Below are 72,089 nucleotides of genomic sequence, written 5' to 3' on the forward strand. Positions count from 1 at the left end.
CTTAGGGTAAGCAGAGATAAGCAATTTGATTGGTTGATACTTTGGGGCACGATAACTCTCTTCCTAATTGAGCTAGAATGTTCAAACTTGGTGTATGTGTTGATTAGGTCAATGCCTTGATGGAGTTCGAAGATGAGCATTTTCCGCTTAGGGTAAGCAGAGATAAGCAATTTGATTGGTTGAACTGTTTGATTGTTCAATACTTTGTAAAAGATAATTTGTGATAAATTTATATGTGTCCTCTAATTATTTTCCTATTTCGGCGGGGGACATCAGCCTCACTGTTGGCTTGTTTTTTTAACTTTGACAGCATAAAAAAATTCTTGTTAATTTTAGAATTTTTTTCTTTTCTTCTCTTCTAGGTAGGTATATGCTGGTAATGTTATGATGCCCATAATGAGGAAATGGAAATAAAAAGGGCCAGATTAGTTCTTGTAATAAATAATATGGCATAGGGTCAAAAATTCAACTTCATCTGATCATTTCAGAGCCCATAATGGATCTTTCCAGGCCTTTTAAAACTAAATTATTTCATGTGGTTTGATATTACTGTGGGAATGGAAGACATCCATCATACTGCCACATCATCTGCAGATACTGGTTGTGCCTCTTACAGCCATCATCAATCTACTGCTACTACATCATCTGCAGCTATGGGTGGTGGAACTGACATACTGCCTTCTTCTCCCTGTAACAGCTACTGGTAGCCACATTAGTGACATTAATGTCTTAGAATTACCAACAGGAGGGGGGGGGGGTGTCATCAGTTCCCACAGTAACCTCAAACCAAATAAAAAAAAATTCTAAACTTATTCCACATAAAATAATTTACTAAACTTACTTTCTAAGTATTTGCATGGATCAAAATTTGAAAAATTTTCTGAAATCAAGTCTCCGATTGATCGACTAGCCTGGTCCCTGTTACCAGCCAGTCCATCATTCGGAGACTAGATACAAGGAAATTTTCAATGGCAAATATACGTTGGGTTTGATATTAAGATTATTTTGAGAGGTGGCCCCTGATAGAAATATCCTTTATGTACACATTTAGTTTTAAACGGCCCGGCAAGATTCATTTTGGGCTCTGAAAATGATCATATGAGGGAGTTGAATTTTTGACCCTATGCCATATTATTTATTTGAAGAACTAACCTGGTTCTTTTGGTGACCCATTTCCTCATTATTGGCAGCATTACACTTCCGGCTAATCCGGAATGAAAGTAGTTGCCCATTTCATAGAGAATCGGAGATTTACAATAGGGAAAGTTCACCAACTTGGACATTTCGCATTGAATAAAAAGAGGTGACAGAGATTTTATTGTTTATATCGATAGAGGGTGTTGAGCTGTGTATAAAACCATTTCGATACTTTGACCAACCCCCGCATCATAGGAAATAGAGCTTATCTTCGAAGGTATATATTTTCTGTTTCATTTGCCATATGTTACAATTTTGCTGACCATTACTCTCAGAGAATAGATTCGACTTGATGGTCTTCACATTGGGGCACAGGATGACCCCCACTAACATCACCAACCACCACCATTTTCATCCTAACCCTAGACTCGCCAGAATAGGTGTCTGAAAATTGAACAAAAATGACCTTAAAAAAAAGCAAAATTGGCCAAAAATCACCCAGAGGCTATATCTCAATAACAGTTAAATTTTGAGATCGGCCCTTCTGGCTGTGAAGTAGTCTGGAGGAGTCAAAAAAATCCTCCCGAGATGAACTCGATCTGAGGTCAAAGTTAATATCCGATTGACTTTAAATTTATACACAGTGTTTAAGGTCATGAGACGAAGAAGCCTATTGATTTTCAGCGATTTCCGATAATTACTGCCAGAGTTATGGCCCTTGATCACTTTGAAAAATCTTGTGGACGCTCTAGAGGCCAAAGTTAAAGACCACATAAGATTAAAAATCTTAATTGAATGTACTTATAGCCAATGGTTACTATATCCATTTTACGGCAAGTTCAAACCAATCTGATTAAAATTAATTCAGCTCTTGAGGTTTAAGTATCCAAAGCCAAAAACGGTTTTCAAATTTTCAATTACAACCTTAATCCGGTTGATCGGCTGGTGACGTCACAGGCACTACACATACTATATACATTATCTATACAATACACACCACCAGTTGACAAGTGTGTCGGTCCAATTAACATGTTACTGGCACAATCATAATCACCGAATTATCGTCTTGCGTTGTTATAGATTAGACATTTGTGATTGGAATATTTTAAGGTGAATTTAAAATGCCGTATCATGCCGTTGATCCATTTAAGGTGCCATTGTTTAAATAGGCCCCGTGACAACTGAAGAAGACCTAAGCAATTAGCGCATTTACCGGTAATTTGGATAACCCCGTAATACTTTATATCCCAAACTACTCTCTATAAGTACAGAAATACAAATGATGCCAGTCAATTGTCCATATATTCATTATTAGCTATATATAATAATAATAACCATTTCTATACACAAAGAACAACTTTTATCGTAACTCCATTTGAAATTCACAGCGAATATGGAATTTTCCGATGAGCATGGATAGATCGCCCTCATTTCTCAGCCAATCAACGTTGGGAATCTTATTGCCATGTACGGTTCCATGCACTACGGGCGTAGTAACTGAGGTTAAACTTTGGCGCGAAAATTCCATGGGATTCATGGACATGAATATCAAATACACCTGATGCCGTTTGGTGAGTGATTAAACTGTCAATGCAATTGTAAAATACTTTTATTATAAAGAATATTTCATATCAAGTCAATTAAATGTTGTTTAAACGCTAGCCAACAAATAATATGATGCTACTTGATTACAAAAACACAAAAAAATTAAATAATAATTATAAACAACTGATGAGTAAAACTTAAAGTGCACATAAGATGGGCCTGGAAACTTTGAGATACTTTACGGCAAGTTCACGCCAATCTGATTGAAATTAATTCAGTTATTTTCACTCAAAGTCGTAAAAATAGACCTTCCGTAAAAACGACTTTGCCAATTATCGAAAACACTCTTAATCCCCTCAGACGCCAGTGACGTCACATTGACCGAATGCATATTCGGAATGTTTATTCCTTAATTACCTATATACAGCCGGCGTGTGTATTCTTTAACGCCTGAAGGATTCCTTAATCCCCCTAATTAAATAAAACAATTGACTACGGAATAATTTGTTTTGTAATTCATTTTAATTTAAGATCCAATTTAGAGTGCCTACAACTTTTAAACTTTGAAGTCTTGAACTATTAATTAATTTTTTACAATATGGAACTTATTGGACGAACACTTTTAATATGTAAATAATATACTGGTAAAGTTATGTGGTTTTTACTGCGAGCACTTCGCTTTTCCACATAAAGTGTAGTGTCGTTAATATCTGTCATTAATTAATCAATCCGACTATAAAAGTTATACAGGCATGGGTCATAAATTAATTTACACGTTGGTGTTAGTAGTGAGTGTTAGTGGGATTAAGAATGTTGATTAGGTAATTATCTTTTTTTACGCCGGCCAGATCAAAGACATCACTCTAAGTGGAACGTGTGCGTAATACCTCACGAACGAACTAATGGTAGAATCATAAACACACACACATTAATTGTATGAACTAATTAAGTTTTACTAATAAGTTGTTTAAAATTACTATATACCCAATAATTAATTCTCACCGGTGTTTTTGTAATCAAGTAGCCTCGTATTATTTGTTCATTGGCGTTTAAACAACATTTAATGGATGGATGGATTAAGGTTTTTGATACGATTAGGTTATAATGTCTAACATCGGTTGTCTTCTTTATAATAAAAGTATTTTACAATTGCCTTGACAGTTTAATCACTCACCAAACGGCACCAGGAACTCCACGAATGATCCCGTGAAATTTTCGCGGCGAAGTTTAACCTCATTTACTACACCCGTAGTTCATGGAACGGTACATGATAATAAGATACCAAGCGTTGACTGGCAGAGAAATGAGTGCGATCTATTGTACATGTTATGCATAGTCATCGGAAAATTCCATATTCACTGTAGTAGTTCTTTATGTATAGAAATGGTTATTATTATAATATATAGCTGATAATGAATATATAACGGTTCTCGTTTCATAGTCAACTCATGTAGTTTCGCCCTTTTTCTATCTTTTAAATCCACTCTCGTGGCAACATACCGGCACTGCAAGACTGTGAAAGTTACTTTTATTTAACCGTAAAACTCTGTAGTTAGTGGGCGCTTTAGTTACTTTAGAAGTTACATTGTTGCTAGCTCTATATACGCAGAAAAAATTTGCGACTGGAAATTAATTGAACGAAATTATTTTCCCTAGTCTCGATTAACCAGACATGTATGATTAAAATAAAATGCTTCTAATCATTTTAGGGCACTGCGAATTTGGCCTGCGGTTTTGTGTCAAGTTTAATAGGAGGATGTGCCATTATGGCTATGCCATTATTCGTGTTTAGTATCCTTATGCATTTGCCATTTCTAACATGGTGGTTACAAAACGTTTCAGTTATTATAAATCCAGCAACAACTCATTTTTCTAGAACTGAAATATAACCAACAAGACGCGCATTGACTGTTTCATAATTATTAAAAATATGAAAACGCGACACGATGCGTAAATTGTGCGTCTTACTTTCGAGAACAATAGCTATAAAACAGAAATTTCCAGATTGATACATAATACGACACAACCAACCATAAGTGATAATTCAAACACAAAGGATATATTTAAACTTAAATTTCACTAAAAGATCACTATTGTAGAACTTCCAACTTATGTAGTCATTGTCATGCCGGTTGTTTTTAATAACAGAATTTTCCCGTCAAAGAATTTTTCGAGACGCATTGTCACGTATCGACTTCTATTTTTAGATTATCTGGCGCCACAAATAGCCCAATCATATCAAAAAGCATGCAGTTCCACCTTGAAATGGGTTCAATTGATTTACGGTTTATTCTATAATTTATAACACAGTTTAGAGCACAAGGTGTAGGAGTCGCATTTTTGACTCTTATACGGAATTCCGGATGCAATGCTAGACATTTGGACCACTGCTTTTGAACCAATTTGAAAATGCTTAAGGCTTTTTTTTTCTCTGCGCATGTCGTGTGCTCCTCTGTTTTTGATGTGTATGATGTTTATATTTGTGATAATTATTTGAAACAAAATAGGATTATCATAGAGGATATTTAACATCTACAATATGAGTACGGTAAGCACTCTCTACATACTGCGTTTGTAAACCACGAAATTCACCCCTTATTAGAAAGTTTTAACTATAGTCTATTGCATGTAAACGTTAAAAAAAATCAGCTCAAAATACAGACAACCTCTCTCTCTCTCTCTCTCTCTAACTAAGGGCTGCGCACGCATACAAATGTTAAATTCAATCGTTAATTGTAAGCACGTAAAAAACGAAGAATACCGACTGCGGAAATTAAGAATTCGTTTTCCAGAGCAAAATTTGAAACGTTGATGTGACCAAGAAACATAACTCTTTTTGATGAAAAAATCTACCGCTGTAACGCCACTTGGGCGATCAACTTTTCCATATATTAGAAAGTCCCATTCAAATGGTTAAATCACACAAATATCCAACTTAGCAATAGTTTAATTGTTAATGAATGATGATTTTAATGGTGAGTCTTATCATATTTGTTAAAATAAGCCCCAAATATAGCTCGTTTATTGGCACGAACTACTCTACTTTATATTACTTCTGTGCTTAATAAGTCGAGTGGTGAAAGGAGTAATGGTTTGGCCTACATATTGCATACTACAGATTTTACATGTTAAACAATATACAACATATAAGAACTGGCACGTACAGTTGACCGAGTCTGTAATCTGGAATGATTTCATGTCTTTACTGATTACTTCTTGATTATTAAACATAGTCACGCATGATTTGCATAATTTTCGTAAACAAGGTTGACATCCGTATGAAATTTTGTCCTTAATATGGTTATTACTAGTGTCAGAAGTTCTCAACTTATTTTCTTTCAAGATATTGCCAATAGTGTGGCTCTTTCTCTCTGCTGTTACTATTTTGCTGCTATTCATAATTTTTGTCATACGTGAACTTGTGTCTAAAATACTTCGGTCTTTAATCAGTTGGTGAAGGTAAGGTTGTCGAGGGTCAAAGGTAGTTGTCCAGGGAATAATGTTCACATTATCATTGGTCTTGGATTGATAAGTCAATAATTCAGTCCTGGTCTTCTGATCTGCGCGTTTAAATGCCTTTAGAATAATTTTCTTGGGATATCCAGATTGTTTAAGATAGGATCCAAAATTGTTTATGTTTGATTTGGTCCAGCTATCTTTACTACAAATCCATTTTATACGTAGAGCAACACTGTAAGGGACAGTGCTAAAGGTGTGCTTGGGATGACAACTTGATTGTGGAAGATAATGATGGCAATCTGTTTTCTTGGAATATACATTTGTCTCTAACTTTTCTTTTTCTTTGACAACTTTTACATCTAGGAAATTAACTGAGTTGCTATTTATATCTACAGTAAATTTGATCTTTGGATGTTGTTGATTTTGTTTTGAAACAAAATTATTACATTCTTCTAATGGGAGAGAAGATAAAGCCCAAATCTGCATGAAATATCTGGTTTATTAGGTAATGGTTCATAGTAGGTTTTCATCGAGCATGACATATAAATGTTAGCATATGTCACAGCAAACGGAGTTCCCATGGCAGCCCCCGATATGTCTTTAAAACATACCAGAAAATTCAAAGAACAAAATCTGCTACATGTATTTGCAGAATTGATTCTGAATCTTCATTAGTCACAATTTTAGTTTCACCTAATGCAGGTTTCAGTGCTTCTAAACTTTCAGAAATAACAATATTCAGATATAAACTGATATCATCAAAGTCATAAGCTTACCATTCTTGGGAATAGATTCGCTGTTTATAGCTTCTATCTTTTGAAGGAATTGAGTGGTGTCTTTAACTAATTCAGGGCAGTAAAGCTTTGCCAGCGGTTGTAATTTCCGGTCAAACCAAGAAGAAGCTTTACGAGTAGGTGCTGTAACTTGGCTGCATATGGGTCTTCCTGGTGGTATATCTCTACTGTAGGATTATGAATTTTATAAACTTTTCCTAAAATGTAGAAATGGGCAGATAGCTTTCCGTTCATTTTCCTGAATTTTAAGGCCGTTTTCCATAGCAATCTTCTGTTTCGATCCCAATTTATAGGCGCGTTGACGGAGAGGTTTCTGGTGTGGATTAATCCAAATCTCATGTTGTAAGATGTCACAATATCCCAAGCGATTATCATCGCCAACAAAAATATCCGAATATTCATTAATCAAAGTTTGTACTTCATTTGATTGGTCTAACGACTATTCACGAGAAACATTAGTTGAAACACTGTCACACTTTTTATTCGCATCAGTACAAAATGTTTGGGAAGCTACCTTTAAATCACTGTTAACCTGTATGTTTTCGGAAACATCAACGCAAATGTCTTTCTTTGAAATACACACAAATTTACCAATGACTGTCTGAGTCTGGACCCTTAATTCGCGCAAGAGTGATGACTTGTGACTTGGGGGGTACAATAATTTCCTCAGTGCTAACTAATTGTCTTCTAGGATCAATAGAAACCGATTTATTACTAAAGTCTATTTTAACATTGTGCGCACTCAAAAAAATCAAGGCCTAATATTATTTTAGGGGGCAAATTCTTTATAACAAAAAATCTAACTGGTAAACATCTTTGTCCTATTTGTAACTGTAGATGGACCTGACCTAAGATTGAAGTGCGTTCATTATTTGCAGTTGTAATACATTTCTTCTCTTTAAGCGGTAACAATCTGGCAGAATGCATTAAAACAAGTCCAAAGTTCAAGACACAAAAATCCGCACCACTGTCTAAAAAAGCAAGTGTCCCACAATTATTTATTTTCACCCGAATATAATTACCTAACGGTTCACAGTTCAATGTGTCCAGTTTTAATTCTTCTCCTTTAGACACTCTTCCAACAAACGGAGAAACTTTATTGGAATTCGTCAGTTTCCCGTCCGGACAAAACAATTTCTAGCAAAGTGATTAGGCCCACCACACTTGTAACAGATAATTGGTTCTCGATTGTGACTAGGCCGTAAACGTGTGGCTCGATTCAGTGATGCGCGTGGTTCTTGATCCTGGTTTACATGTTGTACACGATTCTCTGCCCCCACTGTACGTGATTCGGTTCACTTCGTTGAAACAGTTGAGAATTATTACGATTTCCATAACTACTACTGTTGTACACGATTCTCTGTCCCCACTGTACGTGATTCGGCTCACTTCGTTGAAATTGTTGAGAATTATTACGATTTCCATAACTACTACTGCCTTGGTTTTTAAACTGATAACACTGGCGAGCAATGTGTCCATATTTATTACATAGTTGACATTTAACCTGAGGACCGCCAATATCTTCGACACGGGCTGACGTAACAGAATTACTAACCGACAACTTGGCAACTTGTTCTTGAAGACTGTTGAGAGCGGTGAGAACTGAACCACTTACCTCATCACTCGTAACTAACAGCGACTGATTTACAACTCGGGCCAGCTGTACGGCATCTTGGAATGTTTGAGGACAATGCTGGATAACAGTTTGGCGAATGTTGGGGGTCAGTCCCCTAATAAAAATTGACAGTTTCTCCTGATCAGTCTTATTTAGCCTGACACATACTTTCAATGTCACTGATATAATGTTCAATATTTTCGAAAGAATTCATTTGACGTTTCCATAAATTTTGTTCTAATAACCATGTTGGTTGATTTGAAAAATGTTCATTAAAATGATGATAAAGTCTTGTAGGATTTTGTTGTACACCGACAGGCAAACGCTTCAACCACTGCAATGCGGCGCCTTGACAATTGAGCATAAATGCTGGGCCAATTTGTTCATCTCTCAATCTCTGCAACTGTGCCCATGCTTGAAATCGTGAGAGCCAAGTAAACGGATCCTCTGATGGTTGGCCGGAAAATTTTTCCAATCGAACGGAGGAATTCATGACGCCGGTTGGAAACTTCAATGAAGACAGGAAAATCAGGACTAAATTAACAAAACTCATCACAGCGACATATTTTCACAATTACAACGGATTAGGCATACTCCACCATATGTGACGTTTCTCTGTACGCCACGGGTCAAGGAATTGACCAGTTCTGGGGGTGTTTAGCTCCATAACACAAATATTACCTCATTTATCTGAACCACGTTTTATTTACAACATTTACATTCATGGCGAACCTCAACTCTGGGGTTCACACAGTAACATCCACGGTGTTACGTCATTTTACACAAAAAGCTTGTTATCTCCCTTTAATCGTAAATGGACAGGAGACCTATACTCCACAAGACCTACAAACTCAGGGATTATATCTAAAGGACTTCAACTTAAGTCTTATCCAACGGCTACATCGTGCAACCACAGCTTGCAAAACGACTGGTCAACTATACTACACGATTCTTCAACAAAACTTTTGGACATTTTAATTAAACACTATTAGGTACTTCTGGGTAATAATGTCAATGAGGTAAATACGTTGTTTAATCAGTTGCTAGGTACTATGCATCTTTCGCTTCCAGCCACCACTATTCACATAGTCGTCAATGCTAATTCTATTTGGAATGCTACTCATACCAGAAAAACTATGATACTACGAGCACATCCTCACATTGATATACAAGGTTTTCGTAAACTGAGATTAAAAAAACCTGTCTCTTTGGCGCATTTATAATACTTTCTACGATAGGAATTATCTCCAAGTTAATAGTCCTACTCCTAGAACTCAATCTCGTTTCGAGTTACTGTGTAATGGGCACCCAATTGTATACCCTCATCGGAACCCCACCCCACTGTTATTTACAACAGCATTTATCCCTCATTGAGCATGTCTCTCTCTCTCCTATACCCACTATTAACAAGCATCAAAGCCGTAACGATACATCCATAAGTTGTATTCCGGAATCTACGTACCCTTCTGCTAGTGATATAACCGGTCATTCGATTCATGTTTTCACCGGAACTAATGTACAATCTTCTATATTTGAAGGGACATCTACAAATGGAACATTGAATTTTTCTATTAACAACTCAGATCCCACTTTTATTTCTGCTTCTCAAGTTACAACCACTAACAATCCCGCATCTGTACATCAGGACGCACCGAACAACTCTATACTAGAACCTTCAACACGTGATCCCTCTAAACTGCCATCAACTGCAACAACGAACTTCTCGACACCCGAACAGACCTACGGACCCATTACATCGAGAAAGAAAAGCCGCCGCGTTATAAAACGTAGCCAATACAAAAAACAGCAGTTAAACAAACAACGTACCATCGACTCACAGACCCTTACAGATACGGAAGTCGCAGTCATCAACTACTCGAGCTATAACCCCAATGATGCGGAACTTTCACTTTTATCGAAAAACTCGAAATTCTGTCCCACACCCGGATATCGTTATTAAATCAGCAGACAAAGGAGGTGCTGTTGTCACCCAGGACAAGGACAAATATATAGAGAAAGCCCTTAGTCAGTTAAACAATACGGAGTTTTATCAACCTACTGACATAGACCCCTCATCTAAATTCAACAACGGAATCAAGAAAACTGTCAAAGAAGGTGTCGAACATGGTGATATCAATAACTACATGGCTGACCTCCTTATCAACAAGAAACCTCAACCTGGTCGATTCTACACTAAACCCAAAGTACACAAACCAGATCATCCAGGGCGCCCTATAATTGGTAGCAATGATACACCCACTGAATATATATCAGCTTTCGTAGATCACAACTTAAAACCATTTGTTCCTCGTCTACAATCCTTCGTTAAAGATGATATGGATTTTTTACGACATATTGATGTTAACTCTACAGAACCACTAGGCGAAGAAGATCTGTTATGTATCATGGATGTTAAATCACTTTATACAAATATACCCCATCAAGTAGGTATAGATAGCTGAAAAGCATTTTTGGAGAGCAGACCAGTTGACAGTAAACCGTCTACCTCTGCAAACTAATGCATGTTGTACTTACCCTGAACAACTTTGTATTTAACGACACACACTACACACAACAACATGGAGCAGCAATGGGTACAAGAATGGCCCCAAATTATGCTTGTTTGTTTATGGGCAGTCTTGAAAAAGAACTTCTAAAGAACTATAATCTTCTTGAGCATCCACACTTTTGGAAACGCTGCGTAGATGATATTTGGCGCCACGGAAAAACTAAACTTCTGAAATTTATCGAATATATGAACTCCGCCCACCCGACTATCAAGTTCACATATAACCACTTAAGAGATTCAATTCACAAAATCAACGACCGCTTAGAAACTGATATATTCTCTAAGACCACTGACACTCACCAATATCTACAATGGGGATCTTGCCACCCTTACCATACTAAACGTAGTCTACCTTACAGCCTCGCTTTTCGCCTCAGACGAATCTGCTCATTACCTGTATTCCTTAACAATCGCTTAGATGAACTACGCAACTATCTGCGCAAACGTGGTTACAAAAGTTTTGTTATAACTGATGCTATCAATAAAGCTACTAGAATCTCACGCTAGGATGCTCTACAACAACGTCAAAAGAAGAAAGATAACCGAATCCCATTTGTTAGTCTCATCAATCCAAGACTCCCAAACATTGGAGAAATTATACAAAGATACATGTCTATTCTTCACAAATCTCATCATTGTAAGACTGTTATACCCAACCCTCCTGTCGTAGCGTATAAAAGACCCCGCAACTTGGGCGACACACTTGTCTACGATATCACCTTAGGTGGAAGTGGACGTAAAACTCCAGAAACGAACGGTCGACACCAGGATTTTACAAATGCAGTAAAAAACGTATGTCAAGAAACTAACACTAGGCCTACTGTCAAGAAATTAACACTAGGCCTATTACGAGTAACTGCACCAAGAAACAATTCGTAATTCGGAAACGTCTCGACTGTAATTCTTGTAATATTATATATCTAATTACCCGTACCAAATGCAACCAACAATACGTCGGAGAAACTCAACAAAAACTCATGAGCGGATATATGGACATAGATCAGACATCAACAATCATGCAGACTCCCCGATCGCCAGACACTTCAACTCCCCTAATCATAGTATAGACCATCTCCGAGTCACCGCCTTTGATCAGCTCCATAATGCCACCACCCATTCACTTCTTAATAAAAAAACATTTTGGATTAAAACTCTTGAACCACTAGGTATTACTAATAATCCTCTAACCATCTTCTCCATCAGTACTTTTAAGACTTTCCCCTTTTTCGCGCGCTCCTGGTTCAACACTCTTCGTCATAGTTCTCTATGACGTCATTTCTGTTTCCTGAGAGATTGCTTTTAAATGTTTTATTTATTACCTTGAAGAAGAAGAGAGTACCTCTTCGAAACGTTGGTCTAATAATATCTGACTATGAAAACAGTGTTAGTGTATCTTTTGTTTATCTACTTTAATATTAATCTAGTGAAGAACACTTCCGTATCGGATTCCTCGATCAAGGGTTTTCATATTCCTGTTGGACGCGGATTCTACACAAGTTTTAGTTTTTTATTGCTTGATACTGGTTGGTACAGTGAAGCGCCAGAGCTTCATGTCTTCTACAAGGTGGTGACCTTTCACTCTTGATATACATAATTTTCCCTTACTTGTAAAATTTTACCTAAGTTTTAGTTAAGCTAACCTTTTATTTTATGTGTATCTAAGTCTATCGCGTCACCATTCACACGATGTCATAACTTCCTATGATGTCATAACTGACTTCAGTCATTTTGTATTTAGTTCTTCATCCCTGAAGGTTGTTGAACCTTGTAAACGCTATTATGCCAAAAGTTATCATCTGATCTTTGTGAAATTTATATGCATTATTTAAATTAGTGAAACAAAGAAGCCTATTGAATTTTAGCAATTTCCGTTTATTACGTCTAGAGTTATGGACCTTGTTTCACTTTGTTGCACTTTGTGAACACGCTAACCTCTAAAATTATCATCCGATCTTTGTGAAATTTATATGCATTATTTAAATTAGTGACACGAAGAAGCCTATTGAATTTCAGCAATTTCGGTTTATTACGTCTAGAATTATGGCTCGTTACACTTTATTGAACCTTGTGAACGCTCTAACGCTGAAAGTTATCACCCGATCTTTGTGAAATTTATATGCCTTATTTAAATTAGTGAAACCACGAAGCCTATTGAATTTCAGCAATTTACAATAATTACTTCTAGATTTATGGCCCTTGTTTCACTTTGTTCAACCTTGGAAATGCTCTAACATCAAAAGTTATCTGCCGATCTGTATGACATTTATATGCAACATTTAAATTTGTGAAATTGAGGTCTATTGAATTTCAGCAACTTCTGTTAATAATTTCTAGAGTAATGAATGAATGAATGAAAATACTTATAATGCGCCTTTTCCATAAAGCTGCTCAACCGCGCATTGGAAAATTCATCAATGACACAAAGGTGAAAACACTAGTCAAATATGAGCCTTAGTAGTATGGGAGGGTTAATAGGGACGCACGTGCGCGCATGCGCACGTGACCTTGCACTGGATGACCCCCTGCACGTGCGTGACCTAGTTCGTCGTGACTCCGTGACCTAGTTGGAGGGCGAGAAAAGAGAGAGGGCGCGCGCACGGGAAAGAAGAAGAGAGAGAGGGAGAGGTGGGGGGGAGGAAGGGGAAACAACTCTTTTTGCATTGATTATGTTGGCCATGAAAAGGGCCGTTGTCCTCACTAGAATGTGAGAGTGCGAAGCACTTTATGTGGGTTGCGTCTGAGTGTCTCCACGAATTCGGGCGGGGTTTTTTTCCTGGGAGGTGTTTTTAATACCTCATCAGGTAAGACGAAGATTTCGTCGGGGGTAATCACGGCAAGAGTATTACCCCTGACATATACGAGAGTGTCTACGCTGGGGTTTTCTTCGAGGCGTATGACCGGAGCGCCGTCACCCATTCTGATAATGAGAGATGGATGGTGTGTCGTTTTATAACCGTAAGGACGAATCCATTTGGGAGGTATGACGTCACAGACGAGTCCATTCATAGAGTGACGTCACAGCGCTTAGCATAACATGATGCAACGTTATGCATCGTAGGGTGTACGTTGGGGGCTAAAAATAGACGTGATGCAACGTTATGCATCGTAGGGTGTACGTTGGAGGCTAAAAATAGACGTGATGTAACGTTATACAACGCATGTGCAACGTTTGATGACGTCACGACATAAGGGGGATAAAAAGGACGCGACGCGACAGGTTCTGACACTTTTATGCTATCATCGAGCCGAGCAAGATGAGGTTTTCATTACGACCCGTCGACAGAAGATACAGTAGATTGTTTAGAACCGAATCGCTATGTGTGGAAATAGACTTCCTGGAGGATTGGACCCACGTTCCGGCCACGATTACACGACACCTTTGAAGCCATCATAGAGGAAATTCGTCGAACCTTGGACGCCAGAGAAAATGACTACTTTAGAATCGCCATTAGTCACCCAGGACTCAAATCACCCATCTCGTTACCGTTCCGTGAGCATCGCTTGTTAAAAGCCGAAGACGTTTTACAGAAAGTGGCTGCCGTATTATAGAATAATAAAGAATTTCGACCGGATCAGCGCCTTGTCCATGAGTATCTGTCACGTGTCCCTTCCCGATGGCAGAGGTAGCGGTAAAACAAACGCGAAGAAGAGACACTGCGCTAATTTCGAAGAGTATTTGAAGAAAAAGAGATGCCTCGTCACCATCAAGAATACCGACGAATTGTGTTTTCAGCGAGCCATTGTCGTCGCTCGTCACTTTGCGAATAAACAGGACACGCCTGAATGGGAAAGAGAAAGGAACAGACTACAGAGGAGGGCAGGACCCCAGTCGTGGCAGACGAGGAAAACGGAAGCCCTCATCGAGGCCGTCGGTGGAACCAGACAAGCCTGCACAGGGATGGAAACGTGGGAACTGTATGCCAAGTATTTAGGAGAACATGGATACCAACTTAACGTTTTCTCTCAAGCCATCTTTGGTAAGGCGATCTATCGCGGTACAAAATACGTCACCGGAACACCAAAACATCTGAACCTGTATTACACGACAGGCATTATGACGTCATTACCTCCATGCCCGCCTTTGTGGAAAGGTCGTATTTTTGTGAGACCTGTCAGGTGGGATACCATAGTGCCGAGAAACATTCGTGTCACGTCATGTGCCAAGGATGCAAGAAAGTAGGTCCACCCTGTCCACCCGATCCCAATACAAAGACTTGTTACCGATGTCATCGCGTGTTTATGAGCCGACAATCACCTCGCCACCCGTTCCAGAGCCAACTGCAGTGTATATCATCGGTGGAAGAAATGCGAGAAGTGCCAAAAGGAGTGGGACGTCATCAAGGCCAAGCGAAATTTGGAAGAACACCGATGCGGAGAATACGAGTGCTCTAACTGCCTAGAGTGGCACACGGCCGAAAAACAATTTTGTTACATACAACCGCTATAATCACCCATCGACATGAACGGGGACAGAAAGGCACAAATCGACAAACAGCAGAAGACAACGTTGACCCGCTTCGTCTTCTTTGACTTTGAATGCAAGCAAGATTCCGGTGAACACGTTCCCAACCTATGTATCCTACAGACGTGCTGTCATTTTTGCATCGACAACCAAGAACCCTGCGAGCACTGCGACCAATATTGGAATCACCAGCGAGAAGTTGTTTTTAAAGGTCAAGACACGCTGGACGATGTGGGAAAATGGTTTTTACAACTCGCAGCTTAAGGTACGGTGTTAGGCGGTCGGAAAAATGACAGTCACGAATCGAGTCCCGTGATCGCTGTGGCGCACAATTTCAAAGGTAACGACTGACTGCTGATTTTACAAACGCTGCACAAACATTCCCTGGCTCAACCCGAAGTGATTATGAACGGTGGTAAAGCGATGATGATCACTGTCGGCACGGTAAAATTCATCGATTCCCTCAACTTTTTACCCATGCCTTTACGGGACATGCCCAAGACCTTCGGCCTGCAAGAACTCAAGAAAGGTTATTTCCCTCACCACTTCAACAGACCGGAGAATGAAGATTATGTGGGCGCCTATCCTCCCGACACTGATTACGATCCAGATGGCCTATCATAGGAGGTGTAAGAATCTACTGAAATGCCAGAAGCGGCCAAGGTATTCGGCGGAGCAGCCGAGGTGTTCCTGTTAAGGAACCCTCACATTCTAGTGAGGACAACGGCCCTTTTCAGGACCAACATAATCAATGCAAAAAGAGTTGTTTCCCCTTCCTCTCCTCTCCCTCTCTCTCTCTCTCTCTCTCCTTCTTCTTTCCCGTGCGCGCACCCTCTCTCTTTTCTCGCCCTCCAACTAGGTCACGACGAACTAGGTCACGCACGTGCAGGGGGTCATCCAGTGCAAGGTCACGCACGTGCAAGGAGTCACTCTGTGCAAGGCCACGTGTACGCGCGCATGCGCTTACTTGCGTCCCTATAAACCCTCCCATACTACTGCCTTTCACAGTAGCCCTCAAGGAAAAAGTGTGTCTTCAGTCTCGATTTGATGATATCTATTTTGTCCAAAGCTCTAAGCTCCAGGGGTAGCCGGTTCCACAAATAAGGACCAGCAAAAAAACGTGAACAAGCGGTCTCCAAAGGTACGGGATCCGGATGGTGGCACATACAGGAGACGGCTCTCAGATGACCGGAGAACTCGGGCTGGCTTATAACTGGTGACGATGTCGGTGAAATACTGAGGAGCCTGGTTGTTGATGCACTTGAAGACAAGTAGGAGGATCTTGTGTCGTATCCTGTATAACACGGGAAGCCAGTGAAGTTTGGCACGGACATGAGTGATGTGGTCAAACTGCTTTGTGCCTGTGACCAGTCTGGCCTGCTGCATTCTGTACACGCCGCAACCGTTGGATGATGTAGTCGGGTAGTCCGTGAAGCACAGCTTGCAAAACGACTGGTCAACTATACTACACGATTCTTCAACAAAACTTTTGGACATTTTAATTAAACACTATTAGGTACTTCTGGGTAATAATGTCAATGAGGTAAATACGTTGTTTAATCAGTTGCTAGGTACTATGCATCTTTCGCTTCCAGCCACCACTATTCACATAGTCGTCAATGCTAATTCTATTTGGAATGCTACTCATACCAGAAAAACTATGATACTACGAGCACATCCTCACATTGATATACAAGGTTTTCGTAAACTGAGATTAAAAAAACCTGTCTCTTTGGCGCATTTATAATACTTTCTACGATAGGAATTATCTCCAAGTTAATAGTCCTACTCCTAGAACTCAATCTCGTTTCGAGTTACTGTGTAATGGGCACCCAATTGTATACCCTCATCGGAACCCCACCCCACTGTTATTTACAACAGCATTTATCCCTCATTGAGCATGTCTCTCTCTCTCCTATACCCACTATTAACAAGCATCAAAGCCGTAACGATACATCCATAAGTTGTATTCCGGAATCTACGTACCCTTCTGCTAGTGATATAACCGGTCATTCGATTCATGTTTTCACCGGAACTAATGTACAATCTTCTATATTTGAAGGGACATCTACAAATGGAACATTGAATTTTTCTATTAACAACTCAGATCCCACTTTTATTTCTGCTTCTCAAGTTACAACCACTAACAATCCCGCATCTGTACATCAGGACGCACCGAACAACTCTATACTAGAACCTTCAACACGTGATCCCTCTAAACTGCCATCAACTGCAACAACGAACTTCTCGACACCCGAACAGACCTACGGACCCATTACATCGAGAAAGAAAAGCCGCCGCGTTATAAAACGTAGCCAATACAAAAAACAGCAGTTAAACAAACAACGTACCATCGACTCACAGACCCTTACAGATACGGAAGTCGCAGTCATCAACTACTCGAGCTATAACCCCAATGATGCGGAACTTTCACTTTTATCGAAAAACTCGAAATTCTGTCCCACACCCGGATATCGTTATTAAATCAGCAGACAAAGGAGGTGCTGTTGTCACCCAGGACAAGGACAAATATATAGAGAAAGCCCTTAGTCAGTTAAACAATACGGAGTTTTATCAACCTACTGACATAGACCCCTCATCTAAATTCAACAACGGAATCAAGAAAACTGTCAAAGAAGGTGTCGAACATGGTGATATCAATAACTACATGGCTGACCTCCTTATCAACAAGAAACCTCAACCTGGTCGATTCTACACTAAACCCAAAGTACACAAACCAGATCATCCAGGGCGCCCTATAATTGGTAGCAATGATACACCCACTGAATATATATCAGCTTTCGTAGATCACAACTTAAAACCATTTGTTCCTCGTCTACAATCCTTCGTTAAAGATGATATGGATTTTTTACGACATATTGATGTTAACTCTACAGAACCACTAGGCGAAGAAGATCTGTTATGTATCATGGATGTTAAATCACTTTATACAAATATACCCCATCAAGTAGGTATAGATAGCTGAAAAGCATTTTTGGAGAGCAGACCAGTTGACAGTAAACCGTCTACCTCTGCAAACTAATGCATGTTGTACTTACCCTGAACAACTTTGTATTTAACGACACACACTACACACAACAACATGGAGCAGCAATGGGTACAAGAATGGCCCCAAATTATGCTTGTTTGTTTATGGGCAGTCTTGAAAAAGAACTTCTAAAGAACTATAATCTTCTTGAGCATCCACACTTTTGGAAACGCTGCGTAGATGATATTTGGCGCCACGGAAAAACTAAACTTCTGAAATTTATCGAATATATGAACTCCGCCCACCCGACTATCAAGTTCACATATAACCACTTAAGAGATTCAATTCACAAAATCAACGACCGCTTAGAAACTGATATATTCTCTAAGACCACTGACACTCACCAATATCTACAATGGGGATCTTGCCACCCTTACCATACTAAACGTAGTCTACCTTACAGCCTCGCTTTTCGCCTCAGACGAATCTGCTCATTACCTGTATTCCTTAACAATCGCTTAGATGAACTACGCAACTATCTGCGCAAACGTGGTTACAAAAGTTTTGTTATAACTGATGCTATCAATAAAGCTACTAGAATCTCACGCTAGGATGCTCTACAACAACGTCAAAAGAAGAAAGATAACCGAATCCCATTTGTTAGTCTCATCAATCCAAGACTCCCAAACATTGGAGAAATTATACAAAGATACATGTCTATTCTTCACAAATCTCATCATTGTAAGACTGTTATACCCAACCCTCCTGTCGTAGCGTATAAAAGACCCCGCAACTTGGGCGACACACTTGTCTACGATATCACCTTAGGTGGAAGTGGACGTAAAACTCCAGAAACGAACGGTCGACACCAGGATTTTACAAATGCAGTAAAAAACGTATGTCAAGAAACTAACACTAGGCCTACTGTCAAGAAATTAACACTAGGCCTATTACGAGTAACTGCACCAAGAAACAATTCGTAATTCGGAAACGTCTCGACTGTAATTCTTGTAATATTATATATCTAATTACCCGTACCAAATGCAACCAACAATACGTCGGAGAAACTCAACAAAAACTCATGAGCGGATATATGGACATAGATCAGACATCAACAATCATGCAGACTCCCCGATCGCCAGACACTTCAACTCCCCTAATCATAGTATAGACCATCTCCGAGTCACCGCCTTTGATCAGCTCCATAATGCCACCACCCATTCACTTCTTAATAAAAAAACATTTTGGATTAAAACTCTTGAACCACTAGGTATTACTAATAATCCTCTAACCATCTTCTCCATCAGTACTTTTAAGACTTTCCCCTTTTTCGCGCGCTCCTGGTTCAACACTCTTCGTCATAGTTCTCTATGACGTCATTTCTGTTTCCTGAGAGATTGCTTTTAAATGTTTTATTTATTACCTTGAAGAAGAAGAGAGTACCTCTTCGAAACGTTGGTCTAATAATATCTGACTATGAAAACAGTGTTAGTGTATCTTTTGTTTATCTACTTTAATATTAATCTAGTGAAGAACACTTCCGTATCGGATTCCTCGATCAAGGGTTTTCATATTCCTGTTGGACGCGGATTCTACACAAGTTTTAGTTTTTTATTGCTTGATACTGGTTGGTACAGTGAAGCGCCAGAGCTTCATGTCTTCTACAAGGTGGTGACCTTTCACTCTTGATATACATAATTTTCCCTTACTTGTAAAATTTTACCTAAGTTTTAGTTAAGCTAACCTTTTATTTTATGTGTATCTAAGTCTATCGCGTCACCATTCACACGATGTCATAACTTCCTATGATGTCATAACTGACTTCAGTCATTTTGTATTTAGTTCTTCATCCCTGAAGGTTGTTGAACCTTGTAAACGCTATTATGCCAAAAGTTATCATCTGATCTTTGTGAAATTTATATGCATTATTTAAATTAGTGAAACAAAGAAGCCTATTGAATTTTAGCAATTTCCGTTTATTACGTCTAGAGTTATGGACCTTGTTTCACTTTGTTGCACTTTGTGAACACGCTAACCTCTAAAATTATCATCCGATCTTTGTGAAATTTATATGCATTATTTAAATTAGTGACACGAAGAAGCCTATTGAATTTCAGCAATTTCGGTTTATTACGTCTAGAATTATGGCTCGTTACACTTTATTGAACCTTGTGAACGCTCTAACGCTGAAAGTTATCACCCGATCTTTGTGAAATTTATATGCCTTATTTAAATTAGTGAAACCACGAAGCCTATTGAATTTCAGCAATTTACAATAATTACTTCTAGATTTATGGCCCTTGTTTCACTTTGTTCAACCTTGGAAATGCTCTAACATCAAAAGTTATCTGCCGATCTGTATGACATTTATATGCAACATTTAAATTTGTGAAATTGAGGTCTATTGAATTTCAGCAACTTCTGTTAATAATTTCTAGAGTAATGAATGAATGAATGAAAATACTTATAATGCGCCTTTTCCATAAAGCTGCTCAACCGCGCATTGGAAAATTCATCAATGACACAAAGGTGAAAACACTAGTCAAATATGAGCCTTAGTAGTATGGGAGGGTTAATAGGGACGCACGTGCGCGCATGCGCACGTGACCTTGCACTGGATGACCCCCTGCACGTGCGTGACCTAGTTCGTCGTGACTCCGTGACCTAGTTGGAGGGCGAGAAAAGAGAGAGGGCGCGCGCACGGGAAAGAAGAAGAGAGAGAGGGAGAGGTGGGGGGGAGGAAGGGGAAACAACTCTTTTTGCATTGATTATGTTGGCCATGAAAAGGGCCGTTGTCCTCACTAGAATGTGAGAGTGCGAAGCACTTTATGTGGGTTGCGTCTGAGTGTCTCCACGAATTCGGGCGGGGTTTTTTTCCTGGGAGGTGTTTTTAATACCTCATCAGGTAAGACGAAGATTTCGTCGGGGGTAATCACGGCAAGAGTATTACCCCTGACATATACGAGAGTGTCTACGCTGGGGTTTTCTTCGAGGCGTATGACCGGAGCGCCGTCACCCATTCTGATAATGAGAGATGGATGGTGTGTCGTTTTATAACCGTAAGGACGAATCCATTTGGGAGGTATGACGTCACAGACGAGTCCATTCATAGAGTGACGTCACAGCGCTTAGCATAACATGATGCAACGTTATGCATCGTAGGGTGTACGTTGGGGGCTAAAAATAGACGTGATGCAACGTTATGCATCGTAGGGTGTACGTTGGAGGCTAAAAATAGACGTGATGTAACGTTATACAACGCATGTGCAACGTTTGATGACGTCACGACATAAGGGGGATAAAAAGGACGCGACGCGACAGGTTCTGACACTTTTATGCTATCATCGAGCCGAGCAAGATGAGGTTTTCATTACGACCCGTCGACAGAAGATACAGTAGATTGTTTAGAACCGAATCGCTATGTGTGGAAATAGACTTCCTGGAGGATTGGACCCACGTTCCGGCCACGATTACACGACACCTTTGAAGCCATCATAGAGGAAATTCGTCGAACCTTGGACGCCAGAGAAAATGACTACTTTAGAATCGCCATTAGTCACCCAGGACTCAAATCACCCATCTCGTTACCGTTCCGTGAGCATCGCTTGTTAAAAGCCGAAGACGTTTTACAGAAAGTGGCTGCCGTATTATAGAATAATAAAGAATTTCGACCGGATCAGCGCCTTGTCCATGAGTATCTGTCACGTGTCCCTTCCCGATGGCAGAGGTAGCGGTAAAACAAACGCGAAGAAGAGACACTGCGCTAATTTCGAAGAGTATTTGAAGAAAAAGAGATGCCTCGTCACCATCAAGAATACCGACGAATTGTGTTTTCAGCGAGCCATTGTCGTCGCTCGTCACTTTGCGAATAAACAGGACACGCCTGAATGGGAAAGAGAAAGGAACAGACTACAGAGGAGGGCAGGACCCCAGTCGTGGCAGACGAGGAAAACGGAAGCCCTCATCGAGGCCGTCGGTGGAACCAGACAAGCCTGCACAGGGATGGAAACGTGGGAACTGTATGCCAAGTATTTAGGAGAACATGGATACCAACTTAACGTTTTCTCTCAAGCCATCTTTGGTAAGGCGATCTATCGCGGTACAAAATACGTCACCGGAACACCAAAACATCTGAACCTGTATTACACGACAGGCATTATGACGTCATTACCTCCATGCCCGCCTTTGTGGAAAGGTCGTATTTTTGTGAGACCTGTCAGGTGGGATACCATAGTGCCGAGAAACATTCGTGTCACGTCATGTGCCAAGGATGCAAGAAAGTAGGTCCACCCTGTCCACCCGATCCCAATACAAAGACTTGTTACCGATGTCATCGCGTGTTTATGAGCCGACAATCACCTCGCCACCCGTTCCAGAGCCAACTGCAGTGTATATCATCGGTGGAAGAAATGCGAGAAGTGCCAAAAGGAGTGGGACGTCATCAAGGCCAAGCGAAATTTGGAAGAACACCGATGCGGAGAATACGAGTGCTCTAACTGCCTAGAGTGGCACACGGCCGAAAAACAATTTTGTTACATACAACCGCTATAATCACCCATCGACATGAACGGGGACAGAAAGGCACAAATCGACAAACAGCAGAAGACAACGTTGACCCGCTTCGTCTTCTTTGACTTTGAATGCAAGCAAGATTCCGGTGAACACGTTCCCAACCTATGTATCCTACAGACGTGCTGTCATTTTTGCATCGACAACCAAGAACCCTGCGAGCACTGCGACCAATATTGGAATCACCAGCGAGAAGTTGTTTTTAAAGGTCAAGACACGCTGGACGATGTGGGAAAATGGTTTTTACAACTCGCAGCTTAAGGTACGGTGTTAGGCGGTCGGAAAAATGACAGTCACGAATCGAGTCCCGTGATCGCTGTGGCGCACAATTTCAAAGGTAACGACTGACTGCTGATTTTACAAACGCTGCACAAACATTCCCTGGCTCAACCCGAAGTGATTATGAACGGTGGTAAAGCGATGATGATCACTGTCGGCACGGTAAAATTCATCGATTCCCTCAACTTTTTACCCATGCCTTTACGGGACATGCCCAAGACCTTCGGCCTGCAAGAACTCAAGAAAGGTTATTTCCCTCACCACTTCAACAGACCGGAGAATGAAGATTATGTGGGCGCCTATCCTCCCGACACTGATTACGATCCAGATGGCCTATCATAGGAGGTGTAAGAATCTACTGAAATGCCAGAAGCGGCCAAGGTATTCGGCGGAGCAGCCGAGGTGTTCCTGTTAAGGAACCCTCACATTCTAGTGAGGACAACGGCCCTTTTCAGGACCAACATAATCAATGCAAAAAGAGTTGTTTCCCCTTCCTCTCCTCTCCCTCTCTCTCTCTCTCTCTCTCTCTCTCCTTCTTCTTTCCCGTGCGCGCACCCTCTCTCTTTTCTCGCCCTCCAACTAGGTCACGACGAACTAGGTCACGCACGTGCAGGGGGTCATCCAGTGCAAGGTCACGCACGTGCAAGGAGTCACTCTGTGCAAGGCCACGTGTACGCGCGCATGCGCTTACTTGCGTCCCTATAAACCCTCCCATACTACTGCCTTTCACAGTAGCCCTCAAGGAAAAAGTGTGTCTTCAGTCTCGATTTGATGATATCTATTTTGTCCAAAGCTCTAAGCTCCAGGGGTAGCCGGTTCCACAAATAAGGACCAGCAAAAAAACGTGAACAAGCGGTCTCCAAAGGTACGGGATCCGGATGGTGGCACATACAGGAGACGGCTCTCAGATGACCGGAGAACTCGGGCTGGCTTATAACTGGTGACGATGTCGGTGAAATACTGAGGAGCCTGGTTGTTGATGCACTTGAAGACAAGTAGGAGGATCTTGTGTCGTATCCTGTATAACACGGGAAGCCAGTGAAGTTTGGCACGGACATGAGTGATGTGGTCAAACTGCTTTGTGCCTGTGACCAGTCTGGCCTGCTGCATTCTGTACACGCCGCAACCGTTGGATGATGTAGTCGGGTAGTCCGTGAAGCAGAGAATTACAGTAGTTTAGGCAGGGGGTGATGTAGGCATGGACTAGCGTGGAGGCAGTGGCTTCGTTCAAGTATTTTCTGATGAGACTGATATTCCGCAGTTGATAAAATAATTCCCGACAAACAGTCCTGATTTGCGATTCAAATGTCGTGTGAATCGTTGATGACTCCCAGGTTTCTAGTTTCTGTTGTTGGGGTAATAATTTGGTCATCAATGTGGAATTCAGGGAGATGCATGCGAGAGGATGCACGTCTGGAGGATATTTTGTTACTGTTCAACTTCAGGTAGTGGGTTGACATCCGGTCCTTGATGTCAGTCACACAGGCTTCAAGTCTAGAGATAGATTCAAGTGCAGACTGCTGATCAGTTGGTTTGAAGGCAAGATAAAGTTGAGTGTCATCTGCACAGAGATGAAAGGACAGGTTATGTGTTCTAACAATGTCACCAAGCAGAGATATGCAGATGATGAAAAGGATTGGCCCAAGCACAGTAATGGCGCTTGTGAACTTTTGAATGACAAAAATGATCGTCCGATCTGTATGAAATTTATATTTGCATTATGTAAATTAGTAAAACGAAAAAGCCTGTCAAATTTCAACAATTTATGTAGACTACTTCCAGAGTCAAATGACAAAAATTATAATCTGATCTGTATGGAACTGTCTTTTAAAGGCCCCCAATTACCTGCATAGGAATACATACGTGACAACCCTTGTCGACCGCCCGGACGATTTAGCTGATGTGGGTGTATGTTTCGTTGCCTGGCAACCTATCTTTTATTTTCATTAAATCTGAACGGTAAATTATGATCTTTTTTTCATTTTTTGCCAATTTGAATAGATTGATTACAATATTTGTAATTGCCAGTTCATCATAGCCCGGCAGCAGGTCAACAAACCTGGAAATATAGTCCACCTAATGCTTTTTTATGGATTATATATCTTCAGTGTGTGTAGATTCAGAATCCCGATGATGCCACCCTGGCACGATCATGGGGAAATTTAAATATTCAAGATGGCAGCAATGAGGCATTTTCTGGTTATTTAGTGGGGTAAAATATGTGTCAGATTCTCTGGGACTTCGGTTTGAAGATGGTTTCTATTAGAATTGGACCCACTGAATCCTATGAGCTTGGGTATCCCTCCTAAAAGTGACAGCTAATTCCGTTAGGGGTCCAAATTCAAAATGGTGGCTCATTCTGACAGGAAACTTATAGAGTTCCTTAAAAAGGTGTGTGATATACTGAAATATACGTTTTTAGTGTAGTATATATCTTCAATATGTGTAGTTTCAGAATCTGGATGATGCCACCTTGGCATCCTTGGGAAATTAAAGTATGTAAGATGGTTGTCATGAGGCATTTTCTGGTTATTTACTTTAATTTAATGGGGTACAGTTCGGGACAAATTATTTCAGGCCTCGGTATGAAGGCGGTTTCTGTAAGAATTTGACCCGCTGGCAGGCAAGATACTTCATAACTTTCGTCAAATTTTCTATCTTATTAAAATACAATTATTTAGATGCACTGAACTTATCAATCCCAAGCTGGTTTTAATAATTTATGATATTGGCTTTTCGACCATACAAACTTATTCTAAACACGTACTCGCCGTTTTAGAAATACAGACTTAATTAATCCCACTCCTCTTTGACAAGCTACATATATTTTCTGTGTATAACCATACGCAGTGGGTAGCTAATCATACACTGACATGGTAATAAACACAGATTTCTTAAAAGATGACATGTTGGGCCACTATGGGCGAAAGTTCTCTCACCACTTTTAGTTTTCACTGGAGGACATAATATTATGAGAAGGTTCTCATTCTGTGAGCGAAGTGAACGCGGGGGAGTATAATAATTTCTTGGAGATATTAGGAGAGTCGATATAATTCAGCATATTATATTCAATTATATTTATCTTAAATATTATCCTTTCTCAAACCGGGAGTCTATGTAGCTGTTTAAGCACAGAAGAAATATGTTCACATAGTTATGTTTCAGCTACGATCAGAGCTGCTCGGTTTTGAAGCTTTTAAAGTTTGTTGATTTGCAAGGCAGCTAGTAAACTGAAGAGAAGAGAATTACAGTAATCCAAGTTCGATAAAACAAAGGCATTAACCAGCATTTTATCAGTGTCGATGTCAATAAATGGACCTAGTTTTCCATAATCGTATGAGTGGAAATTTATTTTCTCGATATTATTCAGCGTATTATATGCAATAACATTTATCTTAAATATTACCCTTTCTCTAACCGAGAACCTGTGTAGCTGTTTAAGAACAGGAGAAGTATGTTCACATAGTTTAGTTTCAGTTACGATCCGAGCTGCTCGGTTTTGAAGCTTTTTTAGTTTGTTGTTTTGCAAGGCAGGTAAATTGAAGAGAAGCGAATTACAGTAATCCAAGTTCGATGAAATGAAATGGGGTTTAACGTCCTACTATTCTGCTCCCAAGTTCGATGATACAAAGGTATTAACCAGCATTTTTGCATCTTGATGAATTGTTTATACCGCTACTTTGATTTTCCAAAGGAATCATTGATTTTATGATTGAAACAAATTTTAATAAAGCAGAAATATAAATAATGCCAACCAGAAAGTATAGGTAGACTGATTATCATTCACCACCGGAAGTGTAGTGGCAACCCTTGTTCCGAAAAATCGCAATTTAACTACATCAATGGATACTTTTTATACGCCCACATTTTCATGTCCGTCCGGACATCCACAATTTGTTTGTGGACATTCTACAGGTCACAATTCTTATCCGATTTTGATGAAACTTGAAATATAGATTTATCTCCAAAAGATCTCGGCTGCTTTCGATATTAACATTTATGGGATCGAAACTTCATGGATTATGGCCCCTGTTTGTACGAAAAATCACGTTTTTAGCTTGTGGACCCTATAGAGGTCACAATTTTTATCCGATTTTGTTGAAACTTGAAATGTAAGTTTATAACCCAAAGATCTCGGTTTCTTTCGATATTCGCGCATATCGGACCGTAACTTCCTGAATTATGGCCCCTGATTGTAGGAAAAATCGCGTTTTTAGCTTGTGGACCCTATAGAGGTCATAATTTTTATCCGATTTAGAAAAAAAAACGTTTTAGTGTATCACCGTTACACCCTAAGGACGGCTGAGTTCGAATTCCGTGAAAATCGGCCCAAAACTCAAATAGCGTAAAAATATGGTATATCATGTGTGGACCCTATAGAGGTCACAATTTTTATCCGATTTTGTTGAAACTTGAAATGTAAGTTTATAACCTAAAGATCTCGATTCCTTTCGATATTTGCGCATATCGAATTGTAATTTCCGGAATTATGGCCCTTGATTGTAGGAAAAATCACTTTCTTTTTAGCTTGTTCTCTATCCATCTCTCGAAAATGTGGGCGTATCCTGCCTGGCAGCCGCTGGTTGACATAGTAATGATGTTTTATAGTTTAATTCAATAATCTTGTATTGTAAAATGTATTTACAAGGAGGCATACGCTTGAATGAAAAAAAACACGAGTTTGCAAGGGTAAATAAATAGCATTCAATCGTACCCGTAGCTATACAAATATGCACGGCCGAAAGAACTTAAAACCTTTTTTTTATATTTTTACCTTCATATATTTATGCGTCCTTCATATGTAAATATATTTGATTTAAATCAAATATCATAATTAATATATTGGAAATTGAAATTCTAATAAACAACAACATTGTAAGGTAGTCTTTATTCTTTATTTCTATATAGATCTGTGTTTGAACCAGGGGCCGGTTGCTCAAAGCTCTGTTATCTTTTAACGATCCGTTAACATGGAGTTAACGGATCATTAACTTTAACGGAGAGAAAGGTTGTTGCTGGAAGCGCCGTTAATTTAACATGTAGTTAACTTGGCGTTATATTTAACGGAGGTGTTGGTCTCCGTAATGTGTTTAATGATGGCATTAGTTGGCTGTAGCAAAAAGTCATAGATTACATTGTACCAATATAATTTTCTATAGAACATTCTAGAGGGTTGGGCGATGCGGGCCTATTCCATTTTCTATAGGATGAAATTCTATACTATTTTACAGAATTTTGGTGGCCTGTAGGAAATAATGGCCCCATAATTCTGTAGTGCAAATCCCATAATTTTTCCTACAGATTTATGCTAAAATTTCTAAAGGAAAAAATAAAGTATTCTATGGTGTTTTCTGTATAGTAAATTCTAGTTATCTTTTTGTCTTTAATCAAGTTTTGTGAACAGACTGCACAGTTAGTTGTCTCACTGTCTTCAGTTTCTTGTTAATACTAACTTCTATGAAGTTGTTATACATGTACATTGAATTCAAAAATTTAAAATTCAGCCAATGAACAAACAGTATTCTCTTGGATTAACTTTAATGAATCCGTTAGCTAACGGATAATGAAATTGACTTTCCAGCAACAGAAATTTAACAGACCGTTAACAAACGACAAGTTACCAGGATAACGAGCCGTTAAACTCTAACGGATCGTTAAAATAACTTAGTTTTGAGCAACCGGCCCCAGCTCATTAAATTTTGTTTGTAAATTTGGTACTGTATTTATGCTTTAAACTTTTAATAATATTGACTAGAAAGTGTCAAGTGAATACTTCTGGGGTGTTTCCAACTTTTTAATATGTGCTAGGTATTGGCATTCTACGCATCCTGGCAAAAATATTAATTTTTTAGAACACGGGAACAGCGCCCGCTAATCTACCCTAGTTGGGGATGTGAAATTTTGGGGCGTGTCTGTTAGGGGTAACCCACCGTACAAACTGTCTGGCAGTTGTCATTCATGATTCCTGTGGCGGTAGTGAACAACTCCAAAGCTGTTTTAGGTGGTGCAGATTTCAACTAATCTTGCCTAGCTGTGGTCTGGAAATTAGATAACTCTTGTCACGGACACTCCACCACTACAAATGTCTGGCAATAACATAGCTCTGTCAGGGGTACACCACCACTAGAAATGCCTGTCATAGTTTTTTTTGTAATACCTAAAGATGTACGGTACACTGCTGTACGATTTTCATGTTGTACACTTTTCAGCTAATCTAGCCTAGTTGGGGGCATGGTATTTTGGGCGTGGAATACCACCCCCACCACCAGACACCCATTACATTGCCTTGATACCATATAGGAGAAAATTGGTACACGTTTTAGCTAGGTTGACCCCCCCCCCCCGGGCTCCTGGTCTATCTCTTTAGCATATCGTATAATACACTAGCCTTGATGGTCTTTTGATTACGTTTAATTACATGAGGTCATATCCTATAACATTAAAGACAAAAAAGTACTTTAATGGCCCCTTTCAAAGTTTTAATTGCTTGAGGCCATATTGTACATTGATGTGTTATTTAACAGTTTTAATGCATGAGACCATATCGTATAATACACTAGACTTGGTGGTCTCTTTAAGGCCCATTCTCACGGTGCGACTTGTAGTTACTACTTGTAGTATCGACCCGAGATGCAGCGTGAGAACACCCTAGTCGTATCAACTTTTACAAGCTCCCAACCAGTTGAAAGCGAGTTGAGCGAAATAGAAACTTCCCTATTTCAGTCGGGGGGTTGGATGGCTGAATGGTTAGCGTGCGCGCTATATCATAAAGTCTGTCATTGAGTCGACTGGCGTGGTTTCGAATCCCCGGTTGTACGTGGCAAGGAGCAGGGTCGCCTGTCCAACCTCGTGGGTTTTCTCCGGGTCCTCCGGTTTCCTCCCACTGCTAAAGACCCCTACGCGCAAGCGAATGATTGAAATAAAATTAAACCATATGTTAGTCCCGAAATGACCTAGTTTGTGTCGAGTGGACGTTAAACCCCATTTCTCTCTCTCTCCCTATTTCAGTCAACAGATCGTATGAAATTGACCAATCAGAGACGTCGAGTATTAGTACAAACACGAGTTCTCTCCCTTTATTGTTGGTAAACATTGACGCGAAACGCACCCATCAACAGCCGCTCAGCAAAGCTGAGACAGAGAATTTTGTCAATTATTACCTCTCACAACCTTGCTTATGGGATGTGAGTAATAAGACTTATTCCAAGAGAGACGTGCGGCAGGCTGCATTGGCCCAACAAAAAATGGAAATTTTCCGCATCCATTCTCAGAAAGTTTTTCAAACTGAGAGGGTCTTCTTCTTCAAGTTCACGTAATAGGGAACTGTACGCGCCGGCAGTGGGTCTACGCAGTATCCCCTGTCTAACCCAGACGGATTTGGGTTTTCTCTTCTTTTTTTTGTTCTTATTTATCAAATGTAGGGCAATAATAGCCAGCGCCTCTTCGTCGCTTGATGACGCCATTATGCTAAGACTAGTCGTATCAACTCATTTATATACGATTTTGTAATCTACATGTATATACTACATGTAGATACTACAAGTAGTTACTACAAGTCGCACCGTGAGAACGGGCCTTTATCAGTTTTAATTGGATGGGGTCATATCCTATAACATAGTACCTTGATGGTCTCGTTGAAAGATTTAATTGCACGAGACCATACCGTATAATACACAAGATAATATTATGGTCTCTTTCAAAGTTTTAATTACGTGTGGCCATATCATCGTATAATATTGTACCCTGATCGCCCCTTTAATAGTTTTAATGCACGAGACAATATCGTGTAAATGCCCAAGACTATTTTGTACCTATGTTGTCTCTTAAAGGGACAATAACACTCTTGCTGGCTTGAAAGCTCCAGAAAATAAATAACATCTCTAAGTGCTAGATGTTTAAGTGTCCTACCTGTTGTGTAAATTATCCATTACATCCTATTTTACTTGTCCAGAGGGTTCGAAAATATTTTTAATTCGAAGTTTCATTTGAAAAGGTTTACGTTAGACGTTTCAAACCATTATGTTGAATTTTTCAAAATTTTTAAATAAGGTGTGTTAAGATAAAATTTGTATCATCAATTAATTGAAATAGTCTACAATAGTACAATTTGTTGACCAGAATAAAGATTGGGACATATTATTCAGTTACAACAAGAGTGGTATTGAGCCTTTAAACAGTTTTAATTGCATGAGACCACGTCGTATAATACACAAGACTTTATGGTCTCTTTATCAGTTGTAATTAGACTGGACCATATCTAATAAAGTAAGAGACTATAGTGTACTTTGATGGTCTCTTTAACATTTTTATACATTCATAATGTGGACGTATTATGCCGTCGCCCCTGTCCGTGTGTGCGCTGTGGGTTGCCTACAGGGCGCAATTCTTACTCGATTTTCTTCAAACTTTGTATACTTATTCCTTATACCCTAAGGATGATCCCTATTGTTTTTGGTGCATGCCCAACCCCCAGGGGTAGAGCCACGCCCATTTCTTGTATTTATTTGTTTTTCGTGTACAGGTCACATTTCTTAATGTATCATCTTGAAACTTTGCATACTTATTCTTTGTACCCTAAGGAACATCCCTATCGTTTGGAGTGCATGCCCAACCCACAGGAGCAGAGCCACGCCCATTTACTTTTTTGTGTGTCTGTGTGTCGCCTACATGCCACAATTCTTAAGTGATCATCTTGAAACGTTGTATACTTATTCCTTACACCCTAACGATGAGCCCTATTATTGTTAGTGCATGCCCCGACCCTCAGGGGAAGAGCCACGCCCATTTTTTATTTGTCATCTACAGGACGCATTGCTTAATGGATCATCTTGCAACTTTGCTTACTTATTCGTTATACCCTAAAGATCACCCCTATTGTTTTAGGTGCATGCCCCCCCCCCCCCGGAGCAGAACCACGCCCTTGTTATCTTTGCGTGTCTGTGCGTCGCCTGCAGGCCGCAATTCTTAAAGGATTGTCTTGAAAACTTTTCATATTTATTCCTCATACCCTAAATATGACCTCTGTTATTTTTGGTGCATGCCCGACTCCCCTGGGGCAGAGCCACGCCCAGTTTTTGAGTGTGTCTTTGTGTCGCCTACAGGCCGCAATTCTTAACAGATCCTTTTGAAACTTTGCATACCTATTCCTTATACCCCGACACCCAGGGACTTAGCCACATCCATTTTTATACGTCTACATTCATAATGTGGACGTATTATACCGTCGCCCCTGTCTCTCTCTATGTGTGTGTGTATGTATGTATGTGGGTCGACTACAGGGCGCAATTCTTAATCGATTTTCTTCAGACTTTCTATACTTATTCCTTATACCCTAAGGATGATCCCTATTGTTTTTGGTGCATGCCCGACCCCCAGGGGCAGAGCCACGCACATTTATGTATGTTTAGGAACATCCCTGTCGTTTGGAGTGCATACCCAACCCCCAGGGGCAGAGCCACGCCCCTTTTCTTTTTGTGTGTCTGTGTGTCGTCTACAGGCCAAAATTCTTAATCGATCGTCATGAAAAAATTTCATCCTTATACCCTAAGGATGATCCCTATTGTTTTTGGTGCATGCTCGATTCCCAGGGGAGAGCCACGCCCATTTCTTGTATTTGTTTGTTTGTCGTCTACACGCCACATTTCTTAACGCGTCATCTCGAAACTTTGCATACTTATTCTTTGTACCCTAAGGAACATCCCTATCGTTTGTGGTGCATGCCCATTTTCTTTCTGTGTGTCCGTGTGTCGCCTACGGGCCACAATTCTTAATCGATTGTCTTGAAAAAATTTCATCCTTATACCCTAAAGATGATCCCTATTGTTTTTGGTACATGCCCGACCCCCAGTGGCAGAGCCACGCCCATTTCTTGTATTCATTTCTTAACTTATCACCTTGAAAGTTCGCATATTTACTCCTTCTATCCTAACGAACATCCCTATTGTTTGTGGTGAGTGCCCAGCCCCCTGGGACAGCTACGCCCATTTTCTTTTTGTGTGTCTGTATGTCACTCACAGCCTGCAATGCTTAATCGATCATCTTGAAAACTTTTTATACTTATTTTTTATACCCTAAGGCTGACCTCTATTATTTTTGGTGCATACCCGACCCCCTGGGACAGAGCCACGGCCAAAATGTGTGTGCCTTTTGTGTCGCCTACAGGCCGCAATTCTTAACAGATCCTTTTGAAACTTTGCATACCTATTCCTTACACCCAACTCCCAGGGCCAGAGCCATACCCATTTTTTCTTTGTGTCTCTGTGAGTTGCCTACAGGCCACGATTCTTAATGGATTGTCTTTGAACTTGGGATATGTATTCCTTATAGCCTAAGGACGACAACTGCATATCCCGACCCCCAGGGGCAGAGCCACGCCCAATTTTTATGTTTGTCGTTTAAAGGCCGGAATTCTGAATGGATCAACTTGGTACTTGGCATATGCATTCCTTATGACCTAAGGGCATCAACTATTGATTTTGGTGAATGCCCCGACCCCCAGGGGCAGAGCCAAGCCCAATTTTTGGCTTTAGCGCCCAAAGGCCACAATTCTGAATGGATTATCTTGGAAATTGGTATACTTATTCCTTATACCCTAAGGACGGAAACTATTGATGTTGTCATTTCAATAACAGGATGGTACCTATTTATATTGTTTCCATATCCAACCCCCACGGGCAGAGCTACGCCCATTTTTGTATTTATCGTCTACAGACTGCAATTCTGAATGGATCATCGTGGAACTTTGCATATTTATTCTTTATACAATGAAGACAGCAACTATTTATTTTGATGCTTGCCCCGACCTCCTGGGGCAGTGTCACATCCACTTTTTTGTTAGTATTTTGTCTGTAAATTTGGCAAAACAAACCCGACGCTTTGCCTCTGATCATATTACAGCCATTTCATATTTCATTCTCTTCATTTTAAAAAGTACCATATCAATCAAAGCTGGAATGTGAGGTATATTGCAGCGTTAGCGATGCTCCTGTTAATGAATGAGTTATCGTATAATGCACAAGACTTGGTGGTATCTTTATCAGTTTTAATGCATGGGACCATATCTTAAAATACACAAGAAAACCCTCGCTATGGGGGAAGGATATCCCCCAAGACTGTCGCCGCTCTGTTCTGTCGCGGGGTGCTCTTTCTTACCGGCGAAGACGGGGCATTGTTTAGCTAGATCTCCCATCCACTAACTATGGAGACGGTGTAGCAAGGCCGGCCCGGAGAAACTCGGCGCTGGTCACAGCTGGCGGAGCTCGGTGGTGCGGGGTTTCATTTCTCGGCTCCCCCTGCAGACCCGAAACATTCCGGTGAACGCTTACACGACTGTACAGACTGTCTCGTCCGATTGTTAAATCAGCGAGCCTCGACTACCAGCTCAGCGGTTTCCGACTACGGCTCGCTTCCCGAAAGGAACAGCATGAACTGAGACTTGCATGGCTTAAGCTTTGATACAAGCACATAATCACTGACAGGATTTATAGATAAGGTCGGATTAAGACCCATAGCGGCCCTAGGCACTTGAAAGATTTCGGTGCCCCCATATATAAACCATTAAAAACCAAAATAAATTTGCATTTGTTAAAATGAGGTTTATACACGTCATTATTAATTGAGATAAAGCAGGTGACAGTAAGAAAAGACAAAAAACAATGAAAAACTAATTAAAAGTTCTTAATTAATTTTTAAATTAAAAATTTTAAATTTGTCATCTAACAAAGCAGAATTCTGTGGTCCCTCCACCCCCCCCCCCCGTCCCATGATGCCCTAAGCATGTGATTAGTTTGCTTAATGATTAATCCAGCCCTGAAAGTGGTATACACTATATTATATGACATACATTTTTTTTATAGAATAATATATTTATAATGTATAAATGGTTTACAGGTCACGTGAATAGATGTAGTGGGGGTATGTTCATAGCCATAAATTATTAATAGTTAGCGTTAGAGAAAATTAGTAGCAAATCTTATAAATAAATATATGTATGAGAAATGCCAAATCTAGCACTATTAGTTACACTAGGGGGGTCATCTTCATCGTTGAAACAAAGGCTTTCTGGGCTGTTTTCCATAATTCTAAGGGCAAATTTAAATTTGAACTTCATATCTGCAGCAAAGTATGCGCACTTTTGGTGACATATCTTTACAGCCTGTTTTATAACAGAAGCATTGAAAACATTATTGGTGTTTAACGCTATCTGAAAGGTCAATGGTGAGGAAATAGGCATTTCTATTAATGTAAAGCCGGAAGAACTAAGAACACAGCCAACTAAACTTGTTTCATCGAACGAATCGAGAGCTGTAAAGAGGCCAGAGTAAGATGTTAGTCGGGGTCTTGTTCCGCCATACACATAACGTATCAACGTGGGGAATTTCTGTGTGGTTATGATATCAGAGCTTTGCATAGATAATTTGATTTTTCCATTAGGATTGGGCAAAACTTCCATAAATTCCCCAGGGTGACCCATTGGAATTAAAACATCAATGTCTCGTTCATCACGACATTTCAGATAATGTAGTTCTTGCCTAGATGGTCTCGCTTCTTCAATCGCACTTGCATCTGCTCGTGTGGTGGATCCTTTGAATATTCGGTCGATGATAAACACGTTCCCAGCTGAATAATGTAGACGTGGGTATTGGTTGTTGCCCTGATCTTTACCAATTTGGAATGCAGAGATTCGAGAGAGATTGATGAATGCGGGAACCTCGTTGGATACTAACGACTCGATACTTCTGTGAACATCTTTGTCTCTAGCTGTTCTACTTTTTAACCTTAAAAAGTTTCCTGAAATGGAAATGACCATGAAACAAAACACCAATGAAGTAAACAATCTATTTACAGAATACAAATAACCGAATTCCTTTTTAACATCTTGCAATGTCAATCCGACTGTATCTAAAACTTAGACTGTGAGATTCCTATGAACAAGCGTTCCCCAAACCAGGGGTCCGTGAAAATATTTTGGGGTTCAGCGAAGTCAAAGGGACCCATATGTTGTCCGTGAAAAAAGATAGCCTGGTAAAATAGAGTATATTATTTTTTTTGAAAAGGTGAAGGCCAGAAGCCGCGACAAATGGTTCGCTATATGGTTCAGCTCGAAGGCAAGAAATAATCAGTGTGAAGCCAAGAACGCGAGTCACTTGATAGCTTCGCCTTGTTCATATCTTGCCTTCTTGCCCTCGCGTTACTATGAGTCTATAACCAGGGTCGTAACTAGCTCAGAACAACGGGGCTGGGTGGGGGCGGGGGCTTTAAGTGTTCTCAGGGGTTCGGAATTGACGGACAATGTATATCTATTGTTTTAACCCCCCCCCCCCCTTAGTTACGGGCCTGTCTATAACCGGAATGAGAAGGCAAGAGGCCAAGAAGTGATTTCACTTCGCCTTCTGGTTTGTAGGCTATCTGGCATTCCCACTCCTATTGTTTAAGTTATTACTTTCGGTTACTACGCTCCTTCTTGCCTGCGATCTGTCAAGGCTTCGCTTCGCGTCTCTAGAATTAATATCGGGATTAATAAACTATGCTTAAAAAATATTGATTGTTAATTTGAGTAAGTAACTTGCAGTTTATAAATTATGCGTTAGGAACACCCTGCACTTACTAATAGAGCAAATAATTGAGACTATCTAGTCTTTACGTGGCATACGAATTGATTAAAGTTTTTGTTGCATCATTTGTGATAAATTTTTAATCTGACTAATTTTTCTTATATACTGAGCGCCATGGAAAACGCATCACTTAGTTTTTCGTATAACAGAATGATCCTGTAAACATATCTTATTTATTTTGCTTCTTATTGTGAACAATATTCAAATGGGAACACATCAATAACAACACATTTGTACAGTTATGGATGTTTAATCTGTAATCAACGGTACAAAGTCAGAGGGGTAAAAACCAGAAGTACGACACAGATGTCAGTAGCGCGTGTGTCCTCCACGGGCTCTTACGCACGCTGTGCAGCGACGTCGCATGGGATTTACTAATGTTTGAAAGAAGGCCTGGGGCAAATTGTTCCATTCTTGGACAAGGGCAGCTTCTAAAGCAGCAATGGTGTGCATCTGTGGTCACGATACAGACGGCAACCAATCTCATCCCAGACATGTTCTATCGGTGCCATGCCCGGAGACATGGCTGGCCAGTCCAAGACATTGATGTTGTTAGCATCCAGGTAGTTCATACTAAAACGGGCGGTATGCGGACGTGCATTATCCTGTTGGAAGTGCTGAAGTTGTGGGTGCGCTCCAAACATCGGAACAACAATTGGTTGCAAGACATCATCACGGTAGGCTACAGCATTAACGCGACCCCTGCAAATGTGTAGGGCGGTCCGGTGATGAAATGTGAAGCCTCCCCACACCATTACACTTCCTCCACCCCATCGATTCGTTTCGAAGACGCAGCAGTCTGCAAGACGTTCCCCAAGACGTCTCCACACACGTTGACGGCCATCAGCGTGATAAAGATGAAAGCGACTCTCATCACTGAAGAGCACACTTTGCCAGTCTACTCTTCTCCATGTCTGATGTCCTTGAGCCCATATCAAACGCCGCTGACGGTGATGATCCCGAGGATAGCTCCAACATAAAGTCGTCGTGCACGGAGTCCTACTTCTCTTAGACAACGTCTTACGGTGTTGGCACTTACTGGTCCTTGTCTTCCGACGACTGCTGCACCTGTTCGAGTCGCTGGGCGGAATCTGTCACGCAGATGAGTGACCCGGATGTAGCTGTCTTGAGCCTTGGTTGTAACGCGTTGTGGACCAGGACGTTGACGGTCACGTGTTGATCCAGTAACTCGAACACGTTCCACCAACCTTACAATAGTGGACTGATGACAATTGAAGTGTCTGGCAATAGCACGTGTAGACACGCCAGCCCTGGACATTCCCATGGCTTCATTCCGTTGATTTTCAGTAGGTCTCGGCATCTCTAGCGCGATTCCTTCACACGTCCAACAACAAATTACGACAGATTGACGTTTCACAGTTCATGTACTGCACATTAAGTTGAAAACATGCTTTTAAAGGGCTCACACACAATGCTGCACATGAATATTGGGTTTTTCATGTGCATCTCGTGCATTTTTTTTTGTGCACACGGACCGATATTTTTTGCGTTTGGGAGCATTGTGTGAAACAATAGTTCATAGTATTGCATAATATTATACATACAAAACCACCTAGTAATAAAATATTTGGGAAAAAAAGTGATGCGTTTTCTATGGCGCTCAGTATATAATAGGGAGGCACGGTGGCTCAGTGAGTAAGACGTTGGCTCGCTAACCTGGAGATCTCGTGTTCGATCCGTGCGTTGGTCGAGAAAGTTCATCAGGATTTTCTGGCGTTGTTCAATGGTGTAGGACAGAGCGCCTGGCAAGGGACAACATATAGTCGTTCGGATGGGAAGAAAAACCGAGGTCCCTGTACATAGACCGGGAGCCCAGGGGGTCAACCTAGCTGAAAAGTGTACCAATTTTCTACTATATGGTATCAATGTATGTATATCTGGTATCATCAGAATGTAAGTCTGCCGGGTTTCTGGTGGTGGGTGTGGTATTCCAAACCCCTAAATGCCATGATCCCCAACTAGGCTAGATTACCTCAAAAGTGTACCACACGAAAATCTTACTGCAGTGTACCGTACATCTTCAGGTGTTATTTTGGGCGTGTCTGTTAGGGGCAACCCACCGCACGAACTGTCTGCTAGTGGTCATTCATAATTCCTGTGGTGGTACTGAACAACTCCAAAGCTGTTTTAGTTGGTACAGATTTGAGCTAATCTAGCCTAGCTTTGGTCTGGAAATTAGATAACTCTTGTCAGGGATACTCCATCACTACAAATATCTGGCAATTAAATAGCTCTGTCAGGGGTACCCCACCACTAGAAATGTCTGTCAGAGTGTTTTTGTAATACCTGAAGATGTACGGTACATTGCTGTGCGATTTTCATGTGGTACACTTTTCAGCTAATCTAGCCTAGTTGGGGATCATGGCATTTTGGGCGTGGAATACCACACCAACCACCAGAAACCCGGAAGACTTACATTCTGATGATACCAGATATACATACATTGATACCATATAGGAGAAAATTGGTACACTTTTCAGCTAGGTTAACCCCCTGGGCTCCTGCCCTAACACGTAAAAGAAACAAGAGTTGGTCGTAGCGCAGCTGTCCGGTCAAAATGGTCCCTCATAGCACATTGAATGGAGCGGACCCATCTTCATTAGCCCAGTCGGCGGAGAACATTAGGACGCTAAACCCCATTTCATTTCATTCTTATATAATAGTAACATACTTTAACAGACTAACCAGAATTGGACCTGAAACCGATGCCTGTGGTACACCTTAGTGGTCTAGCATTTTTTGTTGATATATGTAAATTAATTGTAATTTGATCTTTCTGAAGGGAGGGGTGGTATATAGACCTAGTCCACAAAAACGACATAGACCACAACAACAAACATCACGGACAGCGAACAAAATTATCTCCGAAAATTTGAGTACAAAATACGACAGTTTTATGGTCTTCCATAAATCCAAGATGATCAAGGAGTCCATTAAACACCAGAATTCCGAATTCATCAGTGTTTTCCAACCAGACCATCTCTCATTCAGACCAATAATTGTCTACTAATAAACCCCGTTTACATTACAAATTTTAAGCGTACCTGGCACGGCACGGTTAATTTTTTTGTAGTGTAAACGGGTCAAACATAAGCGTGCCGTACTGAGTACCGTGCCAATCTGGCCCACTGAAATGATGTGGTCTCGGCACGGTACCAGGCGCGGCGCGGTTAAATTTTCTTCGTGTAAACGCCATCCGGTCTGAGCACCGTTTCAGTATGGATAACTGTGCATGCGCGAAACGAACCTTGATCTTTTTTCCCCGCAAACCTTGACAGTTCTGTCAAAATGGCTGCTCAAACTAAATCGACCATCACAATTGTTTTCATTTGGGTAATTTGTATAGGGACTGAAATTAACTTTTCAGTGAAGAGTTCCACATTTGGCATGCATGACACGGTTCTGAGACCGGATATTTTAGAGTAATCTAAACGGGTCAATTTCTTGAAATTTATCGCGGCCTGGTACCGTGCCCAGAACGGCACGCTTATCGCTTACGTTTGACCCGTTTCCACTACAAAAAAGCGAAGCGTGCCGTACCTGGTACCGTGCTTGGCACGCTTAAAATTTGTAATGTAAACGGGGTTGTGGTCTCGGAACAGTACCAGGACCGGCTCGCTTTAAACGGGGCTATGGATGTTTGAAACATGTATGGCAACATTTCCCATTACCTATGCCCTCAGGCCGTAAAATATTGGCTCCTCAAAGCCATACAAATCATAATGACTAACGCTTTTACATCTGGTAAACAAATTACAAACAAATTCCTGGTATAGCGATGAGTACCAAGGCAGCACCGCAATTAAGTAATTTCACAATGGGATTTCTAGAGGACAATTAAATTACAGTAGAAATTAAATATGGCGTGGATTACAGATTATATTTAGAAAATAAATTGAAACGATTACTAGACGATTTATTCTCTATTTGGAATGAACGAATTGGCAACGTTGCAGATTTGCAACAAATAATGAATGATTTAGATCTAAATATCAAATTCACAATTGAAACGATCTGCAAATCACATTCTTGGACGTTCAAGTGAAACGAAGGGGAGAACTCCTTAACATGTATTCGAAAGAAACATATACCAAAAACTATCTCTCTTATAAATCATGTCATCTACGCCGTGACAAAAATAATATACCCTTATTTTTAGCTAGAAAAATATGCACCATTGTAATAGATGAAAACCTCTGGATTGTCAGATTAGGTGATGTAAAAAGAAATGAATTGAAAGAGCATACCTCGTCGAGGTAACAGAAGTGGGGATAAATAAGGCTTTGGCAATTGATATCCAATCACCGAGTTCTACTAAAGTAAAAGACATAACCCATAACCCCTAACCACTAACATCCTAAAAGCAATGCATTGGAGCAGGGCAATACTGGCATCGATTAACAACAATTGTCAACAATGTTCAATTTATTAATTTGCAAAGACGGCTACCTAATCTGAAACGCCTTCTAACCAAAGCAAAGTTCAATTTATCTATCACAGGGACCGGTTTTTATACGCCCACATTTTCATGTGGACATATATTGTCGTCGACCCTGTCCATCTGGACGTCCGTCCGTCCGTCCACAATTTGTTTGTGGACTCTCCACTGGTTACAATTCTTGTCCGATTTTGACGAAACTTGAAATATAGGTTTAACCCCAAAAGATCTTGGCTGCTTTCGATATTGGCATGTATCGGATCGAAACTTCATGGATTCTGGCCCCTGTTTGTACGAAAAATCACAATTTTTATCCGATTTTGTTTAAACTTGGAATGTAAGTTTATAACCCAAAGATCTCGGTTACTTTCAAAATTCGCGCATATCGGACTGTAACTTCCTGAATTATGGCCCCTGATTGTACGCAAAATCGCATTTTTAGTTTGTGGCCCTATAGAGGTCATAATTTTTATCTGATTTAAAAAACCGTATTATTATATCACCTTAAAACACACTAAGAAGGGTTGAGTTCGAATTTCGTGAAAATCGGACTAAAATTGGCGAACAAAATGGCCGCCGTTTGTACGCGAATAGTGTAAAAAAAATATGGTAAATCAAGGCTGTGGACCCTGTATGGGTCACAATTTTAATTCGATTTTGTTGAAACTTGACATGTAAGTTTATAACCAAAAGATCTCAGTTCCTTTCGATATTCGTGCATATCGGACCGTAACTTCCTGAATTATGGCCCCTGATTGTACGAAAAATATCGTTTTTAGCTTGTGGACCCTATAGAGGTCATAATTTTTATCCGATTTAAAAAACCGTATTATTATATCACCATTACACCCTAAGGAAGGTTGAGTTCGAATTTCGTGAAAATCGGACCAAAATTACCGGACAAAATGGCCGCCGTTTGTACGCGAATAGTGTAAAAATATGGTAAATCAAGGTTGTTGACCCTGTATGGGTCATACTTTTAATAGAGTGGTTCAATGGTCAGTTAGTTGTCCTTATATAAACATGCACAGGTCTCTGCCTGACTGCATCATCGGGGATATTTTCTGAAGTGAGAAATGTTTAGTCCCGCGCACGTGATTTTGGAGGTCGCAGCAAATACACGTCACAAATAGCTTTCCACGTGGTATTATACAAACATGTATTGGTATATGAAGCCAAGTAAAAATACACTCATTACGCGCTTCGACTTTCGTGTTTATTTAATAGCGAACATGAGCAAAAATTTCGATTACAACTCTTTGGTTTAATTTTTGATTTTGGGGTTTTTGGCGATTTCGGTACAGAGCTAGCTGTAATAGCTTCGTTTCATTTCTAACTTTTTAATCCATGAGCGTGGCAAGATAAACTCATTACAGCATTTTGGGATTTTCTTTTATTTGGTCGTTACAACCTTCGTTTACGTGGCGCTCTATTTACTTTAGGAAATAAATATATGCTAGCTCTAAATACGCAGAACTATTTGAGACCGGAAAATAACCGAAACAAACTTTTTAGTGGTAGTCTTTATTTTCCAGACACTTTTCGGTAACTTGGTGTAAATTACTTTCATAATCATAGTATCTTATTTAATTATTCTATAGCCATAAATAAACTAATAACTGCTCCACTGTGGCGCATATTAGAAAGCGGCATTAATGCTCTTGATATGAAACATATTTATACAAAATTACATTTTTTTGAAACAGCAAATTTACATGACTTTGCAGAAGGTAAATCACACCCGTTTGAATCTCTGATTAAAATTGAAAACGATCCGGTCCTTGATCACTTAAAAAAATTAGATTTTAATTCAGATATTAATTCAACCCTCATCAATTTTTTTAAAATCCTCTTTGTCGAGTTTAAAAAGTACATTTCAAATATTTTACTTGAGTATCGAGATGACTTTAATCCTTCATGTTCGGGTTCTGCCATGCCTCACAACAAATTGCCGGAAACCGTGTTCAGTCATCTCATAGATTAATGAGGATCGCGCCCTCGTCTAATACTTTTGGCAAGGAAGCATCCATTTTATATAAAATGAATAAATCATACGAATGGCTTAAAACTCTTTCTCCTGATAGACGTAATTTGGTCATAATGGATGCTCGAATTATAACGAAAAACCAACTTTCTAAATTTAGACATGGGCGCGAAGAGATTGCGAGAAAACGGTTAGAGGTTCTTTTGGCGAAAAGGGATAAATTAAAAGAAAGGGGACAACTTGAGATTAGGAAAAAAAGAGCGCCTAACAGCAGAAATTGCCGGGATGGGACTTTGGATAAATAAAGAAGGAATGGATGATGGACTTTTAAAGTTTTCGTCACTCGGGGAAACAAAAGAGGCATTGAGAGCACAGCCCCGATTTTGTAGAATCAGCCAGTTTCTGATAAATCACATTTTTATTTTTCTTCGGCGGGTAAGGAACGTTCTGTTTCAAATTTAAAGGCAAATTTAGAAAAAAATATTTGTATGGCTCAACCTACTTAATCGGAAGAAGTTTACAATGCCTCTTTCTTAGCGGTTATGAAATGCAGTTAATTGATTTTTTTTTTATTTCTATGTCCATTTTATTCTTCATTCCAGATGTCCCAGCAGACAGACATTCTGACAAAATGAATACGTTTTAATCATTTAATATCCTCTATTTACAGTTTCGGTTGTTTTCTGGTTCCTTTTAACTGTGCATATTTATTAATTTATTAGTTTGTTGTAAATCCTTTTGTTCCAGGAAATATTGTGAACAATGTTTGTTAATTTAATTTTACATTTTATTGTTTGATAAAGAAGAGGATATTATCAACTGGCGTTTTGAACGATCATCTTGTTTATTTATTGGTTTGTAGTAAATCCTTTTGTTCCAGGAACTATATAGTCAAGAATAATGTTTGTTAATTAAATTTTACAATTTATTGTTTGACAAAGAAGAGGATATTATAAACTAATGTATTACATTTAAATATAGATCGTGGTATCGGGTGACGATTAGGTAACAGATTTAGAAAATTCAATTTAAATAGGTTGTGTACAGGCGATTACAATTAATAGATTAATTTAATATCAACTTAAATCATCTTTGGGAAACTTGTATTTCTGTGGTATAATAGCTGACATGATAACATTGATTGTTATAAAAAATATCTGAACAGACAGATATATGGTTATACTGTATAAGTACATGTATATGATTTAATGCTGTTGCAAAAGACAACATTCGGTAGCAAATGCAGCTCTAACATACAGACATATTCATTCAGGGGGCGTTGGTCACGATGAAATGTGTTTTGGTAAATGTTATTGAGCGCTTTGTACGAAATAGAACAGATAACAGCATAAATATTCGTGTGTAAATGCTAGCATACCACACGAGAGAACGTGGTCCTAATTTTGAATTTGTTGTTAATATATTATCTTTTATGTTGCATTTACCCCTCCCCACTATACCAAATTCGAAGTCAAATCTCCCTGAATCTCGATCTTTATTGTATTTGTAATACTTATAGAATATCGTCCCCATACTTTATCCGGCAATGTGTGTTTTTTTTTTCATAACAAACATCATACGGCACAATATATTTATTTATCTGTGGGACAAAAAATAAAGTGTTAAATTAATAGATTTATAGAGGTCTTTATCCCTCACTCTCCGTATTACATGCCATTATATTTTCCTCGTACTTTATCCGACAATTTATTTTTCATAACAAATATCATGCTGCCCAATATATTTATTTATCTTTGGGATTAACATTAAAGTGTTATATTATTAGATTTATAGACGTCTCTCTCTCTCGCTCCGTCTGTATATAACATGCCGTTTTAAACAGACCCGGTGTCTGTGGGTATACAGAAATGAAAGCACTGTTCTTTTTAATAAATATGTTTGGCTAATCTTTAAACAATTCATGTCAAACGTCGATCGTTTCATATCCAGCTAAACGTGTATTTTAATTTTCGCTGTAGCATTATAAACAGTTAATATTAAGACATGTGAAGGCGTGGATATATTGTTAAAACAACTAAGCGTTTGCGCATGCGTACACATGTTAAATTTAATCGTCTCATAGAGTGTATTCCGTTACATCGTAGAAGGGAATAAACGATGTTTTCCGACTGCGATAATGAAGTTTCGTTTCAGGGGATTCCGTACCATTTTTACGGCGACCAAGGGACATAACTCTTATTCTCACTAAGAGTTATCTGCCTTGATTATGGAAGACGGGTAGATTTTGAGGCATTTATAACATATTTGCAAATGGTTGTATCCTCAAAAATCAAATGTTGTCAGACTTCCATTGTTGATAAATGAAGTTTTTATGTTAAGTCTTATCATATAATGTTAAAATAATCCCGAAATAGTGTGTGTTTGTTGTTAAAAAAATTGAGTATGAACCACTCTACTTTTAATTCGATTTTGATGAAACTTGAAATGCATGTTTATAACCTAAAGATCTTGGTTCCTTTCGATATTGTCGCATATCGGATCGTAACTACCTGAATTATGGCCCCTGATAGTCCGAAAAATCGCGGTTTTTTAGCTTGTGGACCCTATAGAAGTCATAATTTTTATCCGATTTAAAAAAAAAAACGTATTAGTATATCACCGCTACACCCTAAGGATGGCTGAGTTCGAATTTCGTGAAAATCGGACCAAAACTGACTGACAAAATGGCCGCCGTTCGTTCTCAAATAGCGTAAAAATATGGTATATCAAGGTTGTGGACCCTATAGAGGTCACAATTTTTATCTGATTTTGTTTAAACTTGAAATGTAAGTTTATACCCCAAAGATCTCGGTTACTTTCAAAATTCGCGCATATCGGACTGTAACTTCCTGAATTATGGCGCTGATTGTACGCAAAATCGCATTTTTAGCTTGTGGCCCTATAGAGGTCATAATTTTTATCCGATTTAAAACAAAAACGTATTATTATATCACCGTTACACCCTAAGGACAGGCTGAGTTCGAATTTCGTGAAAATCGGCCCAAAATTGATAGACAAAATGGCCGCCGTTCGTTCTCAAATCGCGTAAAAATATGGTATATCAAGGTTGTGAACCCTATATTCGCGCATATCGGACTGTAACTTCCTGAATTATGGCCCTGATTGTACGCAAAATCGCATTTTTAGCTTGTGGCCCTATAGAGGTCATAATTTTTATCCGATTTAAAAAAAACCGTATTATTATATCACCGTTACACCCTAAGGACAGGCTGAGTTCGAATTTCGTGAAAATCGGCCCAAAATTGACAGACAAAATGGCCGCCGTTCGTTCTCAAATCGCGTAAAAATATGGTATATCAAGGTTGTGGACCCTATATTCGCGCATATCGGATTGTAACTTCCTGAATTATGGCCCCTGATTGTACGCAAAATCGCATTTTTAGCTTGTGGACCCTATAGAGGTCATAATTTTTATCGGATTTAAAAAAAACGTATTATTATATCACCGTTACACCCTAAGGACAGACCGAGTTCGAATTTCGTGAAAATCGGCCCAAAATTGACAGACAAAATGGCCGCCGCTCGTTCTCAAATCGCGTAAAAATATGGTATATCAAGGTTGTTGACCCTATAAAGGTCATAATTTTTATCCGATTTTGTTGAAACTTGAAATGTAAGTTTATGACCCAAAGATCTCGGTTCCTTTCGATATTCGCTAGTATCGGACCTTAAGTTCCTGAATTATGGCCCCTGAATGTACCAAAAATCGCGTTTTTAGCTTGTGGACCCTATAGAGGTCATAATTTTATCCGATTTAAAAAAAACGTATTTTATATCACCGTTACACCCTAAGGATGGCTGAGTTCGAATTTCGTGTAAATCGGTCCAAAATTGACAGACAAAATGGCCGCTGTTCGTTCTCAATTAGCGTATATCAAGGTTGTGGACCCTATAGAGGTCACAATTTTTATCCGATTTTGTTGAAACTTGAAATGTAAGTTTATAACACAAAGATCTCGGTTCCTTTCGATATTTGCGCATATCGAATTGTAATTTTCTGAATTATGGCCCTTGATTGTAGGAAAAATCACTTTCTTTCTGACTTGTTCTCTATCCATTTCTCAAAAATGTGGGCGTATCATGCCTGGCAGCCGCTGGTTATGTATCTAAATGCCCCGATCTTTGATGTAAATGTTGCGACCATACAACGCCCAACAGCACGTAAACATTTTATAACTATACGCACATTTAAAGATACATTATGGGAGATTAGATAACGAGTTGGCAGTTCTCACTATAATAGTTAAAAACTAGATAATGTAAAGGCAATTTGCTGAAAATTTCATTCAAATTGATCCACTATGAACCGAGAATTAAACGATTGAAATTTCCGCCTAGCTTCTATCATCATTACTAAGGTCAGTACGATAAACAGCATAGTCTCGATTATCCACTTAATCATTTTAACGATTTAAAAATCGTGAAGGAAAGTTATGCAGTAAATCAGCTCATAATCCACTAAAATTCGCAGGTAAGCGATGCCATCGAGAGTTGATTATGGTCTGGATAGGTTAAGTAATGTCTAATTAATAATTTAGATAACATTTCAGGCCTAAAGAAAGACCTTCATTCTAATAGACAGATTTACATGTACTTCTTGCATAATGTATGTTTAACGTCAACGACAATATGAACTATGGCACACAAAAAAACTCATATATGCCTTGACTTGTAATAGTTGTCGGACACAGTACGCAACCATCGACGGGATTGTAACATTGAAAATGGGCCTTTATTTTTAAATATGGACACCAATTTAAAGATGCACACCACCTACAATTAAAATTCCAAATTTTCCTGTTTTATAAAATTAAAGTCGATGACATAACAAAAACAGACAATTGTAACTGTAGACTATTAAAACCACAGTGTTACTATGTAAATATGTATAAATTGTTGTATTGTGTCCATATCTATACATTGACATTATTTATGAAGAGCTCCCAGATGAGGGAAAAGTACTTTTTAATATGCTAAAATGTTATTAGAAGAAATTAGTTTGTGTCGGCATATATTTTATCTTTTCATCGTTTACCGTGAGCTTTATGGATGCGATAATATTTATGTCATTGGGGGGGGGGGGGGGGCCTCAAAAAAATCATTCACAGTGCCTTTAGTGCTTTTATTTTGGTGTCTAAACGTGCTTGAGATGATACTGAACAATAAAAAATGGATGAAAATAAAAAATAATGACTTTGGAAATTATGAAGCAAATATACCATTCAGCACTGCTCAACTACAGGGTAAACAACTCAACATGGGAAATCACACAGTCTCACAGAGATACCTGAATAATATATACAGTACAACCATCAAGGCTTAAAATTTTGAAAACTATCTTTGTTTTAGCACACCACGTCCATATAATTAAACTTTTTTTTTCAAATATCCTCCATTTTTTTTCAAGGGACTACTTTCAGACTTTTTGTATGGAGTACCATCATAAACATCATTTGGATTAAATGTTTCGGGTCTTTATGGAAAATTATAAATACTGCATCACAATTTCCTTGAAACTGCTTTTGATTTTCATCAATTTTTTTATAACGAATACACATTGTTATCATTTGTATTACTTCTTAATTCACCCCTTGAAACTTTGTGCCAGAAAGCATAAAGATGCACTGACAATTAATCATTGAACATTTTTACAGTAAAATAATTTGTTATAAATTTTATTCAATATTTATTCACACTCAACACGTCGTTTAATCTTAGATTGTACACTAATAGTCCACTGTTGAATGTGGAAAGGTCCAGCTGAATGATTGATGGGAAAATATGATGTGTTCCAAATGGTACTCCATAGAAATGAATTTGCCCCACAAAAATTATATCTAGGTAACAAATTCTATATCAGACCCTTAAAATGATTATTAATCTAACATAAATGAAAAATAATATATCTAAAATTTAGAAACAAGCCTTTTTATACGCCCACATTTTCATGTGGACGTATTATGCCGTCGCCCCTGTCCGTCCGGACGTCCGGACGTCTGTCTGTCTGTCTGTCTGTCCGTCCGTCCACAAATTGTTTGTGGACACTCTACAGGTCACAATTCTTATCCGATTGTAACGAAACTTGAAATATAGGTGTATCTCCAAAAGATCTCGGCTGCTTTCGATATTGGCATGTATCGGATCGAAACTTCATGGATTATGGCCCCTGTTTGTACGAAAAATCACGTTTTTGGCTTGTGGACCCTATAGAGGTCACAATTTCTATCCGATTATGTTGAATCTTGAAATGTAAGTTTATAACCCAAAGATCTCGGTTCCTTTCGATATTCGCGCATATCGGACCGTAAATTCCTGAATTATGGCCCGTGATTGTACGAAAAATCGCGTTTTTAGCTTGTTACACCCTAAGCACGACTGAGTTTGAATTTCGTGAAATTCGGCCCAAAATTGACAGACAAAATGGCTGCCCTTCGTTCTCAAATAGCGTAAAGATTGGGTATTTCAAGGTTGTGGACCCTATATAGGTCACAATTTTTATCCGATTTTGTTGAAACTTGAAATGTAAGTTTATAACCCAAAGATCTCGGTTCATTTCGATATTCGCGCATATCGGACCGTAACTTCCTGAATTATGACCCCTGATTGTACGAAAAATCGCGTTTTTAGCTTGTAGACCCTATAGAGGTCATAATTTTTATCCGATTTAAAAAAACGTATTATTATATCACCGTTACACCCTAAGGACGGCTAAGTTCGAATTTCGTGAAAATCGGCCCAAAACTGACAGACAAAATGGCCGCCCCTCGTTCTCAAATAGCTTAAAAATATGGTATATCAAGGTTGTGGACCCTATAGAGGTCACAATTTTCATCCGATTTTGTTGAAACTTGAAATGTAAGTTTATAACCCAAAGAATTTGGTTCCTTTCGATATTTGCGCATATCGAATTGTAATTTCCTGAATTATGGCCCTTGATTGTAGGAAAAATCACTTTCTTTTTAGCTTGTTCTCTATCCATCTCTCGAAAATGTGGGCGTATTCTGCCTGGCAGCCGCTGGTTGCTAACATTTACCAACACTTGACAACGGCAGCCATGATAGCTTAGATTTTGACAGTTCTGTCGTCATCAATTAACAGAACGTTCCATATGAATAATGTTGATATCAAAAGGTGTGACAGTTCTTGCAAATGAAGCGCAATAGACTATAATATTAAGATTTACCACCTGATGTAAGGATAATTGTGATAGTATAAGTCAAAAAGTATTAAGGCCTACTGGATTTTTTATTTACCTTTCTGTGTCGAATTACCGCTCAAATGAAGTGTTGCTCGCATCAATGAGTTCATTCATGACTGATTTTTTAAATATTATCTTTTGTATTTTGATATGAATTAATCGTATTCCGTGATTGTTTAAATTAAAAAATCAAAAATTTGTATTTAAAATTAACACTTTGCTCATTGATATTAGCATAAGGTCAAGGACATAACAGACGGGTAGACTCAATGACGTCTATAGACGTCATTGGGTAGACTAATCACCGGAATTCATTTACAATCACCGGAATTCAATTACAATCACCGGAATTCACTTCGAAAATCCCCGGTTTCTCCTACAAAATTAATTTATTTTAAATGTATAATACATTATAATAACGAATAACTATTTTGATCTCTCCACGGGCCAGATGAGGGCGCTGTAACTGTATTTATTTGAAACACTACCGGAATTCATTTCAAATGTATGCATCATGATTATGATAACGTAGGGCACGTCGGGGTGCGTCGAATTACCCTATAGGCCTAACTCCAAAATAACAATTTGCGTCGAATAACTCCAAAATAACACCCAATTACTCCAAAAATGTTGACTTTGGAAACACAAAATAACAATTTAGTTGAATTTAAGAAGCCTGGTCGCGGGTGCCCAAAACGGAGGTTCACGGGAGATAACTCGTGTGTGATTTTTGTTGACAAAAAAAAAAATGTATACTTTCGTTGTAATGTATTGTAATTAGATATGAATTGGGTTTAGATTTCTTTTTAGGTGGGTTTTTTTTTTTTTTGGTCTATTAATTTTTGGGTTTGGGTTTAGATTTCTTTTTAGGTGGGTTTTTTTTTTTTTTTTTTTTTTGGTCTATTAATTTTTTGAATATAGTATAATTTATACTTGAATCAATCATATGGTAATATATAAAATAGTAACAAAGAGTTTTGTTTACTGGGGTTTTGGTTTTTTTTCTTTTGTTCTTGGGGTTTTAATTTGGGGCGTCATCTAATTGCGTATATTGCCTTACAATAAAATAAACGGGGGGGGGGGGGCAGCTATATTTCCCATGCAATATAAAGAAATTGAATGAAAATTATTTTTGTGAATGATAGTATGTTTAAATTTTATAACCCGGGCCATTGGCAATATTATCATTATTCCAAATATATTTTACACATATATTACAATTATTACAATAGGGGTTGACATAAATTTTATTACAATAGGGGTTATGCCGTGTAAACCTCTATTGTAATATCAACCCCTATTGTAATAAATGTGTTTAAGTGTAGAGACGGATTTAAAAAAATGCTATCAGGAGGATTATGTTATCTGATGCACACAGAAAAGATTTTTCAAAATCCTCACACATGGCCTAAAACATTTACGGGGTCATACTGGTCACTTTGATACCACATATATATGGGTGCAGAGCGGCGAGGAAGCTAATAAGTCTTTAAATCGAAAGGCTATTATACATGTCTATACTTACCTTCGTAATCCTCTGGTATGACTACAGTTTCATCTGTTTCTCCAAATCTTTCTACCCTGGTGTCAAACAGAACATTTCTTGCAAGTAGTTTTCTGATCGTACGGGTTTCGTAGAACAAAATAGGTTGACCTAGATTTACTGGCAATGGTTGTTGACGTTTCGTTAATAAAATCTGTGGATTACAACGTACTACTTGTGGTAGATTGAACTGCTGTGGGATGTCTTTTAAAGAATATGATTGTGAACTCCATTGGACGGTAGAGCTATCGCCACGAGCACTGTTCCATCCATTTAATGATCGTTTTCCTTGAGAATTTGTTCTAACTCTGCTACTCATTTCCAATAATCTATTATAGTTATTTAAACCTATAAAAAAAAATCTCCGCACAATATTCAGTTTTCTGTTAATGAATTTCACATCACAGTTCTGCTACATATATTTTACTTGTTATGATATGACAATAAAGTATCTTTGTTGTAAACACTGGCGATAGGTAGCCTCCATACAAAAGTCTGGATTAACGTCTCAGTGTGGTTCAATGTAAGATCCTATACCTCACTTATAATGAGCGAATCCAAACAAAAGCTCCCATTTACAACGCCTGCACGGTTACGGTGACAGAGTTTCAATGGGTGTGCTTGTTCATATACTTTGTGATCGGTTGAGCGAAGAAAATAAAAATATATTTGCTATACAAACAAGCTTATATACATATATATCTTAAAATTAAGAGTTCAAGATACACAGGCTTTACTTGTGACGGATGAATTTCAAATACTTGTATATCCGTCTATTACTCCCTTTATCCATAAACCTATTTGGCAACGATATCGATATAAACAGTAGTATATTAAATCAAGCGTTAATTTAACCTCATACAATTATTATAACATACAGATTAACACTTTGATAACATATTACAGTTTCTCTGTCGATCGAGGGCGCTGCGCTATTTTGTCTTCTAAGTTATTTTATGCTTTACTGTGCCCCACATGCTCTTTTCTCGCGATTCGACAGTTCATCTTAAAGGACAATATTGGTGCCAGTCATTATCACATATGTGATAGAACTGGTTAAACACGTTCCAAATATTATTTTATCACAGAGATCATTGCTACGATAGATGAGTAATCAATGTTTCAACGACAGGAAGTGACGAACGCAATAGGAAAACACGAGTTATCCCTTTATATAACTGAATGAAGTGACGGGTGATAACAGATACATGGGCGAATTTCTGCTCACTAATAATTCCTTCGAAGACCAAAAGTTGTTGTATGGGACTGTGAAAGGTTATCTGACAATTCATAAACAAAATTGACTATCACTAGATAAGAGAACATGAAAGAAAAATAGAAAAAGTCCGTGCATTACCATGTTTTTATAAGTATAGAATGAATAAACACCCGTGAATGTACGGACTGTTTCTATTTTTCTCGTGTTCTCTTATCTAATGACATGCAATTACTTTTTTGAATTGTCAGATATACTCTTACAGTCTCATGTAACAACTTTTGGTCTTCGAAGGAATTTTTAGTGAGCAGAAATTCGCCCCTGTATCTGTTATCACCCGTCACTTCATTCAGTTACATAAAGGGATAACTAGTGTTTTCCTTTTGCGTTCGTCACTTCCTATTGTTGAAACATTGATTACTCATACATCGTAGCAATGATCTCTGTGATAAAATAATATTTGGAACGTGTTTAACCAGATCTATCACATATGTGATAATGACTGGCACCAATATTGTCCTTTAAGTTTACAATAGTAAGTAATATAGATATCCAATTTAAAACATATTAACTATCGGTATTCTTCCTAATGATCATAATTAGGAAGCATCAGCAGTCTAAAGCTAAATCGGGCCAATATACAGGGGCAGGCTAAGATCGGCCGCCGGAGGCGCCTCGTTCTGAAGGTTTTAGAAAATTACGAAAATTAAATCGCCGTATAGATGAGATTTAGAGCACTTTTCTGTTGGTTTAGATACACACTGGAACCGATGATTTCGTTGCCCAAATCCGACGAAAACAAATGAAATTGGATTCAACGGCCTGCTTTTCTGCATCAACCGGACTAATGAAGTGTATGAGGGAAAATTTGCCTAGACTGCGTCGTTTTCGCCTATTATCGACATCCCGGTGTTGGCCCGGGCGAGCACGTAAAACATTTTTGACAGTTGTAAATCGAAATAATAGTAAATCGTAGCCAGGCAAAATCTCCCTCATAGTACACTGTATGGAGTATGCCCGTCTTCATTGTCCCTGATGGTGCAGAAAAGTAGAACGTTAAACTCGATTTCATTTATATTCACCACGGCGAAAAACAAGGGCTACAAATTGATTGCATGCAAAGCATCTGCCATTTTCGCCGTATATGCAGATGTGAAACACATGATAATAAGAATACGGGAAGCTTATTCAAACCACACAGTTTCTTTGACAAGGCTCTACTGAACTAATCATGGTTACCGAGCAATAGGCATTTTTTTACGTAAAAAGAGTATTTCGATATAGATGGGGATTCTAATTTGACAATGGTTCTGCAATTGTTAACCACTCAGTCCCTGGAAACAAAATTGACAAAAGAAAAATGGCCTTCGCCAACTGGAGCCTGGAGGGCCTCCAGAGATTGAGTGAACAGTTTTTTCAATTGTTAATGCGGAATTAAAGTACTTTTTGAAGACATTGGATTGAATTTTTTTCCAATTGTTGTTAGCCTTCTAAAAGATAGGTTGCCAGACAACAAAGCATACGCCCACAGCAGCTAAATCGTCCGTGCGGTCGACAAGGGTTGTCGCATATTTATTCTTTTGTAGGTAATTAGGGGCATTTAATAGACAATTTCATACAGATGACATTATAATTTTCGTCGTTTGAGGGTTCACAAGGTTCTAAAAACTAACACAAGGGCCGTAACTTTGGAATTAATCTACAGAAATTCTTGAAATTCGACAGGCTTTGTCGTTTTACTAATTCAAATAATGCATATAAATTTCATACAGATCAGATGATAACTTTTTGTCGTTCAAGCGTTCACAAGATTCAACAAAGTGAAACAAGGGTCATAACTCTAGATGTAATTAACGGAAATGTGTTGAAACTCGATAGGCTTGTTCGTTTTATTTGTCATTAGAGCATTCACAAGGTACAAGAAAGTGAAACAAGGGCCATAACTCACGGCGTAATTAACGGAAATTGCTGAAATTCAATAGGCATCTTCGTTGCACTAATTTAAATGATGCATATCAATTTCAAACAGATCGGATGATAACTGTTGCCATAAGAGCGTTCACAACATTCAACAAAATGAAACAAGGGCCATAACTCTGGATCTAATTAACGGAAATTGCTGAAATTCAATAGGCGTATTTGTTTTACTAATTTAAATGATGCATAAAAATTTCAAACAGATCGGTTAATAACTTTTGTCGTTAGAGGATTCACAAGGTACAGCAAAGCGAAACAAGGGCCATAACTCACGGCGTAATTAACGGAAATTGCTGAAATTTAATAGGCTTCTTCGTTTCACTAATTTAAATGATGCATATCAATTTCAAACAGATCGGATGATAACTGTTGTCATTAGAGTGTTCACAAGATTCAACAAAGTGAAACAAGGACCATAACTCTAGATGTACAGTAATTAACGGAAATTGCTGAAATTCAATAGGCTTCTTTGTTTTACTAATTTAAATGATGCATATCTATTTCATACAGATCGGTTGATAACTTTTGTCGTTAGGGCGTTCACAAGGTGCAACAAAGTGAAAAAAGGGCCATAACTCCAGAAGAATATTAATGGAAGTTATTGAAATTAAATAGGCTTCTTCATCTCACTAATGCAAACGACATATATCAATTTCAAAACAATCAGATGATAAATGTAGTCTGTAGAGTGTTCACAAGAAATTATGGACGACGGACGGACGGACGGGGGCGAGGGCGTATAAAAATAAATATATCTATGGGCTGATGGCACGTGATTCGCGATTCGCTCTAGAGCACCGTGATAGTAAGTCCAGAAGACTTTAGACAAACGAATAAGAACTTGACCTGCGCATAATGAATGATGGGACGACGCACGGCTCAAGAATCGTGTGCCTTTCGACTGGACACACACATAGGGGCCCTAGGACTGGAGCCAAAGGTGCCCTTTTGTACGATTCGAGGACCCTATTCTTCGACTAGGGGGCCCCTCCACGGGACTCGGGGGCCCTGTCCCAGCGGGTCCATATCAAGTTTTCTGTCCGGATTCAGTGTGTTCTTTCAGGGGTTTTTCTTTTTTGAGATTTCTTTAACAAAAATTGGAATCGGAGGCTATAATCCGCTTCTGCAAATGTGTTATTTTGCTTTTTAACTATAATGTCTACTTAGTAACTTGAAATTACAACTGAGTAAATTGAAATAACCAGATAATACATTTTGTATATTGCGTTGTAATTTGATCGTATATTGCTGTCGCTCCTGTACGTTCGTCTCCCCGCCCCATCGTCCACTCTAAGAGACTATATTTATCAGCCGATCATGTTATATCCTTTTAGAACGAGGACCATGCAGAAATTAAAAAAAATGGATAACCCTGGTGGGTAGCAATTTTCAATCATACTTTGTCTATGGGAACGCATGACAACTGACGGTATAACTGGAAATTGTTGTTTTTGGTCAAAATATGGTCTTGGAAAGAATTATTAGTGAGCAGAACGATTATCGATACAGTTTTAAAATATCGCTGATCACGCAATTATAGTTACTTAACTTGTAAAAAGAAGTCCATGAAAATAACCCTTATCACTGTATTCTTTGCAACGGGTGCTTGGGTCTAGATCTGTAATTAAAGAGAATATTCATAATAAAACACACACGTTTTGGCGGGTTTTTTTTCACGCGAGACGCCACCGCTGAGAAAAGTTGGCCGCTTATGATGCGAGTCAATGGTTTCACGTAACATTCAGTTGTGCCACTTATTTAACGCTTCATTTCTTTCGTCTTCTCTGTTTCTAAGTCAAACACAATCTGTTTAAAACACAGATCCTATTTCGTTTCGTTTTTAAAGTTTAAAATTTGGTTTTACTTGTCTTTACTACACTAGGACCTGGAAGAGTTGTTATCATTGACGTGTTCTGGATGATGGGAGGGATTAGCCAATGAAACGGTCTGTTACGACGTGCTTTTGGCGTGAGCTGCACGGTACTAGAAACATTAATGCTGGTTGGTTAATCAAATATCAAAACTGGTCAGATCTTCGTGTAGTGTAGGCCATCGAAAGTATAAAAAACGAAAGGAAATATAGATCTGTATTTTAATCAGATTGAGCCAAACACGTACTTTCCCTTTATTATTTCATAATGGAATTTGCGAAGAAATGTCGGAAGAGGAGATTTTTAAATTTCCCGGGACGAAGAGCAACTTGTTAGAGTGGTTCATACTCAAATTTTTTTTACAACAAACAGGCACTATTTCGGGATTATTTTAACATTATATGATAAGACTTGCCATAAAAACTTCATTCATCAGCAATGGACGTCTGACCACATTTGTTTTTTGAGGATATTACCATTTGGAATTTTTTTATAAATGACTCAAAATTCTCCCTGCTTCCATTATCAGGACTAAGACTAGTAATTATTTCCCCTTATTTCATGATGGACGAATGTAGTGCGAGTTATAAATAGACAATTTTTCCCTTAATTTTTTCTCCCCTCTTCCTGCATTTTTGGGTTGACTTTTTGGTCTAGATTTGGAGAAAAGGGATCAAATTTGCAATTTCATAGCAGTTTTGGGTAATACTGATGATATTACAGCGGAGGGATAGGGGGTGTAAAGTGTCTTTCTGCAGAGCAATCATTGTGTCGGAAGTGAGATTTTTACCCCTGTCAACTTCAAATCCGTGTAGCAAAAAATCTAAACGGTCAACCCCCTACAAAATTATGATGAGGAGATTGCCAAATGTTGTCCCCATTGTGCCTATAAAGATTGGAACCAACGGAATGTTGAGCAAAAAGCTACAGCCTGTGATGTTACAGTCATTTAACATTGAAGTCAATGGGCAAATAATTGCTAGTCTGAGTCCATCAAGGCAGTTACAACTCTTAGTGACAATACGAGTTATGTCCCTTGGTCGCGTTAAAAAAAATAATCACGCCCTAGAAACGAATATGTCCATAAAAACATCGCTTATTTCCTTGCGGGAACGTAGCGTAATACAATCCATGAGACGATTGAATTTGGCATCTGTATGCATGCGCAAAACCTAAGTTGTTTTAACAATACACCCATGCCTTCAAATGTCTTAATATTAACTGTTTATATTACTACAGTGGAAATTAAAATACACATCGCCGGATAAAGTACGCGGACGATATTCTACAAGTATTACAAATACAATAAAGATCGAGCTTCAGGGAGATTTGATTGGTAGTTAAATTCGAAGTTGGTATAGTGGGGAGGGGTAAATACAACATAAAATTTAATATATTAACAACAAATTCAAAACTAGATCTGCATATCAGATATGAAAGCTTTCATATTAACTGCAAAGGGGGTTATTAGAATCTATTGAAACAATAAGTATAAATGTCATCAGGTATCTGAAAAATTACATTTACCTTATGAACAAAATGGGAAAAATACAAAACAAAAATTGTCGACTTGTGGCTACCATCCAAGGCATATTTAGAAAACCCTATATTATATACAAAGTACGCAGGACAGGAATTAGTTGTGCTTCAATGTAAACCGGCCCGTTTCTTGCCTTTAGTTTTAGAGTTAGGTGTGATTTTCAAAGGATTCAATCGGAAATCGCTGAAAATCAATTGGCTTCTTCATCTCATGACCTTAAACACTGTATAAATTTAAAGTCAATCGGATATTGAATTTAGCCTGTAGAGCGTCCACAAGATTTTTTAAAGTGATCAAGGGCAATAACTCTGACGGTAATTATCGGAAATGGCAGTAAATATCAGATATCGCTGAAAATCAATACTGTAGGCATCTTCGTGTCATGACCTTAAACACTGCGCATGAATTTAAAGTCAATCGGATATTAACTTTGGCCTCTAGAGCGTCCACAAGATATTTTGAAGTGATCAGGGGCCACAACTCTGGCAGTAAATATCAGATATCGCTGAAAATCAATCGCCTTCTTCGACTCATGACCTTAACCACTGTGTATAAATTTAAAGTCAATCGGACATTAACTTTGGCCTCTAGAGCATCCACAAGATTTTTTTTAAGTGATGAAGGGCCATAACTCTGACAGTAATTATCGGAAATCGCTGAAAATCAATTGGCTTCTTCATCTCATGACCTTAAACACTGTGTATAAATTTAAAGTCAATCGGATATTGAATTTAGCCTCTAGAGCGTGCACAAGATTTTTTGAAGTGGTCAAGGAGCATAATTCTGACAGTAATTATCGGAAATCGCTGAAAATCAATAGGCTTCTTCGTCTCATGACCTTAAATACTGTGTATAAATTTAAAGTAATCGGATATTAACTTCAGGATTTCATTGTGGGCGTAAAAAAATTAACCGATGGCATATAATATTTAATGTATGATAAAGTCAAAATAGTCGATTTCGGTTTTTGGTGTTGCGTTCATTTTAAAAAAAATGTCTTTTACGGATAATGTGTATAGTACTAACAGTAATCACATACGGAAGAGGCGATAAGATCCCTTTGCATTTGGAACTTCAAAATTAATTAAAACCAAATTTAAATTCCGAAAATCGGTTGTTTATTTTTTGCTGAAACTCCTTTTTTTAATCTGATCAAAATGGGAGTAAGTCACAGAGTGGTAATGGGCGTATTGTGTCCAAATTTCATAGTTTTGGGACAATCGGTGCCGGTGTCGTGGCGAAATTTCACTTTTTTCGCCCTTACAGAAGCCGTAAATGGCGGAAAAAAACGAACGGCAGGAACCGTGTCAAGAACAAACGACCTGAATGAATGCAGGTATCGCCTTGAAGTTTTCAGTGCACCTAGGTACCAACGTGAAAAGTTCCTCGCCGGAATTTGGTAGTCAACGTACCTTTGGTTCCAGCGTGGCGCATGCGCGAAGTAAAAAGAAATTACGGTCGATTTTGGGATTTTGGGTATATTTCGGAGTGGTTTGGTAGGTGACGGTGGATCAGGGACTCAGATTGATCTAACATGCCGATCATAACACAATATGATAATCACTTTGAAGAATGAGCAAATGTGCTCTGATTGCCTTCAAATTTGCACAGAATGTACCTTGGGATTCTAGCTATCACATATTAAAAATAGAAGAGTGTTGGATTCCGAGAACGTTCAAAATAAATTCAAAACCCACCACCAACCATTAAAGTTTTTTTGCTTAAAAAATTGCCGTATTTTATCGAATTTTTATTGTTCTTGATATCTGAGCATTTTCTCCTTTTAATATGTAATAAATATCATCGCGGCGCAGCCAACCGCTAGAAATTCCAGAGATTTGGACCACCGGAAGGATGCCTCAGCAGTCAAAAAAGGTCCAAATAGGCGATTTCGGTTTCTAGTGTCGATACATCGTTGCGGTCATTTTAAAAAATTGTCTTTTAAGGATAATGTGTAAAGTACTAATACCTATCACATACGGGAGAGGCGATAAAATCTCTTTGCATTTGCAATTTCAAAATTAATTAAAACCAATATTAAATTCCGAAAATCGTTTTTTTGCTAAAACTCTTTTTTTTAATGGGATCAAAATGGGAGTAAAGCACAGAATCCGGGGTGGTAATGGGCGTATTGTGTCCAAATTTCATGGTTTTCGGACAATCGGTGCCGGTGTCACGGCGAAATTCCACTTTTTTCCCCTCATGGAAGCCGTAAATTGACTTGAGGCCAGTGTCCTTGAAGTTGTACAGCTGCACCCGGTGACCGATATTTATTTAACGGGGAATAAGTGATAATTCATATTATAGCAGTAAATAATTAAAATATTTCATAGGGATTATAATAAGATGTATATCATGTCTGGGTATTACAGGGTTAAAACCAATATAAAATTCCGAAAATCGTTTTTTTGCTAAAAGTCTTTTTTTTTAATGGGATCAAAATGGGGGTAAGGCACAGAGTCCGGGGTGGTAATGGGCGTATTGTGTCCAAATTTCATGGTTTTCGGACAATCGGTGCCGGTGTCACGGCGAAATTCCACTTTTTTCCCCTCATGGAAGCCGTAAAATACGACGAAAGGCAGGTGACAAGAACAAACGACTTGAACGAATGCAGGTATCACCTTGAAATTTTCAGGGTACCTAGGTACCAACGTGAAAAATTGCTCGCCGGAATTTAGTACTCGTGGTGCCGTTGGTTCCTGTGTAGCGCATGCGCGAAATCAAAACCAGCTAAACTCGAAAACAACCTTGTCGGCACGGAAAACATCAAAGGAGAAATTCGAATTTTTGAAATATTCAAATACCAAACATTCGACCATGACCCAGGCTATCCTGAAATGTAATAATTTCGGTAATAGGAGACACATTCTCTAAGTCACGACCAATTGTGTATGTTTTCAAGCCCATTAATGTGGATTTTTCACTATTTTTCATTTTCAATTCAAAATGGCGTCCATCAGTTGACCTAAATCAAAATCCTACTGCCTAAATTTTATGGGCTTTCCTTCAAGGATTTGGAAAATATAATCACCTTGTCTGTAAGTAAAATATCAAAAAAGCCTTAGCGATATTTCACATTTCAAGATGGTGGCACTTCCGGTTTGGACTACAAACTCCATTTTTTGTGTACGAATCAGTAGTGTCGTAACTAGTAAAGAAATACAATAACAAGGCAATCGGACCTATATTTCGTTGATTTTTTTTAAAACTTTGATCCTTAATTTCATCAAGGGGAGATAATACAGAAAATTTCTAATGACATTTTTCAAGTTGTATCGGTAAGATCTACTTATATACTGAAGTTGTCAAGTTGATTTTTACTTCCGGTTCGAAATCACAGCGACGAATTTTTGAAATTCAAAAATCCGAAATAGCAGATTTGAAGTAAATGATTCATTGTACTCAAAGAATTGTTTTTTTAGTAAAATAGGTCAAAAAGTCACAAAGTTACAGCAATGTAGGTCAAATGCATTTGTTTGTAAAATTCGGTGATTTCGGATGTGTAAAACGTTTTGAAAACATACCTATTCCAAAGCCACCACCCATTCTTGGGGGGTAGGTCAAAGTTTCAGAAAGATCCCACGGTTAGATTCTGAGATATAAGATTTGCAGGAAAAAAACAAAAAAAAAAAAAAAAAAAATAATAATAATAATAATAATCTTAACAGAAACAATAAGCTTTCATATGTAATACATATGAAAGCTTAATAATCTTAACAGAAACAATAAGCTTTCATATGTAATACATATGAAAGCTTAACTAGATCTGCATAGCAGATATCAAAGCTTTCATATAAACTGCAAAAGGGGTTATTAGAATCTATGAATCAACAATCACTTTGACGAAAGATATTCTCTCGGCTAAAAATCTTTCTTCTTTCAGCTACGAGAGATACGTAGAATTAAACCGGCCCAGAGGCGATCGTGTTGATAAGAAGCCGCTTATTTGACATTGACACATAACCGAAGGTGAATAGACCTACCCGTCCAGTTAATACAATGGGCAATCTCACATCGGTCCACTAAAGAGAGGCACATACTAGTCGCCTCCTACTTCCCCAAGACATTTAGTCCAAACCTTGACTCTCATACATATAAACCATTTGGTACTACATGTACATGTATTTCGTAATTATATCATATTAAACCCCTCGGCCGACATGTTGAATCACGCAGTATTTAACGTTCTATATCCTTACATGTTTATGAAATCAACGACAAATCTAAACTTGGGCACTCCAACCATTTTTATTTTTACATCATTCAGTTTTTTTAAATAAGTAATTCTATCACAAATTATAGTGAAGACTGGACCACTAAACTAGTTACCGATCAGTTTTTCTTTGTGTTAATGCGTTCTACATTTTCAAAGCAATGATTCTTATAATGTGCGAGCCGCCATGACACCGGCGGATATTATAACTTCGATAGGCGAGAAACTCCAGGTAGCAGTTGGGTTTCATCAAATCATATAATTATGCGGTACGACTTCACCTTTATTTCAATGGGAATTGGTTTATTATATGTGCAGTGCAGTTTTAGGTCAGTTTATGTGTAAATTAAGGGAGCTATACATAGGTCAGTAACCTTTTTGTAGTCATTTGACTAAAAAAAAACGTGCGGAGAGGAACTCCGTAGGACAAGCCACTACTGTGGCGGGAGTAAGGCGGAAGACATCAGTAGTGGAACCATTTCTAAGTTAATCCCGAAGTGCGTCGCTATTGTAAGAATATATAAAATGGGGTTTACGGTCCCGCTTTTTTGCTGTAGTTTGAGTAATGAGTTAGAGCGTATATTTTGTAGTCAAAAAATCATTGCTAATAGAAGACCTCATCCCCACCACCACCACCCTGTAATACACTAGCTAGCTTGTGTATTTCCATATTCCATTTCCGAGAGATAGATAGAGAACACGCGAAATATAAAGTGATTTTTCTTACAATCAGGGACCATAATTCATGAAGTTACGATTCGATATGCGCAAATATCGAAAGGAACCATATCTTTGGGTTATAAACATGCATGTCAAGTTTCATCAAAATCTTTCACTGTGAAAAACCGGGGCTAAATCATCTGAAATCAAACAAATTTTACAATGTAGGTAGTGAAAACAAAATGTTATGTTAAACGTTGTTCGAGGGTGGGGTGGGTGCATAAAATTCCAAATGCAAAGGGTTATTTTTCGTGCACGCCAATATGCACACAGGATTTCGATTTTTTGTCCTACCCAAAAAACTGCACGCAAAGCGGGCCTTCGGTCAAGAACCACGGACAAAGGGAGAGAACGGGGACCTCTGTTTTGCATACCATCCAAGCGACTAGGCACTAATCCTTGTACCATGGACGAGGGGACGGGCGTTTTTCATCCCATCGAAACGACTAGACACAGATCCTTGCTAGGCCTTCCATACTTCACCACTGCCAACGGGGAACCACTTTGACCTCGGGTTTTCGTACCATCCGAACGACTAGACACTAATCCTTGCAAGGCCTTCCGTTCTGCACAAATGAGCCACGCTGGCCTCGTTTTGTCGTAACATACAAACGACTAGACAATGTTTCATAATTTAGTCATGTTCGCGTGGTTGGTTTGGCTGCAGAATTGATATGTACATTATAGTGACACGAGGAGGAGGGGGTGGGAACGGGGTGTACACAAATCACACAAATCAGAGCTTTGTAATACACGCATATACTTGATATACTAAATACACAAATGGCCGAATTTCGAGACATTTCTGGCACTCTTTTAACACATAATGAGAACACTGCATTAATTTCTATATATCAATAAAATATGCCTCAGACCCATTATATCATATATGATACACTAAATTTCGACATTGATTTTCAGAAAAAATATTGTTTATTTTTAAATTTGAATTAGACTAGTAACAAAATATATTTTCTGGCAACAAATAGCATATAAATAAAAATAGATTTACTTTCTGATTATTTTTTTAAAATGAAATCATTCCAGGGCTTTTATTGACATTTCAGAAAATGTAGAGTTGGTCCCATGCACTTGAGGCCAGGGTCCTTGAAGTTGTACAGCTGCACCCGGTGACCGATATTTATTTAACGGGGAATAAGTGATAATTCATATTATAGCAGTAAATAATTAAAATATTTCATAGGGATTATAATAATATGTATATCATGTCTGGGTATGACAGGGTTAAAACCAATATTAAATTCCGAAAATATTTTTTTTGCTAAAACTCTTTTTTTTATAATGGGATCAAAATGGGGGTAAAGCACAGAGTCCGGGGTGGTAATGGGCGTATTGTGTCCAAATTTCATGGTTTTCGGACAATCGGTGCCGGTGTCACGGCGAAATTCCACTTTTTTCCACTCCGTAAATTGACTTGAAATTTACAGGGTACCTAGGTACCAACGTGAAAAGTTGCTCGCCGGAATTTAGTACTCATGGTACCGTTGGTTCCTGTGTAGCGCATGCGCGAAATCAAAACCAGCTAAAATCGAAAACAACCTTGTCGGCACGGAAAACATCAAAGGAAAAATTCGAATTTTTGAAATATTCAAATACCAAACATTCGACCATGATCCAGGCTATCCTGAAATGCAATAATTTCGGTAATAGGAGACACATTCTCTAAGTCACGACCAATTGTGTATGTTTTCAAGCCCATTAATGTGGATTTTTCACTATTTTTCATTTTCAATTCAAAATGGCGTCCATCAGTTGACCTAAATCAAAATTCTACTGCCTACATTTTATGGGCTTTCCTTCAAGGATTTGGAAAATATAATCCCCTTGTCTGTAAGTAAAATATCAAAAAAGCCTTAGCGATATTTCACATTTCAAGATGGTGGCTACAAACTCCATTTTTGTGTACGAATCAGTAGTGTCGTAACTAGTAAAGAAATACAATTTCAAGGCAATCGGACCTATATTTCGTCGATTTTTTTTTAATACTTTGAACATTAATTGCATCAAGGGGAGATAATACAGAAAATTTCTAATGACATTTTTCAAGTTGTATCGGTAAGATCTACTTACCTACTGAATTTCATGAAAATCGTGCAACTATTAAAGAAGTTGTCAAGTTGATTTTAACTTCCGGTTCGAAGTCACAGCGACGAATTTTTGAAATTCGAAAATCCGAAATAGCAGGTTTGAAGTAAATGATTCAAGGTACTCAAGGAATTTTTTTTTAGTAAAATAGGTCAAAAAGTCACAAAGTTACAGCAATGTAGGTCAAATGTATTCGTTCGTAAAATTCGGTGGTTTCGGATGTGTAAAACGTTTTGAAAACATACCTATTCCAAAGCCACCACCCATTCTTGGGGGTTAGGTCAAAGTTTCAGAAAGATCCCGCGGTTAGATTCTGAGATATAAGATTTGCAGGAAAAACACAAAACAAAAATAATAATAATAATAATAATAACTAGATCTGCATAGCAGATATGAAAGCTTTCATATTAACTGCAAAGGGGGGTATTAGAATCTATTGAAACAATAAGTATAAATGTATAGACAGTGAAAATTTTATGAAAATCGAATAATATTGACACTTTTATGGACCAAAAACCTTGAAAAGTGACCTGTTGAAAATCGCCTATTTCTCCGCAACTGAACAAGTTAGAAACAATTTTGTGAAATCTATATGACCTTATGAATTTTATTATGTGAATATAAACCAAAAGTTAAAATTATTAATACATATTAAAGAATTCTTGGTTGAAAAAAATATTGATTTTAAAAGTTAAAAATGCATTTTTTGACAAAATGGCGTCACTTCCGGTGTCAATTTTAAATTGTAATCAATTTGATACGACGCATACTTGCTTTTTGAATCAAATGGTGTCATTTTTGTGAAAATCTAATAATAATTGACTATTTTACAGGCAAAATAACGAAAACAGTGACTTATGCAAAATTGCCCATTTCTAGGTAACTGCTTATATTACAAACTAATTTTAACATACATTTTCTTCGTATGGTTTATAGCTACAAGTTTATAAAAGTTACGTAGAAATATTTTAAAATCTGAAAAGCCTGAATGGGTTGTAAATAGGTCAATTTTACACCTTTTTTCACCTCTTAATCGAATTTGCTCGAAAATGAAATCGAAATTAAAAAAATCGATCCCAACATTTTGTGCGTCTTTAAAGGGCACACTCTTTTAGTTATATCAATTTTTTAAAAAAATAATATTTGCTTTCGAAAAATGGTACCTAACTGTCAAAATTGTAGTTTTTGGTAAAAATAAATCATTTCCGGTGCCGACAGATATCTCTATCGGTAACAAAAAAAATGACAATTGAGACAACGGGGTATATGAACTTTGCTTTATACAAATCGAGCAATAAATAATTAATCTAGGACTGAAAAACTGAATTAGCCAATGGCGGCCAAGGAAAATTACTGAGACAAAAAAATATCACATTTTTGCCCAAGTCAGATGACTCGTTAATTTTGTGTAAAACACGACTAAAAAATATTCATAAATAAAACAGTTTTTTTGTAAAAATTTGAATTTTCAAATTTCGAACGACAAAAGCCATAGATAAATGTTCGAAATTAAAAAATGTGAGATAGCCATTGTCTCGGAAAAGATTCAGTGTTTCCGAAAATGTGAATTGTTTTAAAATAGGTAAAGAATAGGCGAAACCACGGCCGATTTAGCCAAAGTCAACTAAGAGTTGCACCCCTTCCCACAATAAATCCCATAATTCTTGCATTGATATAAACAAACCTGAATCGTGACGACGAATTAGAATTAATTTTAAAAGCATAGATATGGCCCATGAAGAGAGAACTTTTACAAAAAAAATTGAGTGTTAGATATTGAACTGGCATGCAATCAAATGGATTTTTTGAAATGACATTCTTAAATTAATTTCGTGGGCGTAAACATCTGGTTTTAAGAGGAGTTACCTCCCTTGGATAATGTAAAAGACCGGATTATCTAGTGGGAGAAAACCCATGCGTAACCGGGAGTTTGGTTTTTAATGTGGTTGATTATCCAGTCTCTTTAGCCAAAGTCAACTAAGAGTTGCGCCCCTTCCCACAATAAATCCCATAATTCTTGCAAAGATATAAACAAACATGAATCGTGAAGACGAATTAGGATTAATTTTAAAAGCATAGATATGGCCCATGAAGAGAGAACTTTTACAAAAAAATTGAGTGTTAGATATTGAACTGGCGTGCAATCAAATGGATTATTTGAAATGACATTCTTAAATTAATTTCGTGGGCGTAAACATCTGGTTTTAAGAGGAGTTACCTCCCTTGGATAATGTAAAAGACCGGATTATCTAGCCAATTTTTCTCAAATATTGACAACGGATCCAGACTAATATTCGTAGAATATTTTTCTGGATGATAGAGACTAATAATTAGTAGCCGGATTCCACCGTGCTTAGACATAGTTACCTCCCTAATACCCTTATAGTACAGATACAAATATAACGATTTTTCGACTTTTTTTTCAAAGATTGGGGCCCTTTTTGGAACATTTATACTATACTGATGTCCAAAAGAAAGTATACACACTAAAAATATGTCTAAGTTTTGTTTAGATTAAAAACAATTGATAAAACATTACTGAGCTTGTCTCTTGCATCCAAACTCAACATATCTAAGCAACAAAAGGTGAAACAAATTGAAATTGTACCCAAATACCGCATAGAATGGAAAAACGACTTTGGTTGATGCAATATGAAATGCACAGCGTATACTTTCTTTTGGACATGAGTATATATTGAGGCTAGACCACCCTAGGACTCCAAGTAACAGAAGTTTATGAAATGAATTAAGAGTAGTTTGCGAAATAAAAGCGTCTGAATAGGCTCCAAAAAGGAAAGTACAAGATTTTCAGCGTCCCATAATGTATTGCCTAACCAGCAAATTTTTACCATTTAGATGTCATAAAATCGTCCATTGATCAGGATATACAATGATACTTTAGTTGTTTTGATTCGGTGAAATCTGGCATAGTAATCACTTTTTCACAAGATCACCACTTATTTTACTTTTTACGTTTTTTTTTCAAAAATATCGGATATTTTTTCGACTACTTCCGGTTTTTGGATCATTGTCGAGATAGTTTTAACAATTTGTTTAGATCCTTAACTTTCTGTCACAGAAGTGTCAGAAACATCTATTCAGTAGTTTTTTGTAAAAAAGATAAATAAAAGAACATTTTCAATAATTTAACGATTTTTCAACTTTTTTCAAAGATTGAGGCCATTTTTGGACCCCTTATATTATTTCAAACCTTTTCCTTTTGGATTGACGCCACAGACTACCGATAGGACTCTGCGTTAAAAAAGTTTCAGAAAAATCGGAGTTGTCGTTTTCGAGAAAAAGACGTCTAAAAAGGCTCCAAAAACGGAAAATACTAGATTTTCGGCGTACCACAATTTATTTTCTAACCATCGAAATCGTACCATTGAGATGCCATATAATAGTCCATTAATGGGGCTATCCAAAGACACTTTACTTCTTTTGGTCCGGTAATATCTGACCGAGAAATCTAGCTTTTCGCAAGCGCGACAATTTTTTAACCTTTTTTTTTTCATTTTTTGAATACTTCCGGTATGGAGATTATTGTCGGAATAGTTTTAATAACCAGTTTGGGCAATTAAATAGCGACAGGGCTCTGTAATGATATATTACATTATCTGATCAGATAAAATGACCCTGAGAAATCCTATATTCGGCCAAAAATGCAAAAATGTCAAAATATCGAAAATTAAATTTCAATAACTCAATACATATTATACATCGTTAGAATCGTAATTAGGTCAGCTATCCGAATCTGTAATCTTTTTGTAAAAATTTGTTTAAATAATAAAGTAATAGAGCATTTTGCAAAATTTCACGATTTTTCGACTTTTTTCGATTTTCAGTCCCTTTTTTTATCGTATTCCAGACATTTCAAAGTCTTATTGGATGGCATAATGCACAAGACTATCGGATGGACTCTCGATAGAGAAAGTTAAAAAAAAAGTTTCTGTTAAGATTTCGAGATACAGGCGTCCAAAAACGCCCCAATCAGAAAATACTTGATTTTCAGCTTGCCATATTTTGCTGCTTGGTCATAGTATTCGTATAAATTGGGCATCATACAACAGTTCATTCCTCGGGCCACTCAAGGAAAGCTTAATTCGTTTAATCCGTTAATACTGGACGGAGAAATCGATTTTTTACCCAAAACACCCATTTTTTGCGTTTGTTTCGAAATATCTATCATTATTTCGACTACTTCCGGTTTACGGATCGTTGTTGAAATTGCTTTATGGGCAAGGTTTCTCTCATAGTACGTTGTACTTTTGGTTTACAGGGTTGTTCCTTTTGATTGGGGCATCATATAATTACTTGATTTGTCATAGTAGGCAACTACAGTCTCCTAACATTCAGAATTAGAATTAAATGTATGTCATAGTGAAGTTGTTGGACCAAATGCCCCCCATAAAATTGATCTATGCATACATCATTTGACCCTCGGTCATAATATATTCGGATGCACAGTCATATCATCCTGTGCGCGGACAGATAACTCCACAACTGGAACAAAAAATAGAATCCTTACAAATCGTTGTGGCTCGGTGAGTAAGGCGTTGACTGGCTGACCTAGCGGTTCTGTCATTGATCATGGTATTGGCTAAGAAAGTGCATTGTTATAATTAATAGGGTCTAGCACGGAACAGTCATTTACAGGCCCGACAGGGGGGGGGGGGTGTCACCGCCCAACAATAATTTTGCAGCAAGTACTCTTTTTCTCCAGGTTATTGCGGCCCCTGGACCCTCGCCTATAAGGACCTAGGATGGAAGCCTCTCCCAAATCGAGAAGAACTTCTACCGGCCCTGATTTGAATGGGAAATAAAACCAAGGTCCCACGCATACATTGGAGTGGTCCTGTGTTCGATTGCATGTAAACCAAGATATTTCAACAGTATTGTTTTAGCAGATCACCCTCCACAGTGGTGTAGAATGGAGGACTTGACAACATACAAAGAACACCATGGTCCAGGCACAATCCCCTAATCCCACACAGCAATCACATTACATACAGATCTATATATCGTTTCGTATAACGTCGGACGTTTATTAACCAGATAGCGTTGATGTTTCTAGTGGAATACTCACTCGTTGCAACGAATCATTTCATTGGCTTATCCATGGAGCTATCCAACGAAACTTTGGTCCGATAATATCTGACGGAGAAATCAAGTTTTCGCAAAAGCGCCATATGTTTAACCTTTTTAAACATTTTATGAATACTTCCGGTGTGGAGATTACTGTCGTGTTAGTTTTAATAACCGGTTTGGGCACTTAAATAACCGTAGGGCCCTGTTATGGTTTATTACATTATCTGATCAGACAAAAATGCACCTGAGAAATACTATGTTCAAAGGTGCCAAAAATGTCAAAATATCGAAAATCAAATATCAATAACTCAATACATATTATACATCGTTAAAATCGTAATTACATCAGCTATCTGAATATGTAACTTTTTTTTGATAATCTCTTAAAATAAAAAAATAGAGCATTTTCCAAAATTACACGATTTTGCGACTTTTTTTCGGTTTTCAGGTCGTTATTTGACCTATTCCAGATATATCAAAGTCTTAAAGGAATGTTTCGTACACAAGACTACCAAAGGGTATCTCGATAGAGAAAGTTTCAGAAAAATTTCAATAACTCAATACTTAATCGTTATCTCATAAAATAAGAAAATAATAGAGCATTTTCCAAAATTTCACGATTTTTCGACTTTTTTCGATATTCAGCCCGTTATTTGACCTATTCAAGATATTTCAAAATCTTTAAAATGGAATGTATCGTACACGAGACTACCGAGAGGACTCTCGCTAGAGAATGTTTCAGAAAAATCGCTTGAGTAGTTTTCAAGATATGGGCGTCCAAAAACGCTCAAAATCAGACAATACTTGACTTTCAGCGTACCATATTTTGCTGCTTTTTCGTAGTATCCATATGAATTTGGTATCATAAGATAGTCCAATAGATACTTAACTTCCTGTAACAGAGGTGTTAGAGTTAATATTACGTCACTTCCGTTGCCGACAGAAAAATTTCACCGTAACAAAAAAAATTACAATTGGGACCACGAAGCTTATGAACTTTGCTTTATACAAATCGAACAATAAATAATTTTTCTGGGTACGAAAAACTAAATTAGCCGATGGCGGCTAACGCAAATTACCGAGATACTTTTTTTCTCATTTCTGCTCAAGTAGGATGATATT

At 38.3% G+C, this 72,089-nt stretch overlaps 1 protein-coding gene across 1 annotated transcript; it reads right to left on the bottom strand.

Annotated features, from left to right (window-relative positions):
* Positions 1-34,387: 34,387 nt before the first annotated feature.
* On the bottom strand, positions 34,388-53,325 carry LOC126817158 (uncharacterized). The gene is made up of 2 exons (XM_050544004.2): positions 52,219-53,325; positions 34,388-36,207 (listed from the first exon to the last, which is right to left on the bottom strand). Exons 1-2 carry the CDS (start codon positions 52,553-52,555, stop codon positions 35,390-35,392), a joined length of 1,155 nt encoding a protein of 384 aa, XP_050399961.1. The 5' UTR covers positions 52,556-53,325; the 3' UTR covers positions 34,388-35,389.
* Between the last annotated feature and the right edge of the window lie 18,764 nt (positions 53,326-72,089).

Source organism: Patella vulgata, chromosome 4 (assembly GCF_932274485.2).
Source record: "Patella vulgata chromosome 4, xgPatVulg1.2, whole genome shotgun sequence".
In the NCBI taxonomy this organism is placed as follows: Eukaryota; Metazoa; Mollusca; class Gastropoda; family Patellidae; genus Patella; species Patella vulgata.

Excerpts from the sequence above, each read along its gene's own strand:
- LOC126817158 (XM_050544004.2), bottom strand. The coding sequence starts at position 52,555 with ATGAGTAGCAGAGTTAGAACAAATTCTCAAGGAAAACGATCATTAAAT. Across the intron at positions 36,208-52,218 it reads CATACCAGAGGATTACGAAG|GAAACTTTTTAAGGTTAAAA; the intron begins GTAAGTATAGAC and ends TTTCCATTTCAG.